The following is a 72,089-nucleotide window of genomic DNA, read 5'->3' on the forward strand; positions in this document are numbered from 1 at the left end:
CTGCTATCCCATTCACAGAGAAAGCATGGGAATTTGGTGTAACCTTGTTGCTGACCAAGTACAATGCATATAATTTAACCAGTTGTGTCTTGAATATCCAATAAGTTCCAAAACAGTTTTCAAATTTTCATATGTTTTTTTTAAGACTGAATGTGCTAAAGGTATTGACGCGTATGTGTTGCCATTTTGCAATAAAACAGCTTTTAGACTTCTTTTTGAAGAACCTATGAATAACCTCCATTCTTCCGGGTTGTATTCAATAGCAAACTTTTGCATTAAGCCTTTGATATCTTTGCAATAAACAATATTGTCGTCTTTCATAAAAAAAATGTGTAAATTCCTCTTCTCTTCGTCGATACCAAAAATTTGCAGTGTTGGGATCTAATAAGTTGTTTTCCTTCAAATGAGAACCCAGCATTTCGGCTGCATATTTGGGGAGTCCAAGATCCCTCACCAAATAATTTAGTTGATTTTGGATCAGCGGTCGCGGTGTATTACCCGAACATTCCGCATGAATTACCCGAACATTCCGCATGAATTACCCGAACATTCTGCATGAAATATTTCACCACTACTCGGAATATCATCAAATGAAGGTTGTGACACTATATTGTGAATATCTGTAGGTGGATTAGGTACTGGTGATTCAGGTCCATGTGGTATTGGTTTCGTATCTGATTCAACAGCAGGGAAGATGATTTTGTGCTTGGTTTTAGAATTATGTCCTTTAACATCAATTGCGCAAAAATAGCAATTAATGTGATTAGTTGGCTCCCTCCATATCATAGGAACACCAAAAGATAAAGCTGTCTTCTTACTAGCAATCCATTTCCGCAGTATTGCAACACAAGCTGAACAAACTTTGTACAGAGCCCACTGTTTATCTTGATGTAATGTCTTTATTCCTGAAAAATGCCTTTTTTTATGAAATCACCTATGTTCTTTCTATAGTATATTGTCCACAAATATAACAAAAGACATCTGCACTATTTTTACATTGTCTCGACGCCATCTTCAACTATTCGAAAGGCACAGCTGAAAACTCGAGCATTAAACACGTGCGCTCGTTGCAAATTGCTCCAGCACTCTCACCTGAGATCAGTGGCAGAGCCGTGCAGGCAGTGTGGTGGCCGCCCCTCCCTTCAGCTCTCTCCTTCTCCGGGGTCCTGAGCCTGCCACTCACAGTCACAAGCTCCGCCCCCCGACTACATGAGGAGCTGCTGCTGCATGAAGCCTGGTACTGTAATTTGTTCTATGATGGCTACTTGATGAGTAGCATCAGTTAGTGTGTATACTGTACTGTATATATACTGTGTGTGTGTAGTGTGTACTGTGTGTGTGTATGTGGTGGTAGGCAGGGCTTAAAATGAGCCGGCACAGAGCAAAACTGTGTTGCATCTGTTGCATTTGGTTCGCCAGCTCACCTTGTAGTTGTAGTTGTTGTGTGTGTGCAATGTTCCTTTAGACAGTATGGGGTTTAGGTCGCTTGTAAATTTCAACTCCAGGCTCATGTGGACCTTAATCAGGCATGGGGCGGGGGGAAGTTTTATGACGAAAACTGAATTGCAACGTTCTATACTACCGACTGAATTTCTTTAAGACAATGTTTTATAATAAATGTAGGCAGAATACATTTATAAAATGCATATCGTGGATATTTACTTAACATAACCCTAAACCCTGCATAATGGAACATTGCCTACTGAAACTTACACTAAAAATAAATGACACAGACACCAGCTTTGTTTGGAAAGAAGAACACAGTTTATTAAAATTAAGCGATGGCGTCGAGAGCAGAGCAGTCATCTAAAAGTGCAAGGTGGAAAGGTCAGACCGTTGTACCACCAAACCAGGATGTACCTTGTGTATTGGCTGGTGCCAATAATTGTCAGCTTAGTGCCTCTGCACCCATATGGACTCGACAATGGCGTGTAACCCATCAGCAGGCCAGGGGTCCTTGAAAACGACATGACCAAGAGTCTAGTGGCTGAGAGCAGGGCTGCCAAGAGGAATTCAGGGCCCAGGTACACTAATTCATGGGGCCCCCTTATAGTTAAGTGAGCAAAGTTTTTAAGGAGTATGGTTACACGATTGGAGGCGTGGCAATGCGCCATTGGGGCGTGGCTAGCACATCAAAATCACTAGGTCCTGAATTCGACCGGAGCGTGACATTTGTCCAAGCACTCCTGACTTTCAGGACATCTAGCACTCTTGTATAGTATAGGAAGAATGCAGTGTGTACAGAAAGAGTTCAGTCTTGGCTTGCGCCCACTGGGCTCACCAAACATTGGCATTGTCCCTACTAGAATCACAACATTTCACACACTATGCTGCTCTGTCCTACCTGTTCTTCTCACTTTCTCCACCTGTGGCTGCTGGTTTCTTTAGTTGTGGCTTGTCCGGATCCTGGAATGTTGGAGGACCTATTTGGGAAAAAAATGGCTACATTTAGAAAATTACAGCCAGCCCCGGCGTTAAATCAATAGCACCCACGATTAATAATTAGGCCTTTCTCCAGCCCCAACATTAAAATAATAGTATACACATTTAATAAGTAAACCTATTTCCCTTCCTGCAAACAGCCCCAGCAATACCTATTTGCTGCAACCATCACTGCCATTAAATAATTCATAGTCACATTTAATAAATAGACCTCATTCACCCTAACATTCAATAGCCCCAAACCACCCCATCTTAAATTAATAGTCCCCACTATTAAATTGCCTCACCATCACCCTACAAACAAAATAGCACCCATTAATTAGCCACCACCTACCTCACACTCACTACATTGCAACAAGCCCCCTGTGCCATCACACACACATTACTGTGCCCCTTCATCACAACTACACTGTTCCCCCTTATGCTTACACTGCGCCCTCCATGCTGCCTTCCCTCCTTCTTTTTCCCTCTGGGCCTCTCTCCCCTTTTTTTTCCCCTCTGTGCCTCTCATTCCCTTTTTTTTTTTATTCCTCTGTGCCTCTCTTCCACTTTTTTTCCCTCTGTGCCTCTCTCCCACTTTTTTTTCTCCTCTGTGCCTCTCTCCCACTTTTTTTCCTCCTCTGTGCCTCTCTCCCACTTTTTTACTCCTCTGTGCCTCTCTCCCACTTTTTTTCCTCCTCTGTGCCTCTCTCCCACTTTTTTCCTCCTCTGTGCCTCTCTCACACTTTTTTCCTCCTCTGTGCCTCTCTCCCACTTTTTTTCCCTCCTCTGTGCCTCTCTCCCACTTTTTTCCTCCTCTGTGCCTCTCTCCCACTTTTTTTCCTCCTCTGTGCCTCTCTCCCACTTTTTCCCCCCCTCCTCTGTGCCTCTCGCCCACTTTTTTATCTTCTCTGTGCCTCTCTCCCACTTTTTTTTTTCCTCCTCTGTGCCTCTCATCCACTTTTTTTATTCCTCTGTGCCTCTCTTTCCCTTTTTTATTCCTCTGTGCCTCTCTCCCACTTTTTCTCCTCTGTGCCTCTCTCCCACTTTTTTTTCCCCTCTGTGCCTCTCTCCCACTTTTTTTCCCTCTGTGCCTCTCCCCCCCTTTTTTTTCTCCTCTGTGCCTCTCTCCCACTTTTTTTTCCTCCTCTGTGCCTCTCTCTCCCTTTTTTTCCTCCTCTGTGCCTCTCTCCCTTTTTTTTTTATTCCTCTGTGCCTCTCTCCCACTTTTTTTTTATTCCTCTGTGCCTCTCTCCCACTTTTTTTTATTCCTCTGTGCCTCTCTCCCACTTTTTTTTTTATTCCTCTGTGCCTCTCTCCCACTTTTTTTCCCCCTCTGTGCCTCTCTCCCCTTTTTTTTTTTATTCCTCTGTGCCTCTCTCCCACTTTTTTTTTATCTCCTCTGTGCCTCTCTCCCACTTTTTTTCCTCCTCTGTGCCTCTCTCCCACTTTTTTTCCTCCTCTGTGCCTCTCTCCCACTTTTTTTTCCTCCTCTGTGCCTCTCTCCCACTTTTTTTTCCTCCCCTGTGCCTCTCTCCCACTTTTTTGTCTCCTCTGTGCCTCTCTCCCCTTTCTTTATGGTACTGTCCCTCTCTGTTTCCCCCCTTGCCTCTCCGTTAATTACCCTTTGTCAGCTTCTTTCTTTTCTTTTCTTCTCTTCTGTCTTCTCTTTTTTCTTCATGCTGTGTCTGGCTGCGGCGCTCCTCACTGACTGTCGGGGGTGACTTGATGACGTCACGCCCGACAGTCAGTGTGAATGGAGAAGAGGAGAGGAGGGACGCGGCACCGCGATCACGTGAGTATTGTTTTTTGTTTTTTTTAGTTTTTTTCTTCCAGCTCCCCCCACCAACGAACCCCCCTCCAGCCCCCCCCAACCGCGGAAAAAAAAAGTAAAAAAACAAAAATATATTGCAAAAGAAAAAATAAAAGAAAAAAAGAAAAAAATAAAATTAGCAGCGAGGGCCCGGCCCAGGCCCCCTGGCATGGCCTGGCCCGGGTAAAATTTACCTGCCCCACCCCCCTCTCGGCGACCCTGGCTGCGAGAGACCGAGACACGTGACAACTGTAATAACTAACACCGTATTCCACTGTTACTGATTGCAATGCTCTCCTACCACCAAAAGCCGTTAACCTTCAGAGGTTCACAGCCCACAACGCCAAGCTCTGACCAAAGCCCTAAGCTTTCAAAATATCTGGTCTATAAAAAACGTAAGCCCTTCTTGATTCAGATGAACCCTGTCTGGTCTGAAAAATTTTGTAGCCTCCCTGGACAACAGGGGGTGCTCTATGGCTAGGCCCTCTAATCCAGCACGACCAGACAGATGTTCTGGTCGTTCTGAGCCGCCAATGTGACCCAGTGCCCTTTCCCCAATTGGTTGGTCTTGGAACGGGTTATTTTTCACTTTATATGTGTGGACCGGATTATGGTATGTTTGGCCAGAAGTACGGTGCCTCTAACTATCCTGGATTGTGAAACCAGCTCACTCACCCTGAATGCTTCATGGTAAGCCATGGAAAAAGCTGTGCTAAAAAGCATTGCGTCATATGTCTCTCTGGCTACCATAGGTAGGGCTGTTATCAACTGGTACAATATGCTCAAATCTATTAGCCTATGACTGTCTGCCGCCACGGGATGGAGCTTTGCCCAACCTCTGAGTGATTAAAGGATGATGAAAGTCTTTGTGGGTTCTGGGAAACCTTGCAATTTGGCCATGAATGAAATGCCTGCTAACATGGAAGCCATTGTGTTTTTTGTGATGCCCTCCTTATATCGTTCCCACATGAAACACATCATACCATCATACATAGAGGACGTGCTGAAGGGGTGCGTCACTTGGAAATCTAACCATCTTTGCCAGGTCTAAAGGTACGTTTTCCTAGTGGATGAGGCCAGGGACGATTCCACCCATGCCCTTATACCGGCTCTACCGCTGAGCATGAGGGGCCAGGGTTCTAAATCGACGCCAATTGAAACGTGAGAGAGCGTCGGCCAACCCGTTGTCCACTCTGGGAATGTGGTGGGCCCAAAAATTGATGTTGTAGTCCAGACAATGAAGAACCAGGGCCCTCAATAAATTAACTGCCGGCCTGGAAGAGGCACTCTGGAGGTTAATTGCCTGGACCACGCCAAGGTTACCGCACCAAAAAAACACATTACCGCCGTGGAGACGGGAGAAGGGGGGGGGGTGCATAACTCCATGGCTACTATTATGGGGAAAAGCTCCAATGCCAACAGGTTACGCACTAACCCATTCTTCCACCAAGATTGTGACAATGGGGATGAGCACCATTCCCCTTGAAAGAAGGCACCAAAAGCTCCTGAAGCATCTGTGGGCAGGTCTAGGGCTTTGTTGGATATTATTGGGGAGGGCCATATTCTGCTACCATTAAAATGACAGAGAAACCGAAGCCAGATGTCAAATTTCCTCTAATTTCCTTGTTTAAATGAATATGCATTTGGTGAGTTGGAAACCGGATGTGGCCATCTGGAGCTTCCTGCAGAAAACCCTACCTATCTGTATTACTCTGCATGCAAAGGTAAGGGAACCCATTAGGGATTGTACCCGACGCAGTGTGTTGGACAGAGAGGACATGATCTCTACGATAAGTGTAAGGAGCTTTTCAATTTTATGGGAGGTAATCTACAGCAACCTTTGACCGTATCTATCTCAATGCCAAGGAAAGAAAGCCGGGTCAATGGCCCGTGTCCTGTGCAACGGGGACCCACATTACATGAAACAGAGATTGAGCTGCAAAAACGGTAACCTGGCACTTAACCGAGGACCCCGGGCCCACAAACAGGAAGTCATACAAAGAGTGTGCTCTCCCATGGTGGCCCTTTCCTGCTTGGATGCACCAGTGCAAGAAGGAGCTGAAGACCTCGAAGAAGGCACACAAGAGAGAGCAGCCCATGGGTAGGCACCTATCCATATAAAATCCGCCGTGTATTTTAAAGCCCATATATTTAAAGGAGAATGGGTGCAATGGCAGCAGCCTAAGGGCAGATTCTATATCTAATTTTTCCATAAGGGCTCCTGCCCCGAAATCCCGCATTAGGGACAATGCTTAATTGAAAGATTGATATACTACGTTGCTAACTTATGGGTCTAAGTCATTGTTAACGGAGCTACCTGGGGGGTAGAATAGATGCTGTATTACCGAAATGTACCCATGGTTTTCTTAGGCACGACGCCTACAGGGGATATCAGTAAATCCGGGAGTGGGGAGTAGTAGAAAGGTCCCTCCATGCGTCCCAAGCTAATCTTCTTGTTGACCTTTTCCAAAAGGATGTTCGGGTGAAGGTAGGCAGATCGTAAGTTTCTGACCGGGCCTGTTGCTACTCCCCCACTGATGTGCAACCGAAACCCATCTCGAAACCCCTCTAAAAGGAAATTATCCCGGGAGGCATGGGGGTACCACTGGAGCCATCTATTAAGGACTGATTGGATGATAAGGGAGACCACTTTATACATCACCTCCTGGGTTCCCACAGCCACCCCCTGACCCTGGCACACTTTTGGGGCAATCCTTGAAGGAGTGTGTTCCTCGACAGCTCGAGCATGTATGGCTGTATTTACAGCTCTCACCTCTTCCACATGAGGAGTTATTAAATGCAAAACATCTATTCTTTTGGAATTGGGAAGCGCCACGTCTCCTCGATGGGGGAAACCAAGTTCTCTGTACATTCTGACCTTGTGGACCCTTATACCGATTTATCTTCATCCAAATTTCCAAGTCTTTGAATGCCAAAGGCATGGCTACCCAACCGTTAACCTTTTCTCTAAACTTTTTCATCATACACTCGCCACATTCCTGGGCGGTCACAAGTATAAATCTCGTTTATGATCTGCAGGTACTTCCATACATCCATTAGTACCTACGGTCTCGTCTCAAGGTAACATGCCGAGAATACACAGTAACCATTAATCCAATTATTGAAATTCCTGTATGCTTCTACTCCCATACCCCCTTTGGTACCCGCGAAAATTCAGTGATGTTAAGAAACCTGGGCCCGGAGCCGTGGTCCTATATAAAGGCTGCTGTGATTGAGGGGGACGAACTCTGACATCCGGAATTGTGTATCTACCTGAACTTGGAAAAGGGGGGATAAGGTGAACGTGAGCGTACTGACCCTGGGGTGACGGATAAGGGGAGTTCCAACTGATATGAAGACGGTTGGAAACCATGGATTCGGGAGAGGGATAGAGTAGGGTCCAGGCCATGGCTTGGGAGGCTGCAGTAGTAGGTTGTGTAAGTGCCGCGGGTAGGAAGGATCAAGCGTCTGCTTGATCCAAGCTGCTGGAGGGGCGTGACACTAATGTCCCTGGTCTGTCTGATTCCTCCAGTGAAGGGGTGGTAGAGTTACCAAATGTGGGCCCTATCTCCACTAAGGCAAAGATTGAGGGGGAGAAATGCCATATTGGAGGTTCTGGGAAGATGACTGTAGAGAAAACAACAGAGGAATTAGGTGGAGGAGGGTCACAGCTGGGAACTGAAAATTGAGGGTGGACGGAACTAGTGAAACCTGTACAATGCATGGGCTCGGAAATGGTGACGCCTGAAGGGTGCTGTTTACTTTGAAGTTGTGGACTGTCAGGATCCCAAATAAAAACCATAGAGAGCATAGTGAAATGAAGTGGTTTTTATTAACACCGGTTACACAGGTTTCAGGTTGCAGTACAGTAGGGTATGGCAGAATTAGCTAAAGAACACAGTGGATAACAGATGCAGAATGCGGTGGTCTGCAGGACTTTACCACAAAGTAGTGGAGATGGCACACAGGGTGCAACGGTCTGCGGAGCAAGGCACTGAAGATTCAGAGAGCAGGTAGCAATAATATGCAGAGTTTTACCACAGGATACTGGAGTAGTCACAGTGGCTAAGATGATCTGCGGATAGATGTGCTGGGAACTTCAAAGAACAGGTAGCAATAATCTGCAGAGCGTTACCACAGGATACTGGAGTAGACACAGTGGCTGAGATGATCTGCAGATAGATGTGCTGGAAACTCAGAGAACAGGCAGTAAACAGGAGCCAGGGAACAGGCACAGCAACATAGGTAATTGCAACAGATGATCTGGCAAATGTTGCTTGGGACAGGCAGGCTTATATAGGCCAGAAGCAGGTGTTAAGCTTCCAGCAATAACGAGGTAGGTAAGACCAGTCTAAGTACCACAGTGGCCCCTTTGGTGGACAATGGTACTACGGGCAGGATACAAATATATACAAAGGTCCAACAAAGCATCTGCAGACAGGAGCTGCAGGATGCAGGTCGTCACATGGACTTGCTGAACGTATCCGAGATGTATTGCAGGATAATGTATGGGTTTCATATGGATAGGGGTCAAAAATCTAGGGACCTCCCCTGTAGGACCTTTGTGCACCTGTCAGCTCTACCACTGCGCTGCCCCCCCCCCACCTGCTGGCCACGGATTCCCGTCTGTGGACATGGTGCCTCTGTCTGTCCTCCGCCTGGATAGTGGAAGGGGATCGCCTCTCGCTTGTCTGCCACCTGCCTGTAAACTACTGAACAGGGATATGGGAGCTGTCAAAGGAGATCTGATGGTGAAGGGGGAGGAAGCAGATATAAACGAGAGAATAAGTAAATGCTTTTTCTAGTTTAGATACTGAACCTAAGAGATTCTCCTGGAAACCAGATCACAGGAAAGAAGGCTAGCTCCGAGGAAACACAAGATTATATAGAGCAAGCCTAGACAATCCTATCGGCTCTTATTGGCTGTCTACTCCAAAGCTTACCTCCATGAGGGTAAGTGCTATGACAGATACCAATGCATGATTTTAAATAGGTTTGGCTGATGGCCTCACTTGTCATTATTTTAAAGAATATGAAAATAATGACTTATTCATAAATACACATTTTGCAGAAAAGTGTGATGTGATATGCAAAATCGGGAGTCATTTTCGTGTTCAGAAGCCAAAAATCTATAAGTATCACATAATTTCGTTAAGAAAGCTTTTTCATCGCAGACCTGTGTTATCTTAACATTCTTATAAATTCAACTTTCATGTCTTTACATTCATTGTCTCTCCTCACGCTAGCCATACCACACCACCGGAGGCTACACAAAAATGGCAGTCGCCAATGGCTGAAAATATTTATGCCTTGCAGTACCCATAAACACTTTCCCCACCATCAGTTATAACTGTTTATCTGCTATTCATCAATTCTTCCCCACACCTCTTAGATTGGTCAGGGTTACCTTTACCTTCTGTTTCATGTAATTATGCATAATATGATTGCATTATAATTCTCTTAATATACTGCCCAGTGTAATATGTCAGCACTGTGCATATATATATATATATATATATATATATATATATATATCATCATCATCACCATTTATTTATATAGCTCCACTAATTCCGCAGCGCTGTACAGAGAACTCATTCACATCAGTCCCTGCCCCATTGGAGCTTACAGTCTAAATTCCCTAACACACACACATAGACAGACAGAGAGAGAGAGAGAGACTAGGGTCAATTTTGATAGCAGCCAATTAACCTACCAGTATGTTTTTGGAGTGTGGGAGGAAACCGGAGCACCCGGAGGAAACCCACGCAAACACGGGGAGAACATACAAACTCCACACAGATAAGGCCATGGTTGGGAATTGAACTCATGACCCCAGCACTGTGAGGCAGAAGTGCTAACAACTTAGCCACCGTGCTGCCCAATATAAATACAGACACCATCCCTAGCATCCGATTCATTTTTAAGTTATTTGCCATCACCACCTCTTGTGGTAAAGAACTCCACAACTTAACCAGCTTTATAGTAAAGAGCCCTCTGCTATGTTGATTGTGAAACCTTTTTTCTTTACAACTAAAAACTCTGCCCTCAGTTTGGTCCTTGGTACAAAAGGTTAATTAGACTAATGTTTTGTTCACCTTGGATATGTTTATTATATATATGCATATTAATCATATGATCTCTAAGGTGCCATTTTTCTATATTAAGTCAACTTAGTTTCTTTCCTTTTTTAAAATGTAGCCCTTCCGTTTTTTTTGTTAATGAGATTTCCAGCCTCTGAAACCTCTTGGGTTCTCCTATTTCTTTTCGGTAAGGTGTTACAACTGTACCACATATTCAAGATGAGAACAAATTATATGGTCCATTTATAACTACACTTTGTCTTCTATCCTTCAAACAGTACTCTAACCATGTACATACATTTTCCCCACTACCTAGTACTCTCGCATAAGTACCAGACTTTTATGTGGAACTGTTTCAACTGCTTTTGCAATATCCAAGTATAAATTTTGCCACTTCATAAAAATGAATTACGCTTGTTAGGCATGAGCAACCTTCATGTAACCATACTGTGTTACCAAATTATGTTTTACAATATATTTCACAAATGATTTCCACACAATTAAAGTCTTGCTCACATATCCTTAATTTCCTGTTTGCAAATTTGCACCCTTTTAAAAGATATCGTGGTACTGACACAGTTCTGAGGAGTTTCATAAATTTAAGAAAAAGTGGTCCATCAATTACTGAACTTAGTTCCTTTAGCACACATGGATGCAAGCCAGCTGGGTCAGATGCTTTATCTGTCTTATTCCTGCTTAGGTGTAACAGAACCTCCTACTATGTTAAACGAACAAAATTTAATAATCTTACACCACTACCTAATTGCTTGCATTCTTCCTGTTCATGAACACACAAGAAAATAAAAACCTATTAAATTCATCCGCTTTCTATTTATCTTCTACAAATTTTAACTATTAACCTATTAGTGGCCAAAAAAACTGTGTTTTTTTTTTCCTTGCTATATATGTACTTAACTACATATTTGGATGAGACTTGTTATCTTTTTAAATCCCTTGTTTTAGCTTCAATCTTTGCTAACTTGATTTTGTTTGTACATATTTCGCTACATCGTATTCCTATACTTTTCAGTCCATTCTAGTTTTAACAAGTGAAAATTTCTCTTTTTTCTCTCATCACCTCTAATACTTTGTTATATAACCTCATGCTTGCCTTATATGTTTATAGTATACACTTCTAATAGTATTTATTTTAAATATGTTTAATATATTCACATTTGGTCTCTGTGTTTATATTTAAGAGTACACTTCCCCAGTCTCCATGCTTCAGTGCTACTCTGAGCTGATTTAATTTCCCCCTTCTAAAATTCAAGTCAAATGTTATCATGTTACGATCACAATTCCCAAATAACGCCCTCCTCTTACATAAGAATATCCATATACGTAATATCGGATTGTACCAGGTCCAGCGGTGATCTCCCTCTAGTTGGCTCTTCTACTATTATCCTCCTTCCTAAATGCACTATATACTTCCAAATACACTACCCAGTCATGACGTTCAACTGGCCAAGTCCTGGTAATACCCCGTACATCAGAATTATCTTCCAACACCATTCATTGTCGTTCACCTATTTTGTTTGGAAGACTCCTAACATTGTTTAACATCCACTAAATATTTTTACTGGCACTTTTAAATTTACATACCACCGTATCTCCATTTCTAAACCCTTTCCCACTCCTCCATCATTTCCCTAGAATAAGCCATGTTCCCTGTCTACGTTATATTGCACACATCTGATATTTTCCTCCCCCTAGTTCCCCATCTCTTGTGGTCCATGAGGCTTCGCCGCCCAAAGTTCCTTAATTCATGTATCGTGCCTGGAAAGCCAGAATCAGATCTGGGCTTACATAGTGTGACCACTAGTCCTGCAAGTCAAGGTATCAAATGAACACAACTCAAGATAGTCATTCAATGTTGGACATATCATTGGCCGGACAAAGTTTTGGGTGAACTAAACCCCTGAAAGCTCACTCATCCCTCGTTAGTATGAACTGAAAGATGAGAAAGTATTTGTTAGAGTCCTCAATACTATATTTTGTAGGTATGAATCAATGTCTATCACAACAAATAAGGACTTTCGTTTCTATACAAACATCTTCATACCAGCTATATAGACATAAAATAGACTATATTTTTATTTTTTTGTGTTTGTCTAATGTAAATATTGAAGGAAGGATGACTGCTTAAAAATATTCTTGTAATAGGAGTTTACATAGTAAAGCTGCTTGGAGAGTTTACCATTCAATACAGATGCAATTGTTTTACTCTCTCTTCTCATTGTGGAATCATAATCCATTCAAAATACAATTGTTTGGGAGCATGTCGTAATGGAAAGACAAATGTGTGACATCATTGGGTGCAGGATATGATATCATTGGGGGCGTGGTCAGATTAACAAAAGTACAGTGAAAAAGGAGTTAGGCACAACCCCTGGCAAATATATTTCACAATGTTTTTAAAAATATTTTTTCCTTGTATTATCTTATTCTATTAACGTTTTTCTTTCACATATAAAAATGTCCTGTTTTTATTACTACACGTTTGTATAGCCGTTCTCTGGATAATCTCCTACATTTGCTAATGTTTAGCACTGATTCAGTTGGAAAAAAACGACGTAAAAATTACCACATTATGCATATTCTATAAAAGTAATGCTTTATTGTTGTGTTACATTTCCAACTTTTTAGTCAGTAACATAAGAAGGAGAAAATGCTGGAAATAATGGCAGTAAAATGTAATAGAACATGGCCCAAATGAAAGTGGAATTTCCATTCATCCTCTCTAGAATTACACCCCACTCAACATGGTAATCACACTCCAGTCCAAACATTTCCAAGGATGGTACAACAACTTTTCATTTCTTAAAAGATTTTTTTATTTCTGTCAACAAAATTATTTAAAATAATGCTTAATTACCAACCATGTACTCATTACTGACTCCCAATATAATGCCATCTTTACTTACTGACAAAAACACTGTCTGATGTAATGTGCAACAACAATACATATAAATATATTTCTCACTTGTTTTTTTCAATACTGAACACAAATGCACCACACTTTCCACCATTGTCCTGCTTGGAAACGGTTGGTTTAATGAAAACATCTGATAGAGATTCCTCATATATTGATAGGAGCTTGTAACCTGGAGTTATCACAGAAAATGAACCTCGGAGGTGGGGCTTGTTACTTTAATCCTTCCCCTGCATAGTAGGACACACCCCCCATTAGGTGCCTTCTTCTCTCTCATTCACAGAGCCAATAATCGCTCTGGCCAGCTCTCTAAAACATTAATAAATGCCTCGGCAATAAAAACAAACAGTTCACTTACTGTGGCAATACATGTAATTGTAATAAATTGGCCCTTTAATGATCTATGGTTATATTTACAAAATATTGTCATCTCTGCACAGCTCTCTAGGAAATCACCCCTTACACAGACCTGAGCTGTTCATTCAATATAAGTAGCATGTGATAATCCTCTAACAATGCAATAGCTTTAGGGTGTGGCCTAATGGAAAAGTACATGCATGACATCATTAGGGGTAGGATGTGACATCACCAGGAGCTTGGCCAGGGCCAAAAAGGTTTGAAAAGATGAGAGCAGGCAAAGAGTTGCCAGGTAAAACTCCCTGGGTTGGGTTTGCTCAGGGGGTAACATAAAATGTCCAGGATATCCATTACACTGCCCTAAATACAATTAAGCACAGAAAATGTTTGAGGTTAGTGTCCCTTTAAGGTTCTTCCCAGTAATGTAGATTTTAGATAAATTATGTGCATCAGTTTATTAGCTCCTACCCGTGTTCATCGCTGTTGTAAAGCCAATTTTAGTCTGTTTTCAAGCAGGTGGCTTAAAGAGGAAGCACTTCATCTGTAAACCTTTGTATAAACAGTTGCCTAAAAGTGTTATCCACCTTTAGACATTGTCTTGCTCTAAGGTGTGCCCCTCCAACCATTTAGCACTTAAAAAAACTCCAACCACTTCAGAACCTGCCCTTACATTACAGGACAATCTTGTAGGTGTTTGCACCAACCATGGCTACCCAATGGTAAGCAGGGTGCTCTACGTCCATGTTTCTCGGTATGCAACACCTACAGAGTTTGAAAATTCTCAATTTCACTAACAGTGGTCTCAGCTACCCTCACAGTTGTCATTTGAGGTGGTGGGTTGTCCAGACACGTGAAATACCTTTAAACCTTATGCTATGTTAATAAATAGGGTTTAATTTCCCAAACAGTGTAAAATACGAGAGTATAATTTATTCAGTGTGCATTTATACTTTGTGTAGACATCTAGGTGGAAGCTAAAATATGTTATACAGCCCCATTCACAGTCATTGTCCTGTACATTCCAAATAAGCAATGAAAGCAAAAGTACTAAGCGCTTAGGGAGTGAAAGAATAAACACTTTTCTCATTGATCACTCGCAATTCCAAATATCCAAAGTTCTGTCAAAATATTCACAAAGTATTCGTCAATACTTGTATATTTAGCAAAACTGTTTCCACAAGCTAAATGTCCATCCTGTGGGGGCTACTTATTAATATAATTACAATAGACTCGAGTTGAGTAGTTCATGTAACCAAACAGATGATTGCTTTCATTAGCCGGCTTTGGAGTAGACTGATCAGCTGCTGGATGGTTGCATTGTGCAAATTTACATTTCCGCCACTCTCACAACTTTTCTATATGCCGCCTTTTTTGAAGCCACAGCTAATTCCACAGCCTAGCCTGGCATAGCGTTCAATAATAGTTGAGGCTGAGCCTGGAGGTAACACCTTGGTCTAGATCTTGGTGGACCTCATGTGAGGTCACTCTCCAGATTACCTCACGTCTCCCATTGTCAACCGTTCCTCCATCATTTTACTATTGGTTGACATCATATCTCTCCTTCTCTTTTGTGGCATTGGCTTGTTTATTTTTCTCAAATGATAGGTCAGACAGCTCCATCAATCTGAACTTTCCCCCTTTGATCTCCTCTTTTACCATATTTTTCATAGTCTCCGTTGCAAAGTAATAGGCAAAGGGGTCAAGCACCGTGTTGCAGCAGGCTGTCAGTAGAGCTACTTTGTAGGCCTCATCAAGGAAGCAGCTAGTTTCTTTATAGACTTGATAAAGTAGCAATACGGTGTGGTAAGGAAGGAAACATAGGAGAAAAATACCTATGTTGGCCGTCAACATGTGTAAAATCTTCACCTTGTTTACCAGTCCCTCTTGAACCACCTGACTATGTCCCATTGTCTTCAACAAAATCACGGAGCTTACCGTTATTATTCCGGCAGGAACCAAGAAACCCATGAATACAGTCCCTATTGCGGGCCCTGTTTTAGTAACGTATGGAGGTCGGCCATGAAAGCAAGAGTCACTTGTACCATTTCTAGAGTGTGTCAAGGCGTAGGTCACACCACAACAAGATAAATTAAGGAACCACACGCCAAGACAGATCCAAGGTGCCTTTTGGCGGATGCGTCGAGAACGGATAGGGAAGCATACAGCCAAATATCTGTCAAAGCTAATGCAGGTCAATAAAAAGATACTACCATACATGTTGAGAAGGAGAAAGGTCCCAGCTATATCGCACAACAAATATTTTAAAGCCTTGTTCATAAGTTCAGATGTTGGCAGAGTGTGGCCATATATTCTCAGAGGTAGGATGCAGACCAATAACAGGTCAGCTAAGGCAAGGTTCTTCATATAGACAGTAGTGGGCGATCGGAGCTTCGGCCGGTGAAAGAATAAGTAAATGGCAATGCCGTTGAGGACTAAACCTAATAAAGCGATGATGGAGTACCCACACAGGTACAGGACTTCGCTGGTCTCCTGGCAGGTGCTGTTGTTGGACATTTGTAATCACCAAAGTGAACTCTTGTAACCACACCGCTGAGAGATACAGGGATCAGGTGTCTTCTTTGTTTTTCTTTTTGAAACAAACCTGAAGTAAAAAAAAGAATAAAATAAATTGGAATGTTTTATATATCCTATAAAGTCCATCTATTCTCCCTTAAAGCAAACCACTAACCACATTGTCATACTGTGCATCTCATCTTTTATATATTCATATACTTTGACGTGTCTCTTGGGTCTTCTCATAACTGCTGCCTTTCTGCACTACCCAGTCTTACAAGTGTCTCAAGCATTAAAGCTTTCTCTCTAACTGATCCCTACCTTTGGAACTTCATCCCTCTTGACAGGGCCGTAACAAGGGCGGTGCGACCACCCAGAGCGCAAGCCAAAGGGGGCGCAACTACCGCCTGCAAAGACAGTGTAGGGAAATGGATCTGGCATGAACGGGGGGGGGGGTATCTGGTGAAAATGGGGGGGGGGGTGGCTGCAGAGAACAGGAGGGGGGGCTAGAGTGAATGGGGGGAGTGGCTGCAGAGAACAGGGGGGACAGGGGGCTGGAGAGAATGGGGGGAGTGGCTATAGAGAACAGAAGGGGTGGGACTGAAGAGAAGTGGCTGGAGAAAATGGGGCGGTGGCTGTCGAGAACAGTGGGGAGTAAGGTGACTAGAGAGAACGGGAGGAGGTGCTAGACAGAACAAAGAGGGGGGACTCAGGGGGCTGAGGGTTGGAGAGAAGGGTGGATTTTCTTTGTGGTACATCAATACTGTAAAACATAATATGTAGTTAAATATAATTATACAAATAAATCAGTATTCAATAGGTGGTGATGTCTTTATTAGAAAGTATAGTCTCAATTAAATGTGGGGAAAATTTGCAAGATTTTCTTTCCATTTGGGGCTGGTGGGGGAAAAAGGCCTTTTTATTAAATGGGAATGTTATTCATTTAATGCTGGGGTGGGGGAGATATATCACCGTAATAAATCAGAATGCTTTAAATTTAATGTTGGGGCTGGTTTCGAGGAAGGAGACTTACTTATTAATGTAAGCACTATTAATTGGGTGGTTAGGGTCATAGAGGGAAGGAGGCTTTATGGGTGCTAGTAATATAAGGTCAGTGCTGTCTAGGGGACATAGGCATATTTATTAAATGTGAATGCTATTCATTAAATTATGGGGCTGCTTGCGTGGAAGGAGGCTGGTTTAGGGAGAGAGAGGCCTAGATTGTTCACTCACTGCTCACTATCTCTTTTTCAAAAAGGACTCCAACATGATTCTCGCAATCAACAAGGGAGCTTAAGACACCAGCAGCAGCAGCAGGTAGTGAAAGCTACATGAACAAGTAGGAGAGCACAGCACAGGGTTGGAGAACAGTCTTGTGCTTGTAGAGGGCTAGGCACGTTCCCACTGTAGGATGACTATGCTTCCCCAGCAGCATTTACTCCCACCAAGATGCATGGTGGCTGATTAATATTCTCTCTTGAAATATCGAGTTATGGCTTTGCCTCTTGACCTGCATCAAACTCTGTCACCATCTGTTCTCAAATTTAAAGAAAAATCCAACCTCTTAGATCATAAGCATTTTTTCAACGCCAGATAATGCACTTATTAGTCTTACCTGCAAACAACATTTAGATTTTAGCACTTTTAAACACCTATCTGTCTATGGATGTTCCCAACCACTTAATTAGAAGCACTTTGGAGCAGGAAAATATTTCTTATTGTATTTCTCTACTTGCTGTTCCCAAGTTGATCATCACATGCGCTCTACAGTGATTGTCACCCTATAGATTAGGTTATCTATCTTCGTATTCACGAAGACCACAGTTAGCACTTATTAGTGGCAGAAATGATAGTACAAATATGACAGTAGTGACACATCCATCATGCACTATAGTTGGATACAGTATGATAGCAACAGGCAAGCCACCAGCCACAACTGCTGCCCAGTCCCAGAGGTAGGAGGTTGGACATTGATGTAACATTTACACTTTTGCACAAGTGAGATTTACGCCTATCAATGTAGACGCACTTTTGGTTTGCAATAGCTCTTTCCAGAGCTGAGGGTAAGAGCTCTCGTTGAAGTGTGCTCGGCAAGTCAGGCAAGGTACACCTGTGCAAAACCAATGTGTTTGTGGTGAGCATTGCCTGTACTCCGTAAATCAGGTGCAGTGTGGACCAATTATTAATAATTACTAATCACGTCATGAAGACCCCCCATCCCGTCAACTTCACTAGGAAGAGAGCATGATGCGAGAGAATGGCCTGCTCGGCCAGGAGTCTGGGAGACCTACCTGGAGTTTTTTGAGTCTCCAGGACATTCCGAGGGAGTGGACAAGTATGAGTGTGGGCCAATTATGAAGGCTGTTGTGCAACAAAAGGGGATGGGGAGAGTTGATGTCCTTCCTCATGATATTTATGATATGAAGGTAAAAATTCTTGGATAAGTCCAGGTGAAACGCGTGGATTAGGGCATCATCTCTTACAAGACACTTGCTCTGTTTCATATTGAAACTTATTATGACAAAAAATTTATAAACACCTTACTGTAAAATAAAACGGATATTAGAAGCCACCTCAGTTGTGTGATCTGCCCACAGGCTCTCAGTCAGCATGCTTCTGCGTGGTCACAGATCTCTTTCCCATGTATTTAGCAATACAGCTGCTTCTACAATGATCGTAACATCAACAACTGCTGCAACAATCGTCCTCCTATATCAGAACCAAACGTCATCTGGGTGCGATATCTGCCTCATCTGACTGCAATCTGTGCATCTAAAAGTGTGTAACATCATTCTGCTATTACCTGTGGTAGAGTTTTGATCATCCAGGTAGCTGTTATGACCCCAGTGTGGCCAGTGTCTTATCTAGACTGACACAGAGCAATTGGACTTATAATTTAAGTGTAAAAATAAAGCTATCAAGTATTTGTGTGTTACAGGAAAAAAACAACCAGTACTTATCTTTGTTGAAAAGGAATATGGGCAGCACTACGGCTTAGTGGTTAGAACTTCTGCCTCGTTGAGTTCGATTCCTGACCATGGCCTTATCTATGTGGAGTTTGTATGTTCTCCTCTGGGTCCTCCAGTTTCCTCCCACACTCCAAAATCATACTGGTCGGTTAATTGTTTGCTTTTAAAAATTGACCCTAGTGTGTGTGTGTCTGTGTCTGTGTCTGTGTGTGTCTGTGTGTGTTTATGTTAGAGAATTTAGACTGTAAGCTCCAATGGGCAGGGACTGATGCAAGTGAGTTCTCTATACAGCGCTGCGGAATTAGTACCGCTATATAAATAAATGATGATGATGGATTCTGTTTACTCAACTGACCAATTAGTGCAGATGTTTCTTGTTGGCAAACACCTTACTATATCTGATAAATCAGTCCAAGGGGGAAACGCGTAGAGAGTAGAGGTCTTGGGGATTTCCTGCATGAAGTATTTTACTTAGAAAATGTTGGAATACACAGTTATACAACACAGTTGAACGAACCGTTAAAACACGTGTATCCAACCAGAAATAATATTAATCTGCTACATGCTGACACTGCCTTCTCTCACTGCCCTGGACAATGTAACTTGGAATTATCTTTAGAACTATATCATCCTTCACCCTCTCTACATAACACCCCGTTGTCCACATTGCCCCTTCAATACTACTCTCCTCTAATTAACACTCATGAACCTTATTCCTATTTGTCTGTATCTGTAACATCCTCAACCTATCATTAGACAATAAAAGCTCACACATCTTACAATCATCTCTCTCTCTCCTTCTGTTTGTATTAGCTGGTGATGTATTACCACAAACAGACCACCCCCAACATCTTCCAGACACATAAATATGATTCACTATAAAATCCAGCAAACCTCAAAAAATCATCTGTCTGCCAGGTCTCTTAAAGTCCTTTAAATGTTCCCTATTAAATGCACGCTCTGTTTGTAACAAACTTACTCCATATGCGACCTTTTCCTTTCAAACAATCTTCTGACAATAATAGAAACATAGCTTACACAATCACACCTACAGCCCTCATTTCTTATCCTCTTACATCCATCATCATGGGTGATTTCAGCATCCCCATTGATAAGCCACATCCTCCTTGTGAATCTAAACTACTATCGCTAACTTCTTCCGTTAGCCTCTCCCACTACACTGACTCCTCTACTCATCACGCGGCCACTGCCTTGATGTTCTATTCTCTAGACTATACTTCCTTTCTGATTTCCTTAACACTCCTTTCCATTGCTCGAATCATCACATGATCACCTGCAAAGTCTCCTCATTACTTTAATCTCTCTGCATGTAACTGTTGCCTCCTCATACTCACAGAAATCTTAGTTGTATTCATTTTAAACAACTTTCCACCTCTCTGCAGCAAATTCTATCCCCACTTAACCAAACCCTAACAAGAGTCTTGGTCCAATGGTTCCAGCTACTCTTTACACTCCAGATCGAATTCTATGTCAACCATGGAACACTAAAGGAACACAACATCTTCAAAAATGTTCTTGCAAAGTAGATCATCATTGGCATGAATCTTGAGATGCTCTGGACACTCCCAAATAAAAGTAATTCCAATCTCTCATCTCTGTTCAGGCTTCTAACGCGTTTTTAATACATTTAAATATCTTCTCAACTCTACCACAACAAACCATCCGACTACCATCAGTGCTCAAGATCTTGCAGCCTATTTTATGGACATAATTGAGAAGATCCAACATTAAATGATATCCTTTTTCTTGACAACTCAATTCCTTACCACAGAGACTAAGGTGGTCTTTAGGCTATTACTCTCTTCTAATTCACCTGGACCTCTGTGCTGCATTTGACACCGTTGGTCATTCTCTTCTCATTCAAGACACTGTCCTATTCTGGTTCTCATTCTACCTATCAAATAGCTCTTTCAGTGTTCATTTCTCTGGATCAACTTCCTCTTTATTTCCTTTATCAGCCAGAGTACCACAAGGTTCAGTCCTTTGTCCGCTGTACTTCTCTATCAATACCAATTCTATTGTAAAACTAATAAGCTTCTTTGGATTTCAGTATACTGTCTAAATATTATACTATCCTCTCTATATCTCTCACCATCTGTGTTGTTCTGTGTTGCATGGATGTCCACTCGCAACCTCAAACTCAATCTTTCAAAAACAGAACTAATAATATTCCCAACAACCAACAGAAGTTACCTACCTGGAATCTCTATTTATGTTAACAACACCCCAATAAACCCTACCCCTGATATTCGCTGCCTAGGCATTATCATTGATTCAGAATTGTCCTTTATCACCACATCCGATCTGTATCCGAATCATGTTACATACTGTACATTAATGAAACATTTCCAAGATACTCACATACTGTATCTCACAAAATACACTGCATAAACTTTAATTCATACACGCATTGACTATTGCAATATCCTCTTTACTGGTCTTCCCCCTTTCACCCTTACAATCTATTTTGAATTAAGCAGCTACACTGATTTTCCCCACAAAATATTCTTCCTCTGTTGATCCACTCTGTCAGTCTCTACATAGGTTCCCTATATTTAGCTTAATATATAAAATATTTTTTCTAATATGGCTGTCAACAAAATTACACCAACATCTGCTCACTTGTCTTAAAACATCCACCTCAGCTCTGCGCAAGATCTACGTCTCTCATCCTTTCTCATTACCAGGTTGCAGTCAGTCTGTGGAATTCCCTCCCTCGCACAACCAGACTTTCCTCTAGCCTCCAAACCTTCAAGTGTTCTCTTCATGCTAGCTTATAATATTCCTGAGCCACCTTCTTAACCTACCTAGGCTACTCTATCTGATTACCTCCCCTCTACACAGTTCACACAATACTTATATGTGTCTTCTTTTTATACTCAAATAACCCTCCGACCTCCAGACCCCCAGACTGGATCATATTGCCCACTAAGCACTTTTTACCTTTGCAATCTTGCTGGACCAATATGCAATATGTAGCATTTAACGTCATGTATCAAACTCCTACTGTCCTATAGATGGTAAGCTTGCGAGCAGGGCCCTCTTATCTTTCTGTCTGTATTACCCATTTTTGTTTTATTACTGTGTTTTTTTTTATAATTGAAAAGCACTACAGAATATTCTGGCACTATATAAATAAATGGATATACTGGTGATATATTACCAATAGGCTTACTGGTTGCAAAACTGCTGATGGGCATACTGGTGATATATTACTAATGAGCATACCAGTGGCAATACTACAGATGGGTATACTGTTATCAATACGACTGATCGGCATACCGTGCTATATTACTGATATTATTAATAGTATAGTAGTGTCATTACTACTTTTTAATGAAAGGGGTATGCTTTGTAAATGACCTCCAAACATGCATTACAATTATAATTTTTATTAAATTATGTCTTACGTCTGTCTATACGTTATATAAGAAGTCTGGGAACTGTGATCATTGAGCACCATTGTCAGCACTCATGTTGGGGAGGCACCAGAGTGCATATAACATTTCTGCTCATGGACCCTCTATTGTGTTGGTCTGGCACTGGTCTGTAAATGGTGGGAGAGGAAGCATGGATAGGTAGCTTATGGCAGGACCGTGGAAAAATAATAACTATTATACAGTTTAGTGTCCATTTTAGAACCATGGATAATCATGAAGTGAAGGTTTCTAAATATGCAGTATTTCTGCCATACCACACAAATACATATCTTTGTGTGATGAACTAACCTTTACAGATCTCAAGCGAGATTAATTAATGAGAATTCTTCAATTTATAAGCAAAACATTTAAAAGGGAACTAAGAAGTCCTGGATGGTACACTTTATATGTTTTTCACAATAAATAAGATAAGAAATATACTTGCATCACCAGCCAACCAATGTCCCAAAACAGTCGTCCAAAATTCTAAGTTAATCATTTCACCAGTGAGCAATCAATCTGTTGACACTTGCCATTGCACAACTGAGTGACGAGCTGTCTGAGCGTATGATAAAGACATAGGGGAGATCAAATACACTGTGTCATTGATAACAGAGGGCCTGATTCATTTAGGATCTTAAATGAAGAGGTATCTTATTTCAGTTTCCTGGACAAAACCATGTTACAATGCAAGGGGTGCAAACTAGTTTTCTGTTTTGCACATAGGTTAAATACTGACTGTTTTTTCATCTTGCACACAAATATCAACTTTAAATTTCAGTGTACAATTAAGCTATCAAGTATTTGTGTGTTACATGAAAAAACAGTCAGTATTTAACTTATGTACTGGATGACAAGGTGCCCAAACTTTTGCACCTACTGTGTTCACTGTTACTGTTTATAGTACTTGTGCATTAGTATATGTAGAAATATGTCAGAAGCTAGAGCCTTGCAGAAATGATGTTATCTTCTTTCACTCAGAGATTCTGTGAAACCTGCAAATTGACCAGGGCTGCCCAAACGTTTGCATACAAATGTATAAGTCCTGTTAGTAGACTGGACGTTTCTGGAGAATTTTATGATCTGTTTCTGGGTCCAGCACTACTTTATATCTTTTGACGTGTCCATGGTGCATTATTGGCTTATAACTAGCCTGTGGCATTGTCTCTGAGTTGGGGAGAGAGTCTAATATATAGTAGGCTAGTTGACCCACACAAGGATGTAGGGGCTAGATGTATAAATGGAGGTGGATGGAGAAATGTTGCTATTTGAACTATCCATGCCTATCAGTTTCCACCTACTGGTCACTCATCTTCCCAATGCGAACTTCTCCTGCATACAAACTTCAAATCCTTTCTATATAAAACAAACATCAGTAAAAATGCAACCTGCATTATAACTACAGTACCTTGCTATCCAACTCACATCAATAGCAATGGGTCCTGCATTATAACTTCAATACCTTCATAACCAATCAAAACCATTAGCAAAATATGCTGCGTTATAACTTTAGCAAATTCCTATCCAAAGAACATCACTATAAATGTGTCCTGCATTATAACTTCAATACTATCCTATTGAACAAATATCACTAGCAATATGTTCTGGATTACAACTTCACTACATTCCTGTCCAATCAACATCTCTAGCCAAGTTGCTACGATCTGCCTCTGTCTGCAGAACATCATCTCCTATGTACATTCCGCCTTGACTATGACAGAGCCTGCCGGCAAGGAGTTAAGCTTTCATTATTAATTTTAGGATTGTGATCACCTGTGTCTGCCTTTTAAAAGACTGCCTTTTCCAACAGACTGGTGCCAATTCTATTGTCTCTGGTCCTGATCCCTCCCCTAGTATCTGACTCCTGTTTGTCCCATTGTATTGCGCTTTTCCCACTGACCCTAACTTCAGCTTTGTTTGACTTTGCTCATGTTTATACCCTGGTACTGTTGTGGATGACCCTGGCTTGCCTGACCTCCCTCCAGTCTGATTCTTTCCTGGATCATCCAGTGCCTCCTGCAACCACAGTAAAACCTGGTTATTCCAGCATACTGTTCCTGGAGCTATCCTAATATGCCTGCTGTCCAGTAACTTTGGCTTCTCAGCTGAACCTGGAGATTGCGGTATCCTGTACCTGCAGCTATCCTATTTTGCCTGATATCCAGTGTCTCCTGCTTTCTCAGTTAAACCTTGTAATCCTGGTATTCTGTTCCTGCAGTTCTCCAATTGTGCCTGGTATCCAGTGTCTCCTGCTTCCTCAGCTAAACCTGGTAAACCTGGTATTCTGTTCCTGTTGTTCCTATGGACTTGTGCTAACTGCTTTAACATTGACCACAACTAGTTGATAACTGTGTGACCTGTGTTCAAAATAAAGACACTCTGCTTCATTTACAAGTCTCTGTGATATTTATACTGGGAACCCAAACACATGAGACCTGCATCATAACTTTAATACCTTCATATTTAATTAACGTCTTTAGTAATGTATGCTGCGTTATAACTTCAATAACATCCTAATTAACCAACTATCATCATTAGCAGTATATCCTGCATTATAGAGTCATGGCTAAAGTTTTGAGAATGACACAAATATTATTTTTCACAAAGTCTGCTGCCTCAGTTTTTATGATGGAAATTTGCATATGCTCCAGAATGTCATGAAGAGTGATCAGATGAATTGCAATTAATTTCAAAGTCCCTCTGTGCCATGACAATGAATATTATCCCAAAAACAACATTTCCACCGCATTTCACCCCTGCCACAAAAGGACTAGCTGATATCAGGTCAGTGATTCTCTCGTTAACACAGGTGAGAGTGTTGACGAGAACAAGGCTGGAGATCACTATGTCATATTGCTGCTAGCAAGATTGCACCTAAATCAATAATTTATCGGATAATCAAGAACTTCAAGGAGAGAGGCTCAATAGTTGTGATGAAGGCTTCAGGGTGCCCAAGAATGTCCAGCAAGTGCCAAGACTGTCTCCTAAAGTTGATTCAGCTGTGGGATCGGGGCACCACCAGTGCAGAGCTTGCTCAGGAATGGCAGCAGGCAGGTGAGGTGAAGACTTTTGGAGGATGGCCTGGTGTCAAGAAGGCCAGCAAAGAAGCCACTTCTCTCCAGTAAAAACATCAGGGACAGATTGATATTCTGCAAAAGGTACAGGGATTGGATTGCTGAGTACTGGGATAAAATCATTTTCTCTGATGAATCCCCTTTCAGATTGGAAAGGTGAGCGCTGCCATCAGTCCTGTGTCATGCCAACATAAAAGTATCCTGAGAGCATTCATGTGTGGGGTTGCTTATCAGCCAAGGGAGTGGGCTCACTCACAATTTTGCACACAGCCATGAATAAAGAATGGTACCAAAACATCCTCCAAGAGCCACTTCTCCCAACCATCCAAGAACAGTTTGGTGACGAACAATGCCTTTTCCAGCATGATGGAGCACCTTGCCATAAGGTAAAAGTGATAACTAAGTGGCTCAGGATCAATACATCAAAATTTTGGGTCCATGGTCAGGAAACTCCCCAGTCCTTAATCCCATTGATAACTTGTGGTCAATCTTCAAGAGGCGGGTGGACCAACAAAAACCCACAAATTCTCACAAACTCCAAGCATTGATTAGGCAAGAATGGGCGGCCATCAGTCAGCATGTGACACAGAAGTTGATTGACAGCATGCCAGGGCGAATTGCAGAGGTCTTCAAAAAGAAGGGTCAACACTGCAAATATTGACTCTTTGCATAAACTTAATGTAATTGTCAATAAAAGCCTTTGACACTTATGAAATGCTTGTAATTTTATTTCAGTATACCATAGCAACATCTGACCAAAAGGTCTAAAAATACAGAAGGAGCAAACTTTGTGAAAAACAATATTTGTGTCATTCTCAAAACTTTTGGTCATGTCTGTACATCCAATATCTTATTATTCAACCAACATCACTAGCAATGTAACCTGCATTATAACTTCAACACCGTTCTATTAAACTATCTTCACTAGCAATATATTCTGCATTATAACCTCAATACCGCCCACACCACTAGCAAGATGCCCTGCATATAACTTGAAAACCTTCCTATCCAACTATCGTCACAAGCAAAGAGTACTACATCATAACTTCAATAGCTTCCTATCCAACCCACATCACTCCCATATGTCCTGCATTATAACTTGAATACCTTTCTATCCAACCCACATCACTAGCAATGTGTCCTGTATTATCTCTTCAATACCTTCTTATTCAACCCACATCCCTTGAAGTGTGTCCTGCATTATAACGTCAGTATCTTCCTATCCAAGCAACATCACCAGCAATATGTCCTGCATTATAAATTCAATACCTTCCTATTAAACCCACATCAATACCATATGTCCTGCATTATAACTTCATTATCTGCCTATCCAACTATCAACAGCAATGCGTCCTGCATTATAACTTCAATACCTTCCTATGCAACCCACATCATTATCAATATATCTTTCATTGTTTCTTCAATACCTTCCTATCCAACCAACATCACCAGCATTGTGTCCTGCATTATAACTTCAATACCTTCCTGTTCAACCAACGTGAATAGCAATAATTCCTGCATTATATTTTCAATCCCTTCCTATCCAACCATCATCGCTAACAATGTGTCTGCATTTTAATTTCAATACCTTTTAATTCAACCCACATCACTAGCAATGTGTCTGTATTATAACCTCAATACCTTCCAATTCAGCCCACATCACTAGCAATGTGTCCTATTTTATCATTTCAACTCCTTCCTATCGAAACCACATCACTAGCAATACACCGATCATCCACAACATTTAAACCACCTGCCTAATATTGTTTTATTGGTTATGTTCCCTTCGTGCCACCATAACAGCTCTGACCTGTCGAGGCATGGACTCTAAAAGACCTCTGAAGGTGTCCTGTGGTGTCTGGTACCAAGACATTAGCAGCAGATCCTTTAAGTCCTGTAAGTTGCGAGGCAGATCCTCCGTGGCTCTGACTTGTTTTTCCAGCACATCCCACGAAGATTGGTCCGACTGAGATCTGGGGAATTTGAAGTCCATGTTAATACCTTGAACTCTTTGTCATGTTCCTCAAACCATTCCTGAACAACATTTTCAGTTGTTAAGAAATAGGAGCTCTTCTGTTTGCTTGATCTATCAACTGTGCAGTTGCTGTTACTACTATGTGTAGGATCTTTCCTGCAGTTCACTGATACAGCCGGTTACTAGGTAAATAGTTACAAGATTCATTCAGCTGTCAATCTGGCAAGCCTCATGTATGCAATCACCTATAACACTCCTGCAGCTAATCATCCTGCAGTTCTGATTGGTGCTGCTGCCTTTATAAACCTCTTCCTGGCAGCATGCCAATGCTGGTGATAGTTCCTGCCTGACCTAGTGTGCCTTGTATCCTGACCTGTTCTGCTATCAGTGTTTGACCCAGATTGTTTATAGGAATTGCTGTCTTCTCCACAGCTGAACCTTAGTTTTGTTAAACGGATTTGCTGCCCTATCTCTAAATGCCCTAACTCCTGGATTGTTCAAAGGATTCCGCTGTCTTCTCTTGTTCTGATCCCTGCCCTACAGTTGTGGCACTCACATGGCCATTAAATGCACTTTTGGAGGAGGACAGCGATCAGCATGAACACTCTGACTGATCTGCAGCTATGCAGCCCCATATGCAGCAAGCTGCAATGCACTTTGTGTTCTGACACCTTTCTATCATAGCCAGCATTAACTTTTTCAGCAATTTGTGTTACAGAAGCTCTTCTGAAGGTTTGGACCAGACGGGCTAGCATTCGCTCCCCAGCCGCATCAATGAGCCTTGGGCTCCCATGACCCTATCTCCGGTTAATCAGTTATCCTTCCTTGATGAACAACTTTTAGTAGACACTAAGCAATGCATACTTAGAACACCCCATAAGACCTGGCATTTTGGAGATGCTCTGACCCAGTCGTCTAGCCATCACAATTTGGCCCTTGTTAAAGATGCTCAGATCCTTATGCTTGCCCATTTTTACTTCTTCCATCACATAAAATTCCCGAACTGACTGTTCACTTGCTGCCTAATATATCCCACCCCTTGACAGTTGCCGTTGTAACGAGGTAATGCATGTTATTCACATCACTTGTCAGTGGTTTTAATGTTGTGGATGATTGATGTATGTGCTTCATTATAACTTCAGTACCCTCCTATCCAACCAACATCACAAGAATTGCATCCTGTATTATAATGTCTATACCAAAGAATTCAAGCAACATCACTAGCATTGTGTCCTGCATTATAACTTCCATAAGATATTATCCAAACAACATCACTAGTAATGTGTCTTGCATTATAACTTCTATAATGCCACTGCCACTGCTCTTCTCCTTTTACATTGTCCACATTGCTTTCATTGGTTTCACTGCTTTGTCTCCGTTTCTAATTTGATCTGTTCCACTTCGGACTCCCTTCTGCTGCCCTCCTCTCTGTACTTCTTCCCCTCACCTCCCCGCTTCCTCTGGCCGTTCTCTTATTCCCCTGTCTCTCATCATGCCGCCTCGCTCCTTTCCCATACCCATCCTTTCCCCCAGCCCCCGCCAAGGGCCCATATCTCTCTATCCTATCTCTCACCCCACCCCTCGCTCCATCAACCCTGACAATCTCATCCATATCTCCTCTTCTTCATCCCTCCCTTTTTCGTGTGCCCTCTGGAACTCCAGGTCTGTCCGTAACAAACTGTCCTCCATTCACGACCTCTTCATCTCTAACTCTCTTAATCTTCTTGCCATAACTGAAACCTGGCTTACTTCTTCTGATACTGCCTCCCCTGCTGCTCTCTCCTATGGGGCCTCTCTTTCACCCACTCCACCAGACCAGACGAGCGTCCAGGTGGGGGAGTGGGCCTCCTCCTATCCCCTTACTGCACTTTTCGGGTCATACCCACTCTACCTTCCCTCACCTTCTCCTCCTTTGAAGTCCACTCCATTCGGCTCTTCTCCCCCATCCACCTCCGTGTCTCCGTCATCTACCGTCCCCCTGGCCCTACCTCTCTTTTTCTCGACAACTTCGCCGCCTGGCTCCCCCACTATCTTTCCTCTGACCTGCCCTCCATTATACTGGGCGACTTTAACATCCCTGTTGACAACTGTTCTGACCCTGCCACCATCAAACTTCTCACTCTTTCCTCCTCCCTTGGCCTCACTCAGTGGACCTCCTCCCCTACCCACTGTCTTGGTCACTCCCTCGACCTTGTCTTCTCTCACCTTTGTGATCTCTCTGACTTCTCCAACTCTCCCTTCCCACTCTCCGACCACCATCTCCTCTCCTTCTCTTTGTCCTCCTCCCCTTCTCCCACCTCGCCTAAAGCCACCCTCACCAGGCGCAATCTTGATGCCATTGACCCCATCTCCTTCTCCGCCTCTCTTGAAACTCTCCTATCACCCCTTCCCTCTCTGGCCTGCCCTGATCAGGCATCCTCTCTCTACAACCAATCCCTCACTACTGCCCTGGACACCATCGCCCTGGCCTCTTCTATCTGCCGTCGTCGCCTTACTCCCCAACCCTGGCACTCCAAACTCACCCGCTCCCTCCAAAAGTGCTCTCGCACAGCTGAACGCCTCTGGAGGAAATCTCGTTCCCTGGCTGACTTCCTTCACTTCAAATTCATCCTCTCCTCTTTCTGCTCTGCCCTGTCCCTCGCTAAACAATCCTTCTTCAAGTCGCTCATCTCTTCTCAGTCCTCCAACCCCCGCCGCCTCTTTGCCACATTCAACTCCCTCCTCTCCCGCCCCTCCCACTGTCCCGCCTTCCCTCTCGGCGTCTGACTTCGCCTCCTTTTTCTCCTCCAAAATTGAAGCCATTAGACACAACATCTCCTCCTTCCACCCCTCTCCCCCCACTCCCACCGCTTCACCTCCCACCATCAACCAGCTGTGGTCCTCCTTCATCCCCACATCAGGTGAAGAAGTTCGCTCCCTTATTCTTTCCTCTCCACCCTCTACCTGTCCTCTTGATCCCTTCCCCTCCCACCTCCTTCGCTCTCTCTCTCCTACTGCCTGCTTCTACCTCGCACACCTCTTCAACCTATCACTCTCCTCTGGTGTTGTCCCATCCTCATTCAAACACGCTCTTATCTCCCCTATCCTTAAGAAACCCAATCTCGACCCCACCTCTCTTGCTAACTACCGCCCTAACTCTCTTCTCCCATATGCCTCCAAATTACTTGAGCGGATTGTCTGCAGCCGCCTCACCAGACACCTCTCTGACAACTCCCTCCTTGACCCTCTCCAATCCGGCTACCACCCCCTCCACTCCACTGAAACGGCCCTGGCTAAAGTTACCGATGATCTCCTATCAGCCAAATCCAAGGGTCACTACTCCATACTCATCCTCCTAGACCTCTCCGCGGCCTTCGACACCGTGGACCACCCCCTCCTACTGCAAACTCTTCTCTCACTCGGCCTCTCTGGCTATGTCGATGCCTGGTTCACCTCATACCTTGCTAATCGCTCCTTCTCCGTATCCACGTCTGGTTCTTCCTCCACCCCCTCCCCTCTCCCTGTTGGAGTCCCTCAGGGCTCTGTTCTTGGCCCTTTACTCTTTTCGCTCTATACTTCCTCCCTTGGGGCTCTCATCTCCTCTTTCGGTCTTCAGTATCACCTATATGCTGATGATATTCAACTCTACATCTCTTCTCCTGATCTTTCCTCCTCCCTCCTCTCTCGTGAAACTGACTGCCTCTCAGCCATCTCATCCTGGATGTCCTCTCGCTTTCCTAAAATTAACATCTCCAAAACCGAACTCATTGTCTTTCCCCCACCCAGGCTCCCTTCCCACCATGACCTCTCTATCGTTGTTAACAACTCCACTATCTCCTCTGTCACCCAACTCCGCTGCCTAGGTGTCACTCTCGACTCCTCTCTCTCTTTTGCCCCCCACATTCAATCCCTTGCCCAAGCCTGTCGCTTCCAACTCCGTAACATTGCCCGCATCCGTCCCTTCCTCTCTCAAGATGCCACCAAAACTATCATCCATGCTCTCATCATCTCCCGTCTCGACTACTGCAACCTCCTCACCTCTTCTGGTTCTCCCCTGCCCCTTTCTCTCTCCCCGTTGCTTCACTGGCTCCCTTATGTACCTGATTCTGTTTACCCTCCCTTAGGATGTAAGCTCGTATGAGCAGGGCCCATCTTCCCTCCTGTCTCCATACCTGTTCTTCCACTCCGCCTCTACTGTATCTGCCTGCCTGGAGTTTCTGAAGTACTGGTACTTTGTGTTTATTGTTCTGTACTGTCTTACCCTGTATAGTCTACTGTTTGTACCATGTACGGCGCTGCGGAAACCTTGTGGCGCTTTACAAATAAACGATAATAATAATAATAATATAAGTTATTATCTAAATAACATCACTAGCAATGTGTCCTGCATTATAACTGCAATACCTAATTATCCAAACAACATCACTAGCAATGTGTCCTGCATTATAACTTCTATAAGTTATTATCTAAATAACATCACTAGTTTCTGCATTATAACTTCTATAAGTTATTATCTAAATAACATCACTAGTAATGCATCCTGCATTATAGCTTCTATACCTAATTATCCAACCAACATCACCAGCAATGCGTCCTCTTTTATAATGTCCATACCTAATTATTCAACCAACATCACTAGCAATGTGTACCTCATTATAACTTCAATAACTTCCTATCCAACCAACATCACTAGTAATACGTCCTACTTTATAACTTCAGTTCCTTTCTATCCAACCAATATCACTATGTCCTGCATTATAACGTTGTGAGGAAACCGGGTTTAACGTAGCTTTCTGTGCCGCACAGCTAGCCTACCCGGTACCTACCAGGTACAGTATGTCACAGACAACAAACAGGGTATAGTGAAAACACTTCACCAGTATCCCAGCTGTCTACCAATCCAACCTTATCCCCCTCTCTCCTTTAAGGCTACCAGCAAAGGTAGCAGCCTTGAGTCACTGTCACTCCACTTTTGGCGGACACACAGCTCCCCAAGACCTAGAGAGGTAGATCAGGGCATTGGCAGTACTCCAGGGACCGATTGTTCCGTTCCTGTCAGGGGCAGAGATCTATATCTCAACGCCAGCCTGACTTCAACTATCACTTGAGAGTGAATGCCAATTTGCTGTTCTCTAGACCTCTCTTTTAAGCCCAAAAATGACCTCATCAGAAATTTCAGGACCTGCCTGATTGGTCCTTTTCTGTGTTTACCTTATCACAGATAAACATACAGCCAAAGGGATAGCAGATGAGTCACTCCTGATTTAATTAGGGACAGACATTGTTCTGTGGCTATACAGCAGAGTTTGTTAAAACAGGAGAGATCACAATCCAGACACATTTACATTTAAAGACACAATGCAGTCCTCTGTAATGAAACATCAAGCTCACATCTAAACAAAGACAAGAGACCCCCTGGTGTGCTGTACATTCATACAGGACTGGTGGACAATAACCCTTTTGCCTAAACTGAAACAATGGACTAGTCTGCAAGATACCTATAAATGCTGACAGACCTTTTACTACTTTCAAAATAGAATATACACATATAAGTCTAATTATGACTGAAAAATATGGGGAACCAGACGGCTAGAAAAAGTATATGTTTTTATAGTCCGCAGTTGACAGGTTGAGGTAATATTAATACCTTGTTTCCCCACATTCCTGCTCCAATTTTTTAGCCCTGTTCCAGGGTGGCTGTGGTATGCCCCAAGCAACTTCCTCCCTAAGTCCAAAGTCTTTGGCCTAAGCCACTGAATTGAGCCGCTGAAGTGTCACCTAGGTTTGTAAGCCGCAGTCTATAATTTCTGAGTTCCCCACCATTGTCCCAGGGAATTGGGTCAAACAAATCCCATGGTGGAAGGGCCTGCTTGATTGGACAAGTGTCAAGTGAAACAGTACATGTCAATATGTCCGGTAGCACTACACAAGTCTCAGCCAGTGCAGTCACTGAGGAGCACTGGGGCAAACGCCAAAATCACCATTTCTTTCTCCACTGGTCTGTGTTCATAGAATTCACAACCCCCAGCAAATTTATATGGGGAAACAGGGTTACTGCTCAGCATTCTCCACTGGCCCTTCCCACCCAATAAGTCCTGGTTGGCTGCAGCGGAGTAAACAGACCTAAAGGTCCTGTAGTCAGCTCTCCACCCTTAAAAGCCATGTATCCACTGTTTAAAGTTAAAACTTTGAGCAGTCCCAGCAGAATGCCATCCAAAAAATCTGGGCCCGAGTTCTCTTCCCAAAACATCCAAAATAATCTGGAACAAAAGTTGGGGTACCTAGGGGCTTCTCACTGCCCGTGCTTACCTACATCGCCTCTGGCGCATCAGGAGGGAGTGTTTTTACCACAGAGGGAGGGTTAACTGGACTGGGGAAACCAGTGCCATTTCCTGGGTGCAACTCTGTTGGAATCTCGGTTGCAGTACCCAGGTTTACAGCAGGCTGCAGGGAGGTTACTGTATCACTCCAACTCTCTTCCTGCCAATGTAATACAGCGGTGGCGACAACATGCTCAGCCTCCTCTGTTCTTATCCCTGCCAGCCTAACTGCACTTGGGACCTTCCCCGGCTGAACATGCTGGGCAGCCCTAGATGTCAAGGCAAGGACAGGCTCCAATGCATCACTTGTGGACGCACTGACCTCCTCCTGGAAATCTTCCATGGTCTCCGACAATGTGGCTTCTTCCCGAAATAAAAGGAGTGTTTGCAAGTGACAACTCCTGATGTCCCCATGATCAGGGCAAGTGTTCCCTGCTGGTTCCATACTGTCCACTCTGTGTCTTTCTCCCTTGGACGGGAGTTGCAGTCTGTGTAACCTGGAATTCACCTGTTCGATGCTCATCTCCCCCAGTGTAGCATTCAAGGCAGCTTGTGGTTGGAATTCACTTGCCCAGTCCTCATCCTCCAAGCCTGGAAATGGCCAGTCGTAACACAGCTCAGGCTGCTCATTGAGCGTTTCGCTGTGACCTTCCCCCAGAGAGGAGAGAAGGGTTAGCAGGTGTCGCTTCCTATTATCCATCTGGTTGAGGTCAGTCTCCTCTCCCTGTTGACCTGGAACCTCTGAACTAAGCGCTCAAATCTCTTGGCCCAATTGTAACATCTTATGGGCTGTCCACTCCAGCGCCTACTTCCACTCAGGCAATTTCACCATGTGTCCGGCTCTGGCCTCTGCCTGACATTGCACAAATACTTAAAACAGAATTTCCAAATTTTCCTGCTTGCGAACTCCAATCCAGCTGCTGACTTCATTCCAGACCATGTAGAGGCGCTCTCAGGGCGAACAGTACCCATTTATCTGTGAGGGACAGCAGCAGCTCTGGGTCCTGGAAGTATAATGGGGTGCCTCCATATATGCTTGTCCTTGTGCTGTTACTGCTATGGCTCTCTGTTCCCTTTTTCAGGGCCATCTTTATGGTGGGGCTGATACCCACACTACTTGCTGTGGGGTTGGGACCCACTCTACTCGCAGCTGGGCTATGAGCCACTGCAGCATACTCTGTGGGGCTGGGACTTACTCTACTTGCTGTGGGGCTGGGACCCACTCTACTTGCAGTTGGGCTACGACCCAATGCAGTGTACTCTGTGGGGTTGGGACCCACTCTACTTGCTGTGGGGGTTACGACCCACCACTGCATAATCTGTGGGGCTGAAACCCACTACTCATTCCCAAATCTCAAGGCCTTGGCCAAAATCTCACACTGCTGGCTGGGTGCACGGACCCACTGCCAGGCTGCTCTGTATTAGGATCGTAGCTCCAACCTACTGCAGGCGTTATACGTCTTCAGTGGGGCTCCTACCCACTCTCATACACGGTGGGGCTGCGACCCACTACCACAAACTCTACTCCAAGGGCTTCCGGGCCTTGAACAGTATCTGTGGCAGGGTTCTGTCCTGCTCTCACTTCACTCAGGATATACTTGGTTGTTCCCGGGGGCCAATGTTACTCCCCGGCAAACACCTGTCCAGCACTTTACTCAGTCCTTTACTTACAAGAGCACTCTTCTCACTCCGACTTGCATGGTGTACCAACCCTCTCCAAGCTTGCACCTAAATGCATCACCGTTACCACTTTAGGCCCTGTGTCTTTTACCTGGGCACACGGTCCCACACTCAGTACTGCCAGTAGGCATTCGCACCCTTACCATGCCAGTACTTTTCTTGCACTGGATTACACCCAAGTGCCACACTTATCTCGCATCTAGGCGGACCATAATCCTAGCCTAATGCCGAGGTCACCTGTCTGTGATCCTCCTTGTGAGACACGACCCACTATTCTGTACTGCCCAAAGGGTGAACGCACTGACCCCGAGCCAGTACCCTTGCTCCTATTGGAGCCTTTTGCAGCTTCCAACTACTAGTTACTGGTACCCAAGCAACTATGCTACAGACTGTAGTGTGCAGGTTTGGTGCTTCGGACATTCGCAGAGCTCTGGACCACACCTGGTGTGTGTGATCCCCTGCAGCTCTACCTGGCTTTCCTAACCGGGACTGGGTGATCCCACCGCTGCCCCAAAATGTGAGGAAACTGGGCTTAAAGTAACCTTCTGTGCCGCACAGCTGGCCTACCCGGTACCTGTCCAAGGTTCAAAATCACCCAGGCAAATATCCGAAATAAAACTAATAAGTTTATTTAGCAGAAAGGTAGCACGAAACAGCAATTACCATATTTAAATAATAACTTGCAACAAATAGCACTACAGTCTGGCACAGACAACATACAGGGTATAATGAAAACATCTCACCAGTATCCTTTTCACTCTCAGGGACTGCTGTCTACCAATCCAAGCTTATCCCCCTCTCTCCTTTAAGGCTACCAGCAAAGGTAACGGCCTTGAGTCACTGTCACTCCGCTTTTGGCGGACACACAGCTCCCCAAGACCTAGAGAGGTAGATCATGGCAACGGCAGTACTCCAGGGACTGATTGTTCCGTTCCTGTCATGGGCAGAGATCTATATCTCAACGCCAGCCTGATTTCAGCTATCACTTGGGAGTGAATGCCAATTTGTTGTCCTCTAGAGCTCTCTTTTAAGCCCAAAAATGACCTCATCAGAAATTCAGGACCTGCCTGATTGGTCCTTTTCTGTGTTTACCTTTTCACAGATAAACATACAGCCAAAGGGATAGCAGACGAGTCACTCCTGATTTAATTAGGGACAGTTATTGTTCTTTGGCTATACAGCAGAGTTTGTTAAAACAGGAGAGATCACAATCCAGACACATTTACATTTAAATACACAATGCAGTCCTCTGTAATTAAACATCAAGCTCACATCTAATCAAAGACAAGAGACCCCCTGGTGTGCTGTACATTCATACAGGACTGATGGACAATAACCCTTTTGCCTAGACTGAAACAATGGACTAGTCTGCAAGATAACGATATATGCTGGCAGACCTTTTATTAGAATATACAAAAGTCTAAGTATGACTGAGAAATATGGCGAACTAGAGGGCTAGAAAAAGTATATGTTTTCATAGTCCGCAGTTGATAGGTTGAGGTGATATTAATACCTCATTTCCCCACAAACGTCATTAAGATATTATGGCTGGATCACGTAGAAATAACTTATAGTAGATATCTATTTTAATTAGGGGTGCAGTGCACCTCTGTATATCTTTGCAAATTTACTGATTTTAATATATTGTGTTGTATTTCTGTATAGGAAATGCATTGATTTCTGTCGCCTTGATTTGCAACTTCTGAGACAGTATGTCATTATTTGGTTTTTCAACTTTGCTAGAGGAAAGCCCATTAAGGCTAATTAGATCTTTTTCATCTGTGAGTGACAAACACTCGAATGCACATCAGGGAGTTGTTACCAGTTATCTTGCCTTGTTACAGAGGAAACCTCTGAACAATGCAACAGGAACCAGGTTTATGGAAATCACAGATTAGTAAACATTTTGTTAAAAGTATACAATTACGTTAACTCCAAGTGTAGAGGATTTTACATCCTAAGATCTGATGTAATATGTCAGACGTTGTAGTGCCACTAGCAGCTATGTAAAAAGATGTTAAGCCCTCTAGGCTGATTTATGTGCAGGCTTTATAAAGCAGTCTGGATTGATTAAAGGGGCAGGAGTCTGGATTACCACCTACCAGGGTATGTGTGTAAATCTGGATAAAAGGAGGACTGTTTGACCATGTAATGTATTATTATTCCATCTGTAACTCTTAAAAGATCACTAGTACCACAAACTAGTTTAACTGTCCTTATTAGGACACTTGAGCTAATGAAACATCACTGTTTCAAGATCCTGCTTTGACGCCTACTTACCTGCGCAAATTCCTGTGACCTACAGATTAGACCAATCTGTTATCCGGCTGTTCTGAGGTTGCCCAACAATCCAGTACCAACGCTCTGACCGTTACTTGCAGCTCTGGCCAGTATGATAGGACAGGGGGAACCCCTCCACAGCAACTCTGATCTGAAGGCCAGAGGTCAGGTGTACCAGGCCATGTGCCCAGCAAGCGGGTACCCTAGCAGCGAGAGTTCCCCTGAAGGAAGCGTTCCTAGGAAGGTGAACAAGCCTAGTGGTGGCAGCAGGTCCCTCCTACTGCGGTTAGAGTGGCACAATTTGGGATAAAGAAAGGGGACAGTGGCAAGGCAAGGCCAGCCGGTCCCCACCCACAACGGACAGGGTGGCACAGGAGGTCCATCCTGTCACAGTTATTATTCAACCAAAATAACCAGCAATGCGTCCTGAATTATAACTTCAGTACCTTTCTATATAACTGACATCACTAGCAACGTGTCCTGCATTATAACTTCAATATCTTCCAATCTTAACAACATCACTAGCAATGTGTCCTGCATTTTAAATTCAACATCATCCTATCCAAACCACATGGCTAGTAATATGTCCTGTATTATAACTTTAATACTTTTCTATCCAACCCACATCACTAGAAATGTGTCCTGCATTATAACTTCAATTCCTCCCTATACAAACCGCATAACTAGCAACCACAAAGATGTGCTAATATGCCATATTTAGGCTTATAGGGTGGACAGGACACAGAGGAAAGTTTACGGCTGTTTTGAGTAGTTTATAGTTACATTCTAAATAAATATTTAGCTGGAATAAGTCAATTCCCAGCATGCCTCTGCTTTGTGTGTATTTTATTGTTACATCATTGCTGTCTATTTCTAAGGTGTCACGCTACTCCAAAATACCCGGGCAGTGGGGTAAACAGAGCATGTCCAGCATCGTACACATTATATCCTCTTATTCCATAGTGTGTATCAGTGCGGAAGAAGTCTTTATGGGCAAGAGAAATATATATATTTTTATGGTAATAGTTGTTTTTTTATGTTCTCATAGAGGCAGAAGTAACAAGATAGTGACCGTTATATTCTAACATTGATGAATGATGCTATTCTGCACAGTATATGCACTCGCATAACAGCAGCTCTCATAGACATCACAGTACCAGCTCTCTGACAAAGTAGTATATATATTATCATCTATCTGACATAGCTGTATTTAGAACTGAGGAATGGACTAAGCCCGAGGGAGATTAAAAGCTGAGGCTGGTGACGCCTATGTGCAGGTTATAAAGGGGGCAGGATCAACGGGATAGACTATAAAGGGACAAGATCATCATCATTTATTTATATAGCGCCACTAATTCTGCAGCGCTATACAGAGAACTCACATCAGTGCCTGCCCCATTGGAGCTTACAGTCTAAATTCCCTAACACACACACGCAGACACAGACTAGGGTCAATTTGTTAGTAGCCAATTGACCTACTAGTATGTTTTTGGAGTGTGGGAGGAAACCGGAGCACCTGGAGGAAACCCGTGCAAACACGGGGAGAACATACAAACTCCTCACAGATGAGGCTATGGTTGGGAATTGAACTCATGACCCCAGTGCTGTTAGGCAGAAGTGCTAACCACTGAGCCACCGTGCTGGAGTCATACAGACCTCTTAGGATCCAGAGAAGCAGCCATCCCACCCAGTCCCGGCTGCTGGATCAGGTGTTCTCGTTGCCCGAGTTATGGAATTAACTCGAGTGTGTGTGATTGGAGGTGCACGAGTTCTTGTAACTGGTGCGGGTGTGCTGGTCTAGACCCGGAGGTATGATGGGCCACTTGATGTGCGGGCCGTGGTATCTCTCTGACATAACATAGCAGTATATACAGTACCAGCTCTGACATGACATAGCAGTATATACAGTACCATCTCTCTGACATGACATAGCAGTATATACAGTACCAGCTCTCTGACATGACATAGCAGTATATACAGTACCAGCTCTCTGACATGACATAGCAGTATATACAGTACCAGCTCTCTGACATGACATAGCAGTATATACAGTACCAGCTCTCTGACATGACATAGCAGTATATACAGTACCAGCTCTGACATAACATAGCAGTATATAAAGTACCAGCTCTCTGACATAACATAGCAGTATATACAGTACCAGCTCTCTGACATAACATAGCAGTATATATAGTACCAGCTCTGACATGACATAGCAGTATATACAGTACCAGCTCTCTGACATGACATAGCAGTATATACAGTACCAGCTCTGACATGACATAGCAGTATATACAGTACCAGCTCTCTGACATGACATAGCAGTACATACAGTACCAGCTCTGACATGACATAGCAGTATATACAGTACCAGCTCTCTGACATGACATAGCAGTATATACAGTACCAGCTCTCTGACATGACGTAGCAGTATATACAGTACCAGCTCTGACATAGCAGTATATACAGTACCAGCTCTGACATGACATAGCAGTATATACAGTACCAGCTCTCTGACATAACATAGCAGTATATACAGTACCAGCTCTCTGACATGACATAGCAGTATATACAGTACCAGCTCTCTGACATGACATAGCAGTATATACAGTACCAGCTCTCTGACATGACATAGCAGTATATACAGTACCAGCTCTCTGACATGACATAGCAGTATATACATTACCAGCTCTCTGACATGACATAGCAGTATATACAGTACCAGCTCTCTGACATAGCAGTATATACAGTACCAGCTCTCTGACATGACATAGCAGTATATACAGTACCAGCTCTCTGAAATAACATAGCAGTATATACAGTACCAGCTCTCTGACATGACATAGCAGTATATACAGTACCAGCTCTCTGACATAACATAGCAGTATATACAGTACCAGCTCTCTGACATAACATAGCAGTATATACAGTACCAGCTCTCTGACATGACATAGCAGTATATACAGTACCAGCTCTCTGACATGACATAGCAGTATATACAGTACCAGCTCTCTGACATGACGTAGCAGTATATACAGTACCAGCTCTCTGACATGACATAGCAGTATATACAGTACCAGCTCTCTGACATAACATAGCAGTATATACAGTACCAGCTCTCTGACATGACATAGCAGTATATACTAGGGATGTGCACCGGCCCCTTTTGGTGTCTCGTGTTTTGTGTTTTGGGTTCGGATTTGCTTGATGTTTTGGGTTTGGATTTGTTTCGCAAAACACCTGTCGAAAGGTTTTGGTTCGGATTTAAGGTTTTGGATTCGGATTTATTTTGAAAAAAGCATAAAAAGTTCCAAAATCAAGTTTTTGGGCTTATTTTCACTCCTACGCTATTATTAACCTCAATAACATTCAATAGCAATCATTTCCACTAATTTCCAGTCTATTCTGAACACCCTCACACCTCACAATATTGTTTTTAGTCCAAAACGTTTCACAGAGGTAGCTTTCTGGACTGCATAGTGGAGTGGTCCCGGTACCCAATTTGGTACCGGGGCCACAATATATCACCCTCAACTGGTCTGAATTCCACCAAAAAAGTATCTGGACTGCGTAGTGGAGTGGTCCCCACAATATAATAAAAAAACCCTCAACTGGTCTGAATTCCACCAAAATAGTATCTGGACTGTGTAGTGGAGTGGTCCCCACAATATAATAAAAAAAAAACAATTGTTCTGAATTCCACCAAACAAGTATCTGGACTGCGTAGTGGAGTGGCCCCGGTACCCAATTTGGTACCGGGGCCACAATATAATAATAAAACCCTCAACTGGTCTGAATTCCAGTGCACAGATGGCGGACACCCGATGGACGTCTAAAACCAACATAGCAGTTAAGGGCGCAGTTCCTCTTTTTTGTGACTGCACAAACAATTAACGTAGTAATAGAAATGACAGTTTTGGTTTTTTTTAAATAGAGAAAGAAAGAAGGTAGTAATAGAAATGGCAGTTATTCGAATCCCCAGGAGAGTCTAAGTGGGGTGAGCCACAGAGAGATTATTTCCCTCAGTTTCTCTAACAGGTTGTCAGTGTTGTGCCTCTTCTTAAAACCTGTAAAACATAACTACACACACTCGGCAAAGCTTTTACAAATTATCTGCGGCACAGGAGAGTACCACTGGACTGGAGTTATACAGCAGTACCACTGGACTTATACTGCAGAATCAGTGAAATTTGTAATATGGCAGTAACAACAATGGACTTATACTGCTGAATCAGTGAACTTTGAAATATTGCAGTACCAATGGACTTATACTGCAGAATGAGTGAACCTTGTAATATTGCAGTACCAATGGACTTATACTGCAGAATGAGTGAACCTTGTAATATTGCAGTACCACTGGACTTATACTGCAGAATGAGTGAACTTTGTAATATTGCAGTACCAATGGACTTATACTGCAGAATGAGTGAACCTTGTAATATTGCAGTACCACTGGACTTATACTGCAGAATGAGTGAACTTTGTAATATTGCAGTACCAATGGACTTATACTGCAGAATGAGTGAACTTTGTAATATAGCAGTACCAATGGACTTATACTGCAGAATGTGTGAACTTTGTAATATGGCAGTACCAATGGACTTATACTGCAGAATGAGTGAACCTTGTAATATTGCAGTACCACTGGACTTATACTGCAGAATGAGTGAACTTTGTAATATTGCAGTACCACTGGACTTATACTGCAGAATGAGTGAACTTTGTAATATTGCAGTACCACTGGACTTATACTGCAGAATGAGTGAACTTTGTAATATTGCAGTACCAATGGACTTATACTGCAGAATGTGTGAACTTTGTAATATGGCAGTACCAATGGACTTATACTGCAGAATGTGTGAACTTTGTAATATTGCAGTACCAATGGACTTATACTGCAGAATGAGTGAACTTTGTAGTATTGCAGTACCACTGGACTTATACTGCAGAATTAGTGAACTTTGTAATATTGCAGTACCAATGGACTTATACTGCAGAATGAGTGAACTTTGTAATATAGCAGTACCAATGGACTTATACTGCAAAATCAGTGAACTTTGTAATATAGCAGTACCAATGGACTTATACTGCAAAATCAGTGAACTTTGTAATATTGCAGTACCACTAGACTTATACTGCTGAATCAGTGAACTTTGTAATATAGCAGTACCAATGGACTTATACTGCAGGATTGTTTTGGGATATATTTTTTTTTTTTTATATAATTACTTTTTTTGTAATTTTTTTTATAACTTTTTTTGAAATTTTTTATAATTTGGGAATAATGGGGAAATAACAATGCCCTTAGAAGGACAAAGCACAGGACACAGCACCACTGGACTGAACAGGACACAGCACAGGACCCAGCAGCACCACTGAACTCAGAAGGACAGAGCACAGGACACAGCACCACTGGACTGAACAGGACACAGCACAGGACCCAGCAGCACCACTGAACTCAGAAGGACAGAGCACAGGACACAGCACCACTGGACTGAACAGGACACAGCACAGGACCCAGCAGCACCACTGAACTCAGAAGGACAGAGCACAGGACACAGCAACACTGGACTGAGCAGAACACAGAGCACAGCACAGCACAGAACTGAACAGCACGAGATATAGCAGGACAGAGGACCACCTAACACACCCTCCCTCTATCCTGATCAATGCCCGAGTGAAGATGGCGGCGACTAGCAGGGAATTTATAGGATCCGAGTATCGCGAGATCTGACAGCGGGATTATGACTCAGAGCCTCGGTTTCAGTTTTGCAATTGGTGGGAATACCCGGATCTGTCTCGGATCCGGCTCGGATCCGCAACGTTCGGGTGGGCTCTGATTTCAGAAATCCGAGTGCGCTCATCTCTAGTATATACAGTACCAGCTCTCTGACATGACATAGCAGTATATACAGTACCAGCTGTCTGACATGACATAGCAGTATATACAGTACCAGCTCTGACATGACATAGCAGTATATACAGTACCAGCTCTCTGACATGACATAGCAGTATATACAGTACCAGCTCTCTGACATGACATAGCAGTATATACAGTACCAGCTCTCTGACATGACATAGCAGTATATACAGTACCAGCTCTCTGACATGACATAGCAGTATATACATTACCAGCTCTCTGACATGACATAGCAGTATATACAGTACCAGCTCTATGACATAATATAGCAGTATATACAGTACCAGCTCTCTGACATGACATAGCAGTATATACAGTACCAGCTCTCTGACATGACATAGCAGTATATACAGTACCAGCTCTCTGACATGACATAGCAGTATATACAGTACCAGCTCTGACATGACATAGCAGTATATACAGTACCAGCTCTGACATAACATAGCAGTATATACAGTACCAGCTCTCTGACATGACATAGCAGTATATACAGTACCAGCTCTCTGACATAACATAGCAGTATATACAGTACCAACTCTCTGACATGACATAGCAGTATATACAGTACCAGCTCTCTGACATAACATAGCAGTATATACAGTACCAGCTCTCTGACATAGCAGTATATATAGTACCAGCTCTCTGACATAACATAGCAGTATATACAGTATCAGCTCTCTGACATAGCAGTATATACAGTACAAGTTCTCTGATGTGACATAGCAGTATATACAGTACCAGCTCTCTGACATAGCAGTATATACAGTACCAGCTCTTTGACATGAGATAGCAGTATATACAGTACCAGCTCTCTGACATAACATAGCAGTATATGCAGTACCAGCTCTCTGACATGACATAGCAGTATATACAGTACCAGCTCTCTGATATAACATAGCAGTATATACAGTACCAGCTCTCTGACATAGCAGTATATACAGTACAAGTTCTCTGATGTGACATAGCAGTATATACAGTACCAGCTCTCTGACATAACAGTATATACAGTACCAGCTCTTTGACATGACATAGCAGTATATACAGTACCAGCTCTCTGACATAACATAGCAGTATATACAGTACCAGCTCTCTGACATAACATAGCAGTATATACATTACCAGCTCTCTGACATAACATAGCAGTATATACAGTACCAGCTCTCTGACATAGCAGTATATACAGTACAAGTTCTCTGATGTGACATAGCAGTATATACAGTACCAGCTCTCTGAGATAGCAGTATATACAGTACCAGCTCTCTGACATGACATTGCAGTATATACAGTACCAGCACAATAAGCAGGTCTACAAACCACAGCATAGAGACATTACTCACCAGCCAGATCATGTAACTGTCAGTGGAATGCATCAAGTGTAGAAATGCAAATGTTTCAGAACTTCCTGCCGTACACAGTGTCATATCTACCCGTAGTGTATGGTCTTGTTACACATACACACTTATTTTTTGTGTCTGTAAAATCTAAATGTATTACATGTGCCTGCAATATCTACATACATACATGTTCATGTAACATTTCCAAAGGTATTGCATGTTCCTGCAAATTTTACACCTGTTATACTTGATTGTGACATCACTACACATTTTATATGTCTGCGTAATATCTACACATGTATGTCCCTGTAGCATTTACACCATCTGAACTTTTCCACGACCAGTGCTTTGCTCTATATCTGGGTTGAGTCTTATCTGAACACAGCTTTAAAGGCAAGTAATGCCCAAGAAATAGCAGCTAATGGATGACACAGTGGGAGGGGAACTACGATAATAGTTTGGTCTAGAGATGCTCAGGATTGATTTTCGGAAAATAGAGCCCACCCGAACATAGCCGATCTGAGTACCGAGCCGAGCCAGCTCAGTACTTTTGCGCGCCCTCGGAACTGAAAACGAGGCAAAACGTCATCGTCACATCATCGGATCTCAAAAGTTTTGGTTCTTTAAATACCACCTTCGCCAGAGATCCGGCGCCATTTCACAGAAAGACACAAAAGGGGTAGCAGGATTGTTGCCAGTCTCCAGTGCAGTTGAGCAGCGTCATAGCTAAAACAGAGAAAGGAGGGGTGGCAGTGTGGGGGTCTCTACCCCGCATACCTACCAGGGCGGTTTCCCTGGTCTACACTGAAGGTACTCACCCGATCCCGAGGGACAGCTATGGAAGGTGTTGCTTCCTCCGGCTGTAGTTAACCCACCACCGTACTTCGGGTCGATCGCTCCCCTTCCTCCTGCAGACAAGACAAAAGAGAGAGAGTTCTCTAGCAAGGGAGGGGGAAGGGGCCGTCCGGGGCTACGACCAGGAATGGAGACACTTGCTCGATTCCGCCTGCCGTCACCCTATCTTACTCTGGCCTGGACATGGGGGCTGCGAGTATTTGGGACAGAGAACGTTCTCACCCAAACTCTCTACTCACCAATAGTGAGGGCCACCCAGCAGTTTAGGTGACAGGGCTACACTTGCCAGCAAAGCACCGCCGGGTATGGCGGTTCCCACCTGGAACTGTCAGTAACACTGCCGGAACTCAGGTGAACCATGTCCTACCCCATGGTACAATGTCTGCACTGGAACCGTCAGGCTAACCTGCCGCAACTCAGAAACTGGCACCCAAATGAAACCGCGGGTAACATCCCGGAATTTAAAAGGGCAGTGCTGCAATGCCAGCGGGGAGCCCAACCACTGTTATGGGTGAAATTCATCACATTCCCTGTTTTGTTCACACAATCAACTTGGTGGTACAGAGATTTTTGAAAAATGACAGGAACATGCAGGAGATGCTATCTGTGGCCCGACAAATTTCTGGACATTTTCGGCATGCTGCAACAGCATGTAGGAAATTGCAGCAGCAGCAGGAACAATTTATTTTGCCCTGCCACCAACTGAAGCAAGAGGCGTTAAAGTGGAATTCCACACTTTATATGCTTCTGAGGATGGAGGAACAACGTAAAGCCATCCACACTTAATCCACAAGCCATGACATTGGGAAAGGAGGGGGAATGTATTTTAGTCCAGCGCAGTGGAGAATACTTTCCGTGTTGTGCAAGGTGCTGAAACCATTCAAAGTAGTCACCTGTGAAGTGAGTTCAGACACCGCTAGTTTGAGACAAGCGATTCCCTTAATTAGACTTTTGGAAAAGCACCTTGAAAAATGAAGGAGGAGATAAAACAATGAAGTTACGCTAAGTATGTCGGACTTGTAGATGAAGCACTTTAATCACTTCGCCAGGATTGAAGAGTTATCAAGTTCTTTAAATCGGATCAATACATTTTGGCGACTATGCTTGATCCTAGGTTTAAGAGCTATGTATTCTCTTTCTTTCTAACTGTTCCAGATCTCAAGAGATGCAATGAGCTCCATCAAGCTAACAGCTCAAGTGGTACATGACACGACTACTCATCCTCCCTCAGTTTCTTAGGCTACTGCTGCTAGGAAAAAACTTGCAGATGAGTCAGCACAACATTTTGACATTTGGTCTGGTCTAAAGGAATTTGCCAAAAATCGTGACAGGTCTGTTGTTAAATTAAATGCAAATTCCACAAGGGAGGCCGTTACTTGCAATTACATCAAAGTACAGAGACTTCTGTAATGGTGGTTTCCATCGGGGATGAATTAGTATTGAGTGAGGATGATGTACACACTGATGAGGGTGAGGATGATGACAGTGTAGATTGCAGGAGCTAAGAGAAGGAAGCTAGCTGATGCTGCAATGCTTTTAATATTTTGGGTAAAATGGCATCTTGGCAATTTTATGTTTTTCTACAGTAAAGTTTCACCTTTATTAAATATGTGTCTTTTTCTTTAAAAAGGTAAAAGCTTTTTTTCTACATCTGTGTTTTTTACATTTATGTTACAGAGACTTCTGTAATGGTGGATTCCAGCGGGGATGAATTAATATTGTGTTATAATGATGTACACACTAATGACCATGAGGATGAGGCTAAAGATTATGACAACAACATATTGCCACTGTAGAGTTCATTGATAGCACTGTTAGCTTAGGTGCCTTAAGCCCATTGTTAGCTTGTTTTGTGGGGCTGTGTGCCAATGTTACCTACATGTGCTATAAACTGTCTTGTGTTTTGCAATACTTAGCTTTCCCAAGACACCCATTGATGATGCAGATGACTCAGAACAACATTTTGACATCTGGTCTGGTCTACTCTAAAAGAATTGACCCAAATTTGTGACACCGCTGCTGTAACGTCACCTGATCCTACTAGCAACATCCACAGAATGGTGGAGGATTATTATTATTATTTTTTTATGGTATAAAGAAAACAGATTTATTAACAAAGAACAACGTTGCTTTCAGAAGTAATGTAAGCATGGATGTCTAAATAGACGTGTATATGTATTACTCAAACCTTCCACTTTGCTGCTGTTTTATCAGTATTGCACAAAGTGTTTGTAATCTGCACTTTAGGTCAAAGGTACTAGCTATATTTTAATTTTTGGGGGATTGGGTCCGATTCGAAGCTCGTTGATGCCCTTGCTTTTTGCTGTGAATGTCAATGGCTCTTTTTAGTGTATTGTCTGGAACAAGATCAGATATACTCATGTCAGAGTGATCCCAGCCAATGTTTGGACAACTGGCAGAATTACCCTTCTGAAGTTTGTTTTCAATCATCCTTTCAATTGCTACTCTCTCATATGTGTGACCACATACTTTGTTTTTCACTGGGTTCACCATCTCCAACTGTGTTAGAGGCAGTTCCGGACTGAAGCTTGAAGGGCCCACAGGGGGAAAACAGTGGTAGAGGCCAACCAGAGGGGGTATGGCCAGCCACTAGAGAATCCTAACTAAACCACTAGAGGGGGTGTGGTAAGCCCACGAAGGACAGCCAGCACCATAGTGTAGTATATAAAGAATGAAGTGTATATATAAAGAGTACACAGTCTTGACCTGCCCCTTAGATTGGGTAGAACTGTCACTAAAAATCGGAATTGTCCCACTAGAATCAGAACATTTGATAGACTATCCTGCTCTCTCCTGCCTGTTCTTGTCACTTTCACCACCTGTGGCTGTTGGTTTCTTTAGTTGTGGCTTGTCTGGATCCTGGAATGTTGGGGACCCTATTTGGGAAAAAATGGGTACATTTAGAAAATTCCAACCAGCCCCAGCGTTAAATCAATAAGACCCACGATTAATACTTAGGCTGTCAGCTCTGTCTATTTAAAGCACCTGCTTCTCTACCAAGTTGCTAGTTCTTCAGGTCTACTCTCCTGTTAAGATGTCCTGGCCCCTGGCTCCTGTTTGCTGCCTGTTCTCTGAGTCTCCAGCACATCTACCCGCAGATCAACACTACCAGTCTCCAGTATAACCTGCATAATTGCCTGCTGTTCCTTACTCTCAGTACATTGGCTCTGTTGTTGCCCTGGGAAACTGCCTCTTAGTCTCTCAGTCATTGAGCTACTTCTCATCCGTGGCATCTTCAGTTGTTATCTTGGTTCTCAATACAGTCTCGCTCATCACCCCATAAGAGGGCTGCGACCTGCGGTCACCATCACCATTAGATTCCGCGCCTGTCGGGAGGTAATATCACGTGAGTTGGCTGTACGGGCAGTCCTCTGACCCTAACTCAATGACACCCTCCAACCAACCCCAACATTAAAGTAATAGTATTCCCATTTAATAAATAAACCTATTTCCCTCGATTAATAGTCCCCGAACCACCCCTTGTTAAATTAATAGTTCCGACTATTAAATTAAATTGCACCACCATCACTCCACAAACAAACAAGCACCACCTACCTCTCACATACACAACATTACAAACCTCATTGTGCCATCACACACACATTAAATTGCCACAAGCCCATTGTGCCATCACACACAATCTACATTGCCACAAGCCCCCTGTGGCCACACACACACACACACACTACATTGCCACAAGCCCCCTGTGCCATCACACACACACTACATTGTCACATGCCATCACACAGACTACTTTGCCAAAATCCACCTGTGCCATCACATACACACACACACACTACATTGCCACAAGACCCCTGTGCCATCACACACACACACATTACATTGCCACAAGCCCCCTTGTGCCATCACACACACACACACACACACACACTACATTGCACAAGCCCCCTGTGCCATCACCAGGGCCGGACTGGGACTAAAAATCAGCCCTGGCATTTAAAGCACACAGGCCCATGTGTTGTGGGCCCCATGCACTATATTGTTGCACACTGATGCTGGCGCAGTGCACGTAGCTGGTGCAGTAAAACATGATGTAGTATGAGTGTGTGTGTGTGTGGGGTATTCATTTCTCCTAATGACCCTCAACATTACATTGTTAGCACCCCAATTACATCAATAAATACCATGACAATACATTATTAGTACCCAAATTACAGCAATAAATAACCCCCCACACACACTCATACTACATCAATCACCCCCACATTACAGCAACCGGCATCACCCCCACATTACAGCAACCGGCATCACCCCCCACATTACAGCGTCCAGCATGACCCCCCACATTACAGCATCCAGCATCACCCCCCACATTACAGCGTCCAGCATGACCCCCCACATTACAGCATCCGGCATCAACTCCCACATTATAGCAATACCCTCTCCTACTTATTAGCAATACTAAGCCCCAAACACACTACAACATTGCCACCACCACGCCACCCCATATTACAGCAATACCACCAATTATACAGACGCCACTGTAGGAAACAATGTTTTGCTTTTTTCAAATCTCCCACAAAATAGCAACAACGAACAGAATACTTACACACATATAGGTAACAGGTACCCTTTTCCCTCAATTAAATAGTAATGGCAGAATTTTCATGAATCATTCCACATGAAATAAAACTAACATATATCTATAAAAAACATAACTATTGAATGATCAGTTGAACCCACACGGCCGTATTAAAAGTATTTCCATCTGCAGCAAAATGTCACAGAAAAATATTTTTGTTTTACTACAGTAATTGGATATGCGTCTTTTCTATTCATTTTAAATAACACAGTATATAAATTAAGGGGGATAGAGGAGGTGGGTGAGAAATAATTGGATGTGATCCATCAGTTTGATTAGATAGGAAACATTTAGATTATTTACCTGGAGACGTCTACCCCCTTGACTCACAGGCAGGGCTGACAAGAGGAATTTTGGGCCCTGATACAGCAACTTCTTTGGGCTCCCATCAGATTCAACAATGAAAGACTTGCCTTTGGCAGAAGTTCATATGATGCCACACCGTAGTGTGCCCAGTTCATATTATGCCACATCGTAGTGCTCCAAGGTCATATTATGCCACATAGTATTACCCTCAATTCATATTTGGTCATGCAGAAGTGCCCACAAATCATATTATGGCATAGTAGTGCCCCCAAAACATATACCTTACAGTAGTGCCCACAAATCATATTATGTCACAACAGTGCCTCCAAATCATATTATGCCACAATAGTGACCCCAAATAACATTATGCCATAGTAGTGCCCCCAAATCATTAGTAAAGCCCAGACAAAAACTCATTCACAAATAAAAATTGGTACAGCATATCAGATACTGAGTTTGAGTCCCTAGAGCAGCTTAATACATCATTTACAATGCAAACAAAAATAGATATATTGACACAATTACAGATAAAATTTATGACAAGCAATGTTTTTTCCTCTTAATTAAAAATCTCTGTACAGATAAATATGCAAAAAACATTACAGCGCAATAATGAGCAATACATAATGTTAAACATTATTGGATACGCTGTAGTGTCCCCAGTTCAAGAAAGGATGGTTAAAAACATATTGCACACGAGAAAATATATGAACTTACCTGATTATGGCATCCTGTTTTCTGTTCTCCTACTGGGCACTGGGCGAAGAGGGATCAGCAGCTGTCAGCTCACACAGGCAGTCGGGAGCAGGAACAGAGGGCAGTGGTCGAAGCAGAAATTTAGGAGTGGGGGTATAGAAAATATAAGTGAATGGAGTATGAAGGCTTGATTTTTTTTTTTTTTAACACTTGTCCCCTCTGTGCATTTCCATTCTTCATTACTACTTGTGTTTTATGATAGCTGCATCCCTGACATTCGAATTCTTAAGATGTCTCTCCCTTTACCCTTTATTTTACCTATGCCCCTGCACCATCTTCTCCTTTGTCCCTCTCTCCTTTCTCCGCTGGCTCTCACACATCTTTCTGCACCACCTACTCCCCTGGCTCTTTCACACGTCTTCCTGCACCCTCTACCCCCCGGCTCTCTCACTCCTCTTCCTGCACCCCCTACCACCCTGGCTCTCTCACCCCCTCTCCCACCGCCCCCTTCCCCATGGCTCTCTCACACCCTCTCCCAGCACCCCCTTCCCCTTTGGCTCTCTCACCCCCTCTCCCAGCGCCCCCTTCCCCTTTGGCTCTCTCACCCCCTCTCCCAGCGCCCCCTTCCCCTTTGGCTCTCTCACCCCCTCTTTCAGAACCCCCTTCTTCTTTGGCTCTCTCACCCCCTCTCCCAGCACTCTCTTCCCCTTTGGCTCTCTCACCCCCTCTCCCAGTACCCCCTTCCCCTTTGGCTCTCTCACCCCCTCTCCCAGAACCCCCTGGCTCTCTCACCCCCTCTCACAGCACCCCCTGGCTATCTCACCCCCTTTCCCAGCACCCCATGGCTCTCACCCCCTTTCCCAGAACCCCATGGCTCTCACCCCCTTTCCCAGCTCTTCCACACTCTTGACCCCCCGCGCGAGAATAAGAACAGAGGGCTGTATATAAGCTCGAGGGATAATAAAAGCTAAGGCTGTGTTGAACTGTATTGGACTCTGGGGGTTAAATGGGGTGGTCTGCTCATGACGTCCGGATGAGTCATGGGGAGGAGTTACGGAGGTTATATAGGGGATAGGCGGAGAAGAATCCATCTCTTACACTGCTGGACGTTACCCACCCTCCCTCCCTATGGATCAACAAAGATGGTCATCTGCGGTGATCCTGTACCGGTACAGTTTTGGCGGTGGTGGTTATCTTGGAGTAGCAGTGGCCAGAAATCGCAGTACAGTCGACGGCCAGTGGTAAGGGCACATGATGGTATTGGGCACGCTTAACCCACCTGTTTTCAAATGGAATAGGCTATTAGTCTCGGTCCAAGTACTTTTCCCCACCGGGTTGACTTGTGGTTGCTTCCGTTAGCCTAGAAAAGGGGAGGGTTCTGTAGTGCCCGGGGCGGTAGCCCCGTTTAGGTAGATATGTGCGCCTTGGGGTGTGTGGTTGTCCCCCGTTTGTGGATGCCCCCTGAAAGGCTTGGGGTATCCTGGTTGGCCTGGCGGATGTCGACTCGGACTGCTCCTTCTCCACCACCATACCTGCAATAAATCCCGTGTTACTTTCCCCACATTTAAGTTGTCGTGTCTTTATTATGGTTATGGTTAAAACGATAAGAGTATAATGTAAGGAAAGGTATCAGCCATTAAGCATTTTATGAGGGCACCCACGCGATCCCCCCGAAAATCGCGGCACCCCCGCGACCCCCCCTAAAATCGCGACCCCCCCGAAATTCGTGGCACCCCCGCGACCCCCCCCCCAAAATCGCGACCTCCCCTATAAAATCGCGGCACCCTTGCGACCCCCCCGAAAATCGCGACACCCCCGCGACCCCCCCAAAATCGCGAGGCCCCCGAAAATCGCGGCACCCCCGCGACCCCCCCTGAAAATTGCGACCCCCCAAAAATCGCGGCACCCCCCCCTTCCTCTTCAGTAAAAAAACCCCAGGAAACTCACCAGTGAACCAGTGCACAGCATAACGGGGGAGGGACCTGAGGAGCGCGCAGCAGAGGTAGCTGGTTCCTGGGGAGGAACCAGCCACCAAGCAGACGGGAGGAGTCGGCCCGGCCCATCCAGCCATCGGCCCTTCTGGCATTTGCCAGAAGTGCCAGATGGCCAGTCCGGCCCTGGCCATCACACACACACACACACACACACACACACACACTACATTGCCACAAGCCCCCTGTGCCATCACAAACACACACACACACACACACACTACATTGCCACAAGCCCCCTGTGCCATCACACACACACACTACATTGCACAAGCCCCCTGTGCCATCACACACACACTATATTGCCACAAGCCCCTGTGCCATCACACACACACACACACTACATTGCCACAACCCCCCTTGTGCCATCACACACACACACTACATTGCACAAGCCCCCTGTGCCATCACACACACACTATATTGCCACAAGCCCCTGTGCCATCACACACACACACACACTACATTGCCACAAGCCCCTTGTGTGCCTTCACACACACACACACACACACACACACACACACTACATTGCCTCAAGCCCCCTTGTGCTATCACACACACACACTACTTTGCCACAAGCACCCTTGTGCCATCATACACACACTACATTGCCACAAACCCCCTGCGCCATCACACAGATACATTTCCACAAGCCCCCTGTGCTGTGTCATGCTGCTTTCCTACCCCCCCTTCATCACTCTGTGCTATGCTTATTTTCTTCCCCCCATCCTTGATGTCTCTGTGCCATGCTGCTTTCCCTCCCCATTCATCACTCTGTGCCATGCTGCTTCCCCCCCTTAATCACTCTGTGCCATGCTGCTTCCCCCCATTCATCACTGTGCCATGCTGCTTCCCCCCTTCATCACTCTGTGTCATGCTGCTTTCCCCCTTCATCATTCTATGACACGATGCCCTCCTTCATCACTCTGTGCCATGCTGCTCCCCCCTCATCACTCTGTGCCATGCTGCTTTCATTCCCCCCCTTATCACTCTGTGCCATGCTGCTCCCCCCCCCTTTATCACGCTGCTTTACCCCCTTGCCTCCATTCCTTTACTTACCTTTCTTTTGGCCTCTTTCATCTCTTTTCTTCTCTTCTTCTCTTCTGACTTGCTTGCAGGCTCCTCTCTGTGCTGTTCCTCACTGAATGACGTCACGCCCGACATTCAGTGTAAACGGAGGAGGGAGGAGGGGTGCCGACGCCACGATGAGGTATTTATTTATTTTTTTCCATAAAAGTACCTGCTCCCCCCACCAACGGAAGAGGACAGAGCCGTCAGATGTCAGGACCCACCGGGGAATATCCCAGCTCCCCGGGCATGCCAGCCTGACTCTGGTTAGAGGACTGCTCTGGGTGACGGCGATCTCCTCGTCACCATCTTACAATGCTTTATCTGCAGAGGCCGGTGAAACTCCCATTTGTTTTTTCAGACCTCTTAGCTGTTCTTTAAACTGGACATATTTATCATCCTGCCTCAGGGCCTCCTCTGTATTATTCTTCTGAAGCGCTGTTTATCGCTCATGAATCCGGGATCTCATCCGGTGGGTCACATTTTAATTAAGTACAGTCTCCTCAACTGCATCTATATATTGGTTTAAATCTCTGTTCAATGCAGCGTATTCCAAGATGACGGATTCCATGCTGCCCACATGTTCCGTGTCAGTCTGTCTGAAGCAGATCTAATGCCACTCCAGTTGTAATATCCATTCCTGTGTCTGCATAAGTTTGGAAGTTCTTCAGGGATGAGAGGGAGGTATCCAGAGAGGAGAAGGAGATTAAAGATGCAGCACGAGCAGACATGGTTTAATAATGTAGAGTTCATTGACAGCAGTGTACAATAGCTTACATAAGGGTGGGTTGGGGGGCCCAATGACAATTCCATCTTGCACCACTTTTCTTTTTTTTCTGCCACTGCTGTGTGGCAATGTTTTCTAGATGTGCTATGAACTGCCGTGTGTTTGTGTCGTTGCTCTGTCACTTAGCATTCAGCCAGGTCGCTGCAGTCTTTGTCCAAAAGTGTATGAAAATAATGTTGTGACCTGTGTGGTGGTCAAAATTTACTTGAAATGACTGGAAATTAGTGTTATTGAGGTTGAGATTATTGTAGGAACAAAAAAAAAGAGCAAAATTATGTGATTTTAAAGGAGCCAATGAGCAGTGAAGGGCACCAGCCCACCTAATCCACCACAGCAGGCTGAATTTGTGAATGCGCCCCAACTGCGCACGTCTCCCAGCTGTCAAATATCTTGCCGGGACGCGGCTGTGAAATGAAAAGTGTCCCGGTCACCCTGGCAACAGTAAACAGCTGAGACACGCCACAGACTGCGGCAGTGAAGCCGTCGGAGCTGGTGCAGCGGCTCGTAACAAGGGGGAGACACTTTGTACAGCATGTTCCATATACTTTTGGCCATGAACTGACATATTATTACTACACATTAATAATATAATAATATTTACAGAACATAAAACAATGCACAAACAGTTGTCACATTAACTTTTTTGTTTATTAGTATATAAGTATATAGTATATTAGTATCTTTGTCACTCACCGGACCGTGAGTGCCTCTTCCCGGACATTTAGGAACCGTGGCCGTCCGCCATCCTGAGGGTCTGCGCATGCGCAGCCCTTTTCTATACTTCAGTGTATACTCCTTTAACTTAATTGGCAGATCAGGCAACCTCCCTATATTAAGCACCTGTGGTCACCACCACGTTGCCTGATCTTGGAGTCTCATTCCTCATGAGTCTCTGAAGGTGTTCCTGTATTACTCGTGTATTCAGCGCTGCTGATTCCTGTGGTTTCCAAACCACTTCTACTACTGTGGTTCCATACCACTTCTACCATCAACTGTATCATCATGACTGTTTGCTGATTCCTATCCGCTGCCTCCGTGCACTACAGTCTTCTACACCACTTCAACGTTATTTTATATCTATGTGACTGTTTGCTCATTGCTATCCGCTGCCTCCGTGCACTCCAGCTTTTACCTCACTCACCTGCTTCTCATCAAGTCTGTTTGCTGATTTCTATCCGCTGCCTCCGTGCACTACAGTCTCCTGCTTGCAACTCGCCTGTGTTCAACATCGTGACTGCCAGCTGACCACTATCCGCTGCCTCTGTGCACTACAGTCTCCTGCTTGCAACTCGCCTGTGTTCAACATCGTGACTGCCAGCTGACTACTATCCGCTGCCTCTGTGCACTACAGTCTCCTGCTTGCAACTCGCCTGTGTTCAACATCGTGACTGCCAGCTGACTACTATCCGCTGCCTCTGTGCACTACAGTCTCCTGTTTGCAACTCGCCTGTGTTCAACATCGTGACTGCCAGCTGATTACTATCCGCTGCCTCCGTGCACTACACTCTCATCTCATCTTTGCTGTGACTTCCTCGAGACTGCCGCTTTTCATTACCATCTACTACACTTCGTGATCTACAGCTCCTGCCCTGCGCTGCACTCCTGTTTCCCATCGCTGTTGGTTCCTGTGGTTGCTACTGGTTACCTCCGGGTGCCGCTGAGTCCTGCCGCTGTGGTCAGCGCTATCGTCCATCTCCTGCTGATCCACTCTCCACGCCTTCACGTGTTCCACTGGTCTCTACCCTCCTGTCAGCATTGGATTTGTATCTCTTCTACTACCCTCTGCTGGATCATCTCCATTCTCCTGGGTTTCCTATGAGTCCAGTTCCACGTGTTGCTGACTCCTGTGGATTCGTGTCCCTGTCGGTCTACTCACCTGTGCGCTGCACCTGCTAGACCGCTGCTTCACCTATCCAGGGACTTCCTATCCAGTCGGCCTCCAGCCGCTCAGGTACCGCTGCAATCCCATCTGACTGCTTCTGCTGAACCACGGTATGCATACTTCTCATTGACTGTGCTGTGTATTGCATATCTTGCTGGACTGTGTTTGGTTCTCTCTGGAGTCTGCTATCCGCTGAGTCTATTGCCATCATTGACTGTGTTATCATTGTGCTGGACTACTTCAAGAGACTTTCTAGATTGCAGACCTGATCAGTCATTTACATATATATATATCTATATTGTGCATATTACTGTGGATCGTGTATAAGGTGCCTGTGTATATCCTGTGTTGCAGTCTTCCCCCGTGCACCTCCTCACATATATATTCAGTGGTACAACTTGCTGATGTCAGACCACTGATCCCTGTTTCCGGTATCACCTGTTCCATTATCCTCTCACATAGCAGTGGTACAACTTGCTACCGTAGACCACTGACTACCTGGATACCTCCACTTGGATTCCATTCCTTCACTCAGACAGCGGTACAACTTGCTACCCGCAGACCGCTGACTCTCATCACCTCCTTGTTTCTGTTGGACATTCCTCCTCACTATAGCAGTGGTACAACTTGCTATCGCAGACCACTGACTACCTTCACGTGTCCTTGTCCATACAGTTCCTTGTGTATCATTACCTCATTATTACCAGTGTTGCTAGTCATAGACTTTCCTGAGCATCTCATCGGCCATCATTTCATGTTCCGTGATCACCCAGCTACCAGAGTACCCTATTACCATCTACATTGCTCTGGTAAGCCTACCATCTGGTGATCCCTGGGTAAAGACTCCTAGTGCCCGTGACAGTAAGATCAGGCCATGACAGACCCAGATGTGGAACCTACCGCCAAAGAGATGCTGCAACATCTGGTTAGCCGTGTGGAGCAACAGGATGCCCGCCAACAGCTGTTACTTCAGTGTTATCAGTCATTAACCTCCCAAGGAACATCTGGACAGACTGTGACAGCTACTACTGAAGCTCCTGTGCTTTCCTCCGTTTCCCCATTGCCATCCCAGGTGTCTATAGCTTCCACGCTTCACCTGCCTACTCCGTCAAAGTACGATGGAGACCCCAAAACTTGTAGGGGTTTCCTTAACCAATGTTCAGTCCATTTTGAGCTCCAACCTCAAAATTTTTCTACCCATCGTTCCAGAGTGGACTATCTTATCTCTTTGTTTTCAGGACAAGCCCTGGCTTGGGCCTCCCCTCTGTGGGAGAGGAACGATCCAATATTACAAGATAGTGCCAAATTCATTTCTACATTCCGAAGTGTGTTCGATGAACCAGGTCGTGTGACCTCCGCTGCTTCCAGCATCCTCCGTCTGCGACAAGGATCTCATACTGTAGGCCAGTACGTCATTCAATTTAGGATCTTAGCCTCTGAACTTCAGTGGAACACTGAAGCCCTAGTTGCCGCCTTCTGGCAGGGGCTTTCCGATAAAATTAAAGATGCACTGACTACCCAAGAGCTTCCTTCGTCACTTGAAGATTTGATCTCTCTATGCCATTGTGTTGATATGAGATTACGTGAAAGAGAGGCTGAGAAAACGACTTCTGCTAAAGCACCTTTTCGCTCTAACCCTCAATTTCGTCCAGTGTCACCCGCTGTGATTCCCATGGAGATAGGACGTTCCAAGTTATCTTCTGAGGAGAGGAAACGAAGAGTCAAGAATAGACTCTGTATCTATTGTGCTGATTCCACTCATGTCCTCAGCTCCTGCCCTAAGAGATCGGGAAATGCCAGGCCCTAACTAGTTCTGGAGAGGTGAAGTTAGGGTCCCTGGAGTCCTCTCCATCGTCTATGAAATCTAAAGTCTGCGCTTTTGATGTGACTATTTCCTTTGCTACCAAGATCTTTGAGTCACAGGCATTGATTGATTCCGGAGCAGCAGGAAATTTTATTTCCAAATCGTTAGTTAATCAATGGTCTCTACCAATGATTACCTTAAAAACTCCCATTACTGTGACGGCTATCGATGGATCACGTCTCATCAACGGTCTCATCACCCAGAGTACGTCTCCAGTAACCCTTCAGATTGGTGCTCTGCATCATGAAGAGATATCGTTTTTAATTCTTCCTGTTACGACAAGTCCGATTGTCCTAGGCCTTCCATGGCTTCAGTGTCACTCTCCCCAGATTGACTGGCGCACCCCTCAAGTCACGTCTTGGGGGCCTGAATGTCACCATCATTGCCTTTCCCAAGTCATCCCTCTCAAGGTACAGCAAGCTTCCATCTCAGCTATTTCACCGGGACTCCCTCCTCAATATGCTTCATTTACCGATGTTTTTGATAAAGCTCAGTCTGAACGTCTTCCTCCTCATCGTTCTTGGGATTGTCCGATTGATCTTCTTCCTGGCAAGACTCCTCCCAGGGGACGGGTCTATCCACTCTCGTTACCTGAAACTCAAGCTACATCTGAATATATACGGGAGAACCTCCAGCGTGGGTTCATTCGACCTTCCACCTCGCCCGCTGGAGCTGGGTTCTTCTTTGTCAAAAAGAAGGATGGATCATTACGCCCTTGTATAGATTTTCGTGGACTCAATGCCATTACTATCAAGAATCGGTATCCCATTCCGTTGATCACTGAGCTATTTGACCGCATCAAGGGAGCCCGTATTTTTACTAAGTTGGATCTTCGTGGTGCCTACAATTTAATCAGAATCCGTTCCGGTGACGAATGGAAGACGGCGTTTAACACCAGAGACGGGCATTACGAATATCTGGTAATGCCTTTCGGGCTATGTAATGCCCCCGCTGTTTTTCAGGGCTTCATCAATGAGATTTTTCGGGACTTATTATATGTATGTGTCGTCGTCTACCTGGACGACATATTGATTTTTTCACAGGACCTGCCTTCTCACCACCAACATGTGGCAGAAGTCCTCTCCAGGCTACGGAAAAATTCATTGTTCTGTAAATTAGAAAAATGTTCATTCGAATTACCCCAGATTCCATTCTTGGGGTATATTGTTTCCGGAGTTGGTCTGAAGATGGATCCTGACAAAGTAAATGCTGTACTACATTGGCCCCAGCCAACTACTCTTCGTGCCATCCAGCGTTTTTTAGGTTTTGCCAATTACTATAGACGCTTCATTCAAGACTTTTCTTCCATTGCATCTCCTATTGTGGCCCTGACTCGAAAAGGGGCTAATCCTAAGCAATGGTCTACTGAGGCTATTCAAGCCTTTCAAACATTAAAAGAGTCCTTCTCTTCGGCTCCAATCCTTCGTCAGCCTGATGTGACACTCCCCTTTTTTCTAGAAGTAGATGCCTCTAATGTGGGCTTAGGAGCTATTCTCTCCCAACGCTCGGAACAGCAAAAATTCCACCCTTGTGCCTTCTATTCTCGGGGTCTCCTACCCGCAGAGAAGAATTATACCATCGGAGACAAGGAATTACTGGCTATCAAAGCCGCATTAGAGGAATGGAGATACTTGTTGGAGGGAGCTCGCCATCCGGTGACGATCTTCACGGATCATAAGAACTTGTCATATCTCCAGTCTGCCCAATGCTTGAACCCTCGTCAAGCAAGATGGTCTCTTTTCTTTTCCCGTTTTGAATTAATAATTACCTTCAAACCAGCTGCCAAGAACAAAAAAGCTGATGCCCTATCTAGAGCCTTTGTTACGTCCTCTGATATAGAAGAGGTTTCCAACCATACCATTCTAGACCCCAAATGTATCTCACTGGCTGCTTCATCCACCAAAACGCTACCATTTGGGAAGACCCTCGTGCCTCCTACTCTAAGGAGGAAAATCCTTTCGTGGTTCCATGCCTCTCGTTTTTCTGGACACGCCGGTGAACACAAGACTTTTGAGATCCTCTCTCGAAGTTACTGGTGGCCTTCAATGAGGAGAGACGTCAAAGAGTTCATTGCTTCCTGTGAATTATGTTCGCAATTCAAATCCTCCCGCAGAACCCCAGCAGGGTTGCTGCGACCACTACCCATTCCGTCCAAACCATGGACCCATATTAGTATGGATTTCGTTACTGACTTACCACCTAGTAAGAACCATAACACTATTTGGGTGGTAGTGGACAGATTTTCGAAGATGGCTCATTTCATCCCTCTGTCTGGTTTGCCTTCCTCGTCTATCCTGGCTGAACATTTCATTAAAGAGATCTTCCGTATCCATGGATGTCCATCTGAGATTGTGTCTGATAGAGGAGTACAATTCGTGTCCAGATTCTGGCGAGCCCTTTGTAAAACCTTGGGCATACGATTAGCACTCTCATCTTCTTACCATCCACAATCCAATGGACAAACCGAACGTGTCAATCAAGATCTTGAGACTTTTATAAGGATATTTTCATCAGCCAATCAAGACAACTGGGTAGAGTTACTCCCTTGGGCTGAGTTCGCCCATAACAACATGTACCATGAGTCATCATCCAAAACTCCATTCTTTGTGGTCTACGGTCACCATCCGTCTTTTCCGGAATTTCCTGCCCTCCCGCCCACCCAAGTTCCTGCGGTGGAAACGGTTTGTCAGACCTTTAAAAATATCTGGTCTCAGGTCAGAACCTGTTTAAAGAAGACATCTGTCAAATATAAATCTTTCGCTGATAAGAAGAGGCGGGCTATTCCACCACTAAAAATTGGAGATCGTGTCTGGTTATCCACAAAAAATATTCGTTTGAAGGTTCCATCCATGAAATTCGCCCCTCGTTTTATTGGTCCATATAGGATCATTCAAGTTATCAATCCAGTATGTGTGAAACTCCTTCTTCCTAAGAGTCTTCGGATTTCTAATGCCTTCCATGTATCTTTGCTCAAACCTCTTATTATCAACCGTTTTTCAACTCCTCCCTCAGCTCCGCAGCCTGTTCAAGTTCATCAGGAGGAGGATTTTGAGATTACCGAGGTACTAGATGCAAAAATTTCGCGAGGAGTCCTCCACTTCCTCGTTCATTGGAAGGGCTTTGGTCCTGAGGAGCGCTCTTGGATCAAAGCTGAAGATCTTAATGCTCCTGCCCTTTTGAAGAAGTTTTACTCCAAAAATCCGGACAAGCCCGGTTCCAGGCGTTCTGTGCCCACCTTTAAAAGGGGGGGTACTGTCACTCACCGGACCGTGAGTGCCTCTTCCCGGACATTTAGGAACCGTGGCCGTCCGCCATCCTGAGGGTCTGCGCATGCGCAGCCCTTTTCTATACTTCAGTGTATACTCCTTTAACTTAATTGGCAGATCAGGCAACCTCCCTATATTAAGCACCTGTGGTCACCACCACGTTGCCTGATCTTGGAGTCTCATTCCTCATGAGTCTCTGAAGGTGTTCCTGTATTACTCGTGTATTCAGCGCTGCTGATTCCTGTGGTTTCCAAACCACTTCTACTACTGTGGTTCCATACCACTTCTACCATCAACTGTATCATCATGACTGTTTGCTGATTCCTATCCGCTGCCTCCGTGCACTACAGTCTTCTACACCACTTCAACGTTATTTTATATCTATGTGACTGTTTGCTCATTGCTATCCGCTGCCTCCGTGCACTCCAGCTTTTACCTCACTCACCTGCTTCTCATCAAGTCTGTTTGCTGATTTCTATCCGCTGCCTCCGTGCACTACAGTCTCCTGCTTGCAACTCGCCTGTGTTCAACATCGTGACTGCCAGCTGACCACTATCCGCTGCCTCTGTGCACTACAGTCTCCTGCTTGCAACTCGCCTGTGTTCAACATCGTGACTGCCAGCTGACTACTATCCGCTGCCTCTGTGCACTACAGTCTCCTGCTTGCAACTCGCCTGTGTTCAACATCGTGACTGCCAGCTGACTACTATCCGCTGCCTCTGTGCACTACAGTCTCCTGTTTGCAACTCGCCTGTGTTCAACATCGTGACTGCCAGCTGATTACTATCCGCTGCCTCCGTGCACTACACTCTCATCTCATCTTTGCTGTGACTTCCTCGAGACTGCCGCTTTTCATTACCATCTACTACACTTCGTGATCTACAGCTCCTGCCCTGCGCTGCACTCCTGTTTCCCATCGCTGTTGGTTCCTGTGGTTGCTACTGGTTACCTCCGGGTGCCGCTGAGTCCTGCCGCTGTGGTCAGCGCTATCGTCCATCTCCTGCTGATCCACTCTCCACGCCTTCACGTGTTCCACTGGTCTCTACCCTCCTGTCAGCATTGGATTTGTATCTCTTCTACTACCCTCTGCTGGATCATCTCCATTCTCCTGGGTTTCCTATGAGTCCAGTTCCACGTGTTGCTGACTCCTGTGGATTCGTGTCCCTGTCGGTCTACTCACCTGTGCGCTGCACCTGCTAGACCGCTGCTTCACCTATCCAGGGACTTCCTATCCAGTCGGCCTCCAGCCGCTCAGGTACCGCTGCAATCCCATCTGACTGCTTCTGCTGAACCACGGTATGCATACTTCTCATTGACTGTGCTGTGTATTGCATATCTTGCTGGACTGTGTTTGGTTCTCTCTGGAGTCTGCTATCCGCTGAGTCTATTGCCATCATTGACTGTGTTATCATTGTGCTGGACTACTTCAAGAGACTTTCTAGATTGCAGACCTGATCAGTCATTTACATATATATATATCTATATTGTGCATATTACTGTGGATCGTGTATAAGGTGCCTGTGTATATCCTGTGTTGCAGTCTTCCCCCGTGCACCTCCTCACATATATATTCAGTGGTACAACTTGCTGATGTCAGACCACTGATCCCTGTTTCCGGTATCACCTGTTCCATTATCCTCTCACATAGCAGTGGTACAACTTGCTACCGTAGACCACTGACTACCTGGATACCTCCACTTGGATTCCATTCCTTCACTCAGACAGCGGTACAACTTGCTACCCGCAGACCGCTGACTCTCATCACCTCCTTGTTTCTGTTGGACATTCCTCCTCACTATAGCAGTGGTACAACTTGCTATCGCAGACCACTGACTACCTTCACGTGTCCTTGTCCATACAGTTCCTTGTGTATCATTACCTCATTATTACCAGTGTTGCTAGTCATAGACTTTCCTGAGCATCTCATCGGCCATCATTTCATGTTCCGTGATCACCCAGCTACCAGAGTACCCTATTACCATCTACATTGCTCTGGTAAGCCTACCATCTGGTGATCCCTGGGTAAAGACTCCTAGTGCCCGTGACAATCTTGTAGTGTACTATCAGTGGCGCTGACGTAGTGCGCCACATTGCGGCACTGTACTATACAGCAGCCGCGGCGCTGTCAAAGAAGCGTCCGTGGCGGTGCTGTATTGTATACGTTATGAGGGTAATCATCGTTTCCAAAGTTGAAATCTTCTTGTATTGGATGCTTTGAATGAAAAGCATCACTTTGAAATTGCTTTGCCTTACTTTTGTGGTAGTGGGTATAATTAGGAAAACCATTGTGGTATTGTATTCAGCATTACTGTCTCAGAGCCCTGAGGTCATGAGTTCAGTCTCAACTAGGGCTCTATCTGTGTGGAGTCTGAATGTTCTGCCAGTATTTGTGGGTTTTCTCTGGTTGCATTCTCCCACAGTAGATTAACATACTGATAGGGTAATGGGCTGCTGAAGAAAATGGCCCCTAGTGTGTTTCTTGGTGTGGAAGAGAACATAGACTGATTGTGAATGATTGAATACTTGCTGTACAGTTGAATGGATATTTAATACAGTTACACTGGTGGACAGCTTGATGTGGAACTTTGTAAATCCAACTAAAGATCTGTTGACAAAAGTGGTAAATAATTTCGTGCTGTCCATTGTATCATTTTCTTTCGGACTGAATACTTGGGGCTTTCCCATCTCTTGGTGGAACCATCCATCTCATTGAAGAACTGGCTTGGGGTGTACTTGAACAGGAACCAGTCAAAAATTAAAGTTCTGGGTTCGATTACATCTATCACTGGTGGGGTGGTATTGACATCTACTGTTCTTTGACAAGTTTTGCCAGCATTAGTCCAGGCTGGTCACTATGGCTTGTGCACTAGTGGTACTCTATTGCTGGGTCACTGGAGGTATGGAGGTATGTCTTCCATGCTGATCTGCTCTCTCTTCCCATATTTCTTAAGGACATTCACTGAGCATTTGTTTTCACACCCTGCACCTGTTGCTGCATGTAGATGAACTGCACCTGGGTGTCATGTGTCTACAAGACAAGTCAACTGTCAATCGAGAAGATGTTGTTTTGCCCTCTTTGTTGACGAGTCCACTCTGCATGGTGGAGCTCGAGGGTAGAAGATACAGAGGCTGACACTTTTCCCATTGGTTATATGTCAGTATCCGCTCAAAGATACTTTGAGTGTCTTGATTGTTAATATACATTTTAGATATTTACTTAAAAAAATAGGTACAAAAATAATATAAACATATTTTGGACATGCATTTGGATCTTACCTTCTGTGGTTGGTGGCTGGTCTGCATGACCATTGTTCATTGAAACCTCTAACTCATCTTAGTCATGAAAGACATGGTTCGAATTTCAAATATGTCATTGTGTCTTAGTAAATTTCAAAAATAAAAGTAGAACATGTTACACTAATTGTTTCTAATGAGGGAGGACCAGGGTTTCCCGGCATCCAACTGTTGAATATCCATGTCCGAGTTGAGAGTACTACAAACTCTTTATAGTTCAATTTCAGTCTCATGCCTAAACTCCCACCGGTCGGCTACCTCTCTTTCTCATCCCTCCTTCCCTTCTCCCCCTTCCTCGACTCCGTCTCCGTTTCTCCAGTCTCTCTGTCTCATCCATGTGTCTGTCTGTCTTCCCCTCCCTTTAGATTGTTCGCTCCTTTGAGTAGGGCTCTCCTACCTTCTGTTTCCATCACTTTTAACTGCGCTCTCCAGCTACTCAGCTCACCTCCTCTCAGTCCCTCTGCCCTCTGTCTCCTCTCGCTTCTCTCCGCTCCCCTCAGTGACTCTCAACCTGTCATCCATGCCCACCCTCTTGGGCCATAGTTACCTGCCTATACTCACTTTTTGACTCCCTCCCTCTCTTTTATGCTGTGCCTGAGCCCCCAGAGTTATAGTGCTTACTGTTACTTGTACTGTGCTGTTTCACCTTGTACTGTGCCATTGTTTGTCCTTGTACGGCGCTACGGATACTTTGTGGCGCCCTATAAATAAAAATTAATAATAATAATAATAATAATAATAATAATTTGTGCCTGGCTTTATTCATAACATTGATTAAACCATTTACAACATCCATTAGGACCTGGCGGTGATGATTGTTAATATGTGTGAACAGGGCCGGATTAACCCGAGGTCTAACTGAGCTACAGCCCAGGGGCCTCTGGCATCTGGGGGGCCCTTGAATCTGCTTGGTTTTTTTTTGAGCTGCTCAGCTGTAGCGCAGCCAGCGGCTCCGACTGTCAGATGATGATCACATAGAATGGCAGGCAGCTAACAGCAAATGTAATGCTGTTAGCTGCCTGCTGTCACTGTAGTCCTTCTGCGGCGCACAGTAATCTCCTTACTGAGGAGATCTCGTGAGAGTGAGAGTATGACTCATAGACTCACTTTCACGAGATCTCCTCAGTAAGGTGATTACTGTGCGCCGCGGAAGGACTACAGCAGGGAGTGAGTGACGCTGAGTGACGAAAGAACAGTAAAGAAAAGATGGAGGTAAGCGCTTAGGGGGGGACCTCATTAGTCTGGGGGCCTCCATTCCCTTAATCCGGCCCTGTGTGTGAACACAACACCGTTTTTGTGGCTAAAAATGTACAATTTATATGACAACACAACAACACAAACTTGGACATTAGGAAGAACAATATTACAGAGTTAAACACGTATTACTACTATCATTGTGAAGATCTGTAGATCTTGTAGAAAGACAGTAGATAGTTTTCTGACACTTGGGAGGGTATTCTACCTAGCTAATACCATTTAGGTTGCCGCTTTGAATGTTTAATAAAAAATTAACAAACAAATGGACATGCTGTTGTGATTCATATTGTTGTCCAACTAGTCTGCGGTTGCAGAAACCTATCTCCTTCCACATTTTTAAAAGCAGTGAAATTCAATAAAAGGGAACTTAAAGTGACAGGGTAGGAAAGCTGTTATTCAAGAGTGGTGTTTGCTATTTTCTCACCTCCTTGCACTCTAGATCTTGCTGAACATGCAAGTTTGTGCAGGTTCTGACCATAGAGAACAGAGGACAATGTGAGGGACATTTTAACTAAGAGTGAAATCACTGGAAGGAAATGACCGGGCTGGTTAGGAATCTGGTGAAATTGTGATGTTTGATGTCATCTTAACTATTTTTTTAAATGCTAATAATCAGTGTTGAATGAGATAGGCTAATTTATGTATGAATGTATTCACAAATGAGAGGTTGTGTTGATTTGTTATTTTTTTTTACATAATACATTTTTATTTTTGGTTGTATTGTGAACTACTGCTTCCGCATTTCACTGTTCTGACCCTTCCAGCTGTGGATCATTATTACTGATGTAGTAAGTATATATATTAATGGCTAAGTGACAATGGCCAATATACACTTGTTATCCCTCTGAAGAAGTAGTGCAAATCAAACGAAACGCGTTAGCCTATATGATGGTTTGCTGGATAGTAAACCATTATTATTATCGTTCTGAGCAGGGGATCCTGAGAAAAGGCCTACAGGCTTTCATAGACTATCGCATGCAATTATTTCTACAATACCTCATTCTCTCATAGGACCTGCACCACAGTATTCAAGGGCAATTGGAGTGGATCACATCAGTGAGCGGACTTTCCTGCTGGAACTTCATTTGTTCAGCATTGAGAGACGGTGGGTTCCATTTTCGGTCATTCGGGATTTTCCTAAATCGAGACTGACACAGGATTGCTGCAAGTATCTTGATAACTAATAAAACACTGGATCCATCTTGATTTTTTGTCTTGAATTTTAGTCTAAGGAGTACCTAATATCAACAGTCCCTGTAATTTTTCCAACAACCACATACTATAGGCATTTTTTTAGATTTATACCGTTTTTAATGTCGATGTTATACTCATATTGAATTTTTATATTTAGCAGGCTAAATAAAACATTATTTTATGTAGTTATACGCGAATATATGGACATATTCATGTATCTTTATTTTTTAGGTTTTAGTACTATGTTGACATTCGGTAAATAATGACCTCTAATGCTAGATTTTTTGTTTCTCTCTATAGTAAAGTCAATATTGGCTCATTCACCCCAGAGACTTCTCAGCAGCCACTTTGAAAGAGAAGACTTATACTCTGCAAATCAAGCCTTAGACCAGCATTTGGCTGGTGAAGATAATAACTAAGTGACTTCAGCCAGAACTCATATAACCTCCCCAGTAGTGGAGGTCATAGGTTTGGACTAGATCCTTGACGGACTTTTGCCAAGCTTGGCATGTTGGGTTCGTCTACATCGGGTTGGTATGTTAGTGATAGCAGTCCAAATGGTCAAGAACGCTCTGACCGTGGATGGGGCAATAAGTCCATCTTTGAAAGCAGCCCTGGTCCATCCTGTTCCTACGATTTCCACAGGAACATGTTCCATGTAGGAGTACAAAATTATTTAAACAATGTTAGAATGCCAATTAAGGGATCCCCGGTACCTGTAAACAATATCCCAACAAAAATGTACTCTAAAACCATTCTATTTTGCAAACCCACAAGCCATACTTGTCTTACTTCTTCTGTCAGCTCTTCCAAAGCAGTTACTGTATAATTAAATGTAACTTCTACAATAGTAGCTAATCTACACATTGATTGAATGCCCTGAGCTATTCCAAATTGTGGGAATAAAATGGTAAAAAATACCTGCTCATATCATCTATGTCCCAATCATTGTCTAGTCCTCTGACTGGCAATTGTAATATACAAACATGTGGTATAATGTGTCCAATGTAACAACTGCCCCTAAAGGTTACAGGTAACCATTTATGTGCAAATTTCCCACATTTAAAAGACATCTCCCGTCGTAACATTCCAATTGGCAAGTGAGGAATGTGATAGCACAGGATGCGGCTACTGTCAACGTAGGGACTTACACGGAGACAACCCCCTGTACATCATAAGGACACCTGGGCACACTCAGAATATGTTATATGTAGTTATATTGAATAAACTGGTATATTAAACTAGGGGTTCTTAAATGTCGCCAGTGGTTGTCCGGGACATGTACTTATGTCCCTAGTACCAGGACTCACCAACTGCGACAGGTGTTGAATGTATTGTCGGAAATGACCGGAAGGTGAACATGGCCTAACAGCTCTGGAGAGGCTAATTGCAACCAAGGATTAACTTGATAGGAGTGACTGGATAATTCAGTCAAGTCAATGACTGTCAAAACTCTAGCTTCCATTGTATTTGCGATGACATGCAATAACCAGAATGGCGCCATATCCACAGGGATCATCAAGCTAGGTAACTTGGGGGAGGTCTGTAGGGCTGGACTAAGACAAGTACCACCAATGACAGCCTGAAGGAGGTAGTGAGGTTCAGCCCCTGTCAACAAATGACTGTGAAAATTCCATAGAGGATTTAAGGGGACTTTTCTGGAACTTGGGGTGTTGAACTAGATAACGTCCTCCCATCCAAAGGATCCAGGATCAAGTGATTGACTCCAAAACCCTCTATGATTCGGGTGACTTTGCCAAAAGCAGTGTGCCATTGCTCTAGGGTCTTGCCATGTGGCAAAGGAGCGGTATCAGGCCGGGCAGCCAGGATCATTAATACCTGATAGACGTTTCAGGAACTTTTGGGAACCGGGTGGCTTTTGAACAGATCATCAGACGTCCACAAAGTAATTATGTTGTATTCTGTGCTGTTTTCAACGATAAATATCAGTATTTAACTGGTTACTGCTTAGGCGGTTTCTGCACTCAGGAAGTCAATGGGGGAAGACCTTGGAGTCAACCCCGTGTCCTCACAAGTTACAATATTCACGATCAACAAGTTTTGTTAAATATCAGTTTGTGGTTTTTGTTTGTAACTAACCAGACTTTCATTAGTACATTGATGGTAAATGTAGCAAGCGGAGAGTTTCCGGTGGGCTTGAAAAGTGGAGATGTTGCCAACAGCAACCAATCTGATTTCAGCTATCAGTTTGTACAATATACTAAATAAATGATAATTACAATTTGAGTGGATGCCAGGGGCAACACCCGTCGGAAACTGGCAACTTGATACATTTACCCACAAGTGTCATTAATCCATCTTGTGTGATTACTACAGTTCCATTTAACACAGTCTTCCACAGTTATTTACCGCAACAGTGCAATGACTTTTAGATAGTGCCAGATATAGAGTTACTATTTTCCTGTTGACAAAAAAGGTGTGATACGTACATGTCCTCTTAGAGCAGCACATAATCATATGGCACATGCGCTGCTATTATTAGCATAGTAACTGTACCCCATGGGCAAACAAGGCCATATAAACGGAAGCGTTCCATTCAAAAGATGCAGTTCAATGTGTATAATCTCTGTGGACACCTGAGCTACAGTCTGTTCTCCCCCTTCATGTCTAAAGGTGCTTCAGAGTAACTGGTGCCTAAGTGGTGTCTTAGATGTAACAATGATAAACCATATTTGTGGTGCATTTTGCTTTTCCTGTATCAGCATCCAAGAAAATGGGGTTTGAGTTCCTCCCACCACTATATTGGCAATCATTTGTAAGGTCTGTTTCAAACAACCCATCCCCAGAGTGTGTGAGTACTAGTAAAGATAGGTATTTGTTGTTTTAGTGGTCCATTCATCTACTCAATCAAACCTGAAACCTGTGGGTAATATGTAGCACCCAATATACCCCATGCGGCTTCTGATTGTATCTCAGCAGGAGTCCCATGATGATGGCTAATGATGTTGAATAGTTTAATTGTAGGCAGGTAATCTGCTTTCTTCATAGGGGTGGCCAACATCAAGCCACTGTATGTGGTCACTGCTGTGGTGCAATACTTCAAACCTCCTCTGCCAGCGGGCAATGGCCCAATGTAGTCTACTTGCCAGACTTGTGCAGCAGTTTTCTCTCGGGATATTTAACCATGCTTTAGTATTTTCACACACCGGGCTCTGTGCGATGATGTATTTTACAATCGCCAAGGCTGCTAGAATGCCATGCCAGTTTCCCACGGATATTCTTTGTTCCACTTTTCCCTAAGACACCCTACCGATTCCATGTTACCTGTCCGGGTTGTAGGTTGTAAGGATACAATGAAACAAGTTTGATATCACCTTAACCAGCCTGTCCCTCGTTTCTCACAAAATGTGGAGCATAACAACAAGTACTTTTTATAGCCCTGTTAGTGTTCCACAGGACCCCAGAGTGCAAGGGCAGTGTCTCATGGGGATAATGGGACATTGTAGCCATGCCTATATACGTGATTTTTTTCACTATGTGTTACTTATTGAAAAATGTATATAATTGATATTGCAAATTAGAATAGGCTTTCATGAGCCCTGCAGAGTTTAGACAGGGCAGAGAGTCTTGCCTGGATTCCAAGCGGAGACAAGAGAGAATGTGAGGAGAGAAGGAGAACACCTGAGTTTATAGCCACTGGGGTGATCGACAGAGAGATTCAGACAGAGAGTTTGACAGTTACTGCAGGAGCTAGAGAATATAACTACACATCAGAGAGAGTGCATAACCCCTGCTGATTGTATAGAGGCTGCTTGTGAGAGACTATTATGAGCCAAACTGACAGGTTTCACAAAGGGAGTTCTGGACCTGGGTTAGCAAGTTCAAATGCTCTGAAAGAGTTTGTTTCTACCTTTATATGGGCTGCCCTGCATATATAATAATTTTACTTATTA

General features: G+C 44.1%; 1 protein-coding gene across 2 annotated transcripts; it reads right to left on the reverse strand.

Moving 5' to 3' along the window:
* Positions 1-12,934: 12,934 nt before the first annotated feature.
* Positions 12,935-45,129, reverse strand: LOC142149715 (lysophosphatidic acid receptor 4-like). Of its 2 annotated transcripts, none has more exons than XM_075205023.1 (2): positions 45,095-45,129; positions 12,935-16,208 (listed from the first exon to the last, which is right to left on the reverse strand). In XM_075205023.1, exon 2 carries the CDS (start codon positions 16,118-16,120, stop codon positions 15,143-15,145), a length of 978 nt encoding a protein of 325 aa, XP_075061124.1. In that variant the 5' UTR covers positions 16,121-16,208; positions 45,095-45,129; the 3' UTR covers positions 12,935-15,142. The 2 variants fall into 2 exon arrangements, with proteins under 2 accessions (XP_075061124.1, XP_075061123.1); XM_075205022.1 differs by lacking the exon at positions 45,095-45,129 and adding an exon at positions 39,494-39,745.
* Between the last annotated feature and the right edge of the window lie 26,960 nt (positions 45,130-72,089).

Source organism: Mixophyes fleayi, chromosome 4 (assembly GCF_038048845.1).
Source record: "Mixophyes fleayi isolate aMixFle1 chromosome 4, aMixFle1.hap1, whole genome shotgun sequence".
NCBI lineage: Eukaryota > Metazoa > Chordata > Amphibia > Anura > Limnodynastidae > Mixophyes > Mixophyes fleayi.

Coding starts and splice junctions, on each gene's coding strand:
- LOC142149715 (XM_075205023.1), bottom strand. CDS start 16,120: ATGTCCAACAACAGCACCTGCCAGGAGACCAGCGAAGTCCTGTACCTG.